Source organism: Molothrus aeneus, chromosome 19, assembly GCF_037042795.1.
Source record: "Molothrus aeneus isolate 106 chromosome 19, BPBGC_Maene_1.0, whole genome shotgun sequence".
In the NCBI taxonomy this organism is placed as follows: Eukaryota; Metazoa; Chordata; class Aves; order Passeriformes; family Icteridae; genus Molothrus; species Molothrus aeneus.
This window is the reverse complement of record NC_089664.1, coordinates 4,377,324-4,449,412: the sequence shown is the minus strand read 5'-3', so window position 1 is coordinate 4,449,412 and position 72,089 is coordinate 4,377,324.

The window sequence follows — 72,089 nt, the reverse complement described above, 5'->3', positions numbered from 1 at the left end:
GTTTACTTGTCTTAAAAATTCCAGTCTTTGCCTCTCCATCCTCTTGATTATCCCATCAGTCCTTCTCTGTACCCACCCTTATCTGGATTTGTCTCCATTAGGCACAGATGTCTGGAACAGTACCTGGCACTACAGACAAATGTGTACCAGGCTCTGATACAAAAATATTTCCATTTCTCTTGCTTTATTAGACACACGTTGCCCGAGGCATCTTAGAATTTGCCTTTTTCACAGTTCCATCACATCCTGATCCCTCAGCACACCCTTCTAAGCTTGCCTAACATCCCCAGGTATTCCTCAGGCTCACAGACTTTGTTTCTCCTACACAGATTTCTCAGGTCACTTGTCCAGTGCTCATTAGGACTTTAGCAGGAACAAATTCCACCCAGTTTACACCAGCTTTTTCCAACACCAGTCATCACTGGTAATTCCCATTATTAATGACAATGAAAGGTTGGATCAGGCAAGACTGTTGCTTGAAGAATTTCACTATTAACCCCCCTCACAGAGATACTTCCCTTCTTGGAGAAATTCTCTTTTTGTAACACTTCTGATCAGATTTAACTTCCCTTTACCTACCTCTGCCTTAGGGAGAATTTCTCATGCTGCACATCTCAAATGTGTCTGGCTCATTTGGACACAGATCTAAATTACACCAAATAGGTAGAAATTAGTTAACTTCTCAAAGCAAGGTACCACATTTTTCTCTCCTGATCTTTTCTCAGAAAAGGTGTTGTGATCCATCTGACACTGTTTAAATGACTCTGCCATTCCAAGTTGCTTTTGCAAACTACAGAGGTCACACTAATGGACTTGTAAATGCCTTGATAATTTTTTTTTCTAAAATACATTTCCTTACAAATCTTCAACCTGCCACTGCACCAACACTCTGTAAAGGGCTCTTTCAGAAATCAGAAACAACAGCAGTTTGTTCCTCTCATTATCATCACATCAAGAAGTTTGAATTTTACTTTTACCTCAGCTAGAATAATTTAAATGTCCATAAACTCCTTCCCATTCACACCCTGCCTTTATGCCACAGTAATTATCAACATCCTCACTGAATTTGAAAGAAAATTATTCATTTTGTTTTGAGGACAAACGCAGATCACTTTCCAACTTGGTCCCATTCTTCCTGCATGGTGTCAGTGCTTCTTGTCTCATTATAAACTCCTTATTACTATGGGCAAGGAATTTCTACTGTTTGTTTTAATTTCCTCTACAAAGGATCTCCTTCACGAGGAAATTAAAACCTTGACATTTTACAAGTCTCACTTTATCTCCCCAGCTCATCTGAGATGTTGCTTTCATTGCTGATCAGTCCCTTTCTTTATAAATTTACTCATCACCCAAGTGGGTATCTGGAAAACTTTGATTTTTCTGTTGTCACAGGACATTTCTCCTTTTGACTTTCTAAATGCACCTTGTTGTCTGATGGCTTTTAATCTAGAGAATTGCACAAGAGATTCTGTTTTATCCCAGAATCTCCAACCATTTCCCTTGTGCCAATGTAATCAGTTACATTCAGAAATATTAATAGAATCATTTCTAGAGTTAGGAGAATAATCTTATTCCTCAGAAATTCTAGGGGAGGGAAAATAATAATAATTTTTAAAAGAGATACTCTGATCAGAAATTCAGGTGCTGCCCAGGGTATTGAGTGCAGCTGGAGGGGTTTCTCCTGTGTACCCAAAGGGTGGGCACTGTAATACAGGTCAGGTTAATCCAAAAAACATTATTTTGAATATCAAGGTCAGATTTACTCCTGTAAAGTGAGAAAGAGCAGAAATGTACCCATTCATTCATTCATGAATTACATAAGTTTACCCAAAATAAATTTGTAACATGTGGAGCAAAGATTTTTTTTTTTGCTAGTGTTCTGTGCATAGATGAATCTCACTTTAGTAGATAAAGCCATTTTTGGCCTCTTGGTCTTAAACTGAAATACACTTCTAAGAACTAGATTTAAGTGTGGTTCTTAGCTGAGGAAAAACCTGCGATCCAATACAGATTTTAATTCAGACCTTCTGGATCTGAATTTCTGTTTGTTTTTTACACTTTAAACATGGCTTGCAGCCAGACCACTGCCCCATACCCCATCTTACTTCACCCTCCAGGTTATTCTAATGTACTAAAAGTACTTTAGAATAGTACTTTACCTCCTCTATTTTTGGACACAGCTTGGGCAGAGCAGCAACTTCACCATTCAGCCCACCTCATTTTCTTGTTGTCTGAGTTTCCCTGTTGAATTCTTGCAGTGGGTACTTAGAATGTGCCTTGCCACTCATTCTTCACACCCCCCCCTCCTCTATTTTATGAGCTGATATTAATATTATCAGCACCTACTCCTACACACAAAGGGCACCTGCTGTAAGGACTGGCAGCTGAATTACCTGGGGGTTCCTGCTCCTTGAGTTAGCCTGCTATGAAATTCTCATCTGCAGTCTGCAAAGGGGAAGAGACAGACAGAAAAGAAACAGCTTTTCCCTGTCCACACTTTCTGAGGAGTCTGTCGTGCTAAGTACTGGCCTGTCTCCTCTCGTTTGTGTTAACAGTGTCTGAATCACTCTTTCAACTCACTGCCTTCCACAGGAGGAGCTGAGGCAGCAGCACAAATGGATCTTTAAGTACAAGGAGCTGGAGTAAGCTATTTTCATGTGTACTTGGAGGTAAATACTACCTAAAAAAAAAGCTAAAACCCAAAAAAAACCTAAAAACCAAAAAAAAAACCAAAAAAACCCAAAACCACACACACAAAAAAACCCACAAACCAACAACAACCCCAAACAAACAAAAACCCCACAAAAAACACTACAAAAAAACAAAAACAAAAAAACAACCCCCAAAGAAATAAACCACATTTCCATATATCATTTCCATTAGTGCAAGCCTAGAAACCCTCACAGCCACTTTGGCTTGTGAATCTCAAAAGAGCTTTGGAAATGGTGTCAATTCAGATATCAAGAAAGAATAAGCTGGAAAGAAACTTTTTTCCACCCACCAGTGACCTGTTGATGTGGTGATGTCTTTGCTGCACTTCTTATGGGAGCCTTGCTCTGATCTCAGAATGAACTACATGAAACACTACCAAAAAAAACCAAACCAAAAACAAAAAAAAAAAAAACCCAACCAAAAAAACCCACCAAAACAAAAACACACACACACAAAAAACCCACTAAAAAAACCCCAAACACAAAATACTTTTAGCTTCACATTTCCATATATCGTTTCCATTAGTGCAAGCCTAGAAACCCTCACAGCCACTTCTTGTGTTTTGTGTATCTCAAAAGAGCTTTGAAAATGGTGTCAGTCCAAATATCAAGAAGGAATAACCTGGTAAGAAACTTTTTTCCACCCACCAGTGACCTGTTGATGTGGTGATGTCTTTGCTGCACCTCTTATGGGAGCCTTGCTCTGATCTCAGAATGAACTGCATTAGACCTGAGGCAAAATGGAAGAGACCAAATTCTGACTTTCCCTAGCAGTTTCCTGACCCTTCTGGTGTTTACCTCAGGAACCAGAGCTCAGCTGCAGCTGACAGGAGCTGTGGTTGCCCCCACATTTATTCCAAGAAGTAGAGGAGTGTGAAGAGGAAAAGCTGTGTTCCCCAGGGCTGTTAACACCAATGTCCTTCACCTACTTCCCATTAAAAGCGGAAAAGAAAGCCATGAATGGGTCAGCAGCAGAGATTTGGGGCTTTAATTTGGCCACTAACTCGACCCAGCTCAATAGCAAGGCAAAGAAAGGCATCCCTTGGCTCTTGCAGCCTTGGGTGCTGAGTGGGACCTCTCCCTGTGTGCCTGTTGCTGCTGGAAGCTCCCACTTTGCAGGGATAGTTACCAAAAAGGAGACCAAGGCTGCCTGCAGGTGCTCTTGCTAAAATTGCTTTCATTTAGAACTATTTATCAGCATTTTCACACCATTTTTCAGCCACTCTCCTCAGCAGCGCTGTGCAATGTAAATCCCTCCAAGCCATCACCTGATAAAATATAATGCAAGAGGCAGGGAAATTCAATTACATCAGGCTGGCTGTACCAGTCCCAGCTTTTTGCTGGGCTTCAAAGGGGGAGGGATAACAGGGAGACAGATTTTGTAGGCACGTGTGTGCAGTAATTTCTGCTGCTGATCTCTCAGAGGCAAAGTGATTGCTAAGTTTGCCCAAGACAGGGAGAATTTAACTCCTGGGATATGACCCATTGCAAAAGCTGAAACTTCATTTCAGTCCCACCTGAGCTCACTTTTGAGGACTCCCATTAGGCAAATTTCACCCTTAAACTCAGTTGAAAGTGTTCAGAGATTAAATTTAAAACAGTTCTTTGATTTGAGGTTGGAAGGGTTTAAAATATCTTCAGTCATAGCACCATGATGGGCACATCTGCCTTATCTGTCATTACACCCAGGTAAGTAAAAGTTGGGAAAGTCACAAGTTCTCTCTGCATATATGAAATTAATCCCAGAAAGTTGAAGACCAGACAGAAGAAATATTCAATATTATATCAGCAATATGCATTAGCTGGATGGGATCAGCCCTCCAGCCACACACTCAACCATAACCTTTACAAATTGGCAGGACTCTCATTTCCTTACCACTGCTTGCCAGGTACACAGGAGACTGTAATGAAATTCCAGGGCAGAGCTGTGGTCCTGGTGTAGTTTCCAAAACCTGCAATGTTTCTCTGGTGGTATTTTCCTCCTTCACAACCTTCAGTGTACAGCAAAATAAAAACTGCCTCCTTTATGACATCCCTTTAAACCCCAGCGCAGTCCTGTGGCACACTTCAAACTGATTTTTCAGAATATATATGTATGCACACACGCAGTTTTTTTATCCCTGTCTTTTCAGTAATTATTTTTGTTCCAGCAAAATCAGAACAAGCAGAGCAGCTACAAATATCTCAGAAGCTTTTAGAGAGCAGGCAGCAGCCCACACAGCAAGCTGCTTGAAGAGGAAAAGCTGACATGATGAGACTGAGATGCATCTTCCCCACAGAGAGCTGGCTGAGATGAGGCTCCCTGCCCCCTGCCCTGGATTTCAGCTCCCCTGGACCTGTGGACACAGCTCTGCACAGGGCAGAGTCCACCCCTGAGACTGTGTTCACAGGGTCTGAGGATGAGGGAAGAGACGAGGATCTGACTCCATGTTTCAGAAGGCTGATTTATTATTTTATGATATATATTACATTAAAACTATACTAAAAGAATAGAAGAAAGGATTTCATCAGAAGGCTGGCTAAGAATAGAATAGCAAAGGATGATAACAAAGGCTTGTGTCTCAGACAGAGTCCGAGCCAGCTGGGCTGTGATTGCCCATTAATTAGAAACAACCCCATGAGACCAATCCCAGATGCACCTGTTGCATTCCACAGCAGCAGATAACCATTGGTTACATTTTGTTCCTGAGGCCTCTCAGCTTCTCAGGAGGAAAAATCCTAAGGAAAGGATTTTCCATAAAAGATGTCTGTGACACAGCCCCACCTTGCTGGAGTGGCTCCATGGGGGCAGACAGGGAAAGGGACTGGTGGGAAAATAGCATTTGGCTTCCAGTGCATGAAAAGGAGCTGGCAGCATTTGCTGCACGAGGTTCAGGGTAGCACTGAGAGCATCCCTTGCCTCTGCTGCCATGGACCAGACAGGCAGGAGCCCAGGACTTGGAGATCCATGTCCAAAAGGGTGTTTCAGCACCATGCCTGAGAATTTGTTGCATATTAGAGCAATGGACCCTTTGGCACTAATACAGATGGGAGGAAAGACCTGTTGGAGCAGGTCCAGAGGGAACTACAGAGATTATTGGAAGGCTGGAGTACCTCTCTTATGAAGAAAGGCTGGTGGTTGTTTATCCTGGGGAAGAGAAGGCTCTGGAGAGACTTTATAGCACCTTTCAGTAGTGACAAACAGGACAGGGAGAGATGGCTTCACACTGAGAGAGAGGGTGGGTAAAGTTTGGATATTAGATAATAATTGTTCTCTGTGAGGGTGGGCAGGCCCTGGCACAGGGTGCCCAGAGAAGCTGTAGCTGCCCCTGGATCCCTGGCAGTGTCCAAGGGGAGGGCTTGGAGCACCCTGGGACAATGGAAGATGTCCCTGCCCATGGCAGGGGTGGAATGAGCTCTAAGCTCCCTTCCAACCCAAACCAATTTAGGACTCTATGATTCCACAACAGCCCAGCTGCATTCTTGGCTGAGCACGTGCTCTGTGCCTCTGCTTTATAGCCAAACAGCAGCCCAGAATCCCAGACTTTGAAACATCTGGAATAACCTCTGACATCTTCAGCCAGGAGCTCCCCCAGCCAAGCTGCACCTGCTGCTGCTCAATTCTAACTGCACCTCCCTGCAGTGCAAATCTTGGTGCTGCTTTCCATCACCTTGGATACATTTTGGAAGAGCAGCACACACACCACCGTGCTCTGGGATGTAAATGTGGCCAGCCTCGTGCCCTGAGGATCTTTCTGGATTTTTAGGCAGGAAAACTCTCTTTGAGTCCATGGTGGTACAAGAATTAACTCAGCCTCACCTACAGAAATTCAAGGACACTGAGGTGTTGCTGCATTACCTATTTGTGACAAGACTTAAGGACCTGCTTAATTTTAGGCTGGTTCTCAGAATTTGCACAAAAGTCCCTTTGTAGGGGGTGTTTTCCTGCCCTGAATGCAAATGCATGTGCAGCTACATAAAATCAGTGTCAGGAACAGAAGAGAATCCTCTGTGGGGGAAAAGTTTTGGAAAAGCAGATGTGAAGGATCCACTGCCTGACGCTAATATTCCACTTTGGAAAGCCAATTTATTAAATCCAGAAATTGAATATTCTGTTACAGGAAAGCAGTTGTTTGAATAAATGTGTCTGAGGGAAAATACACACACACACACAAACTCTCACACATGAGATATTGATTGAAACTGTATTTATGATTCCTCAGATCTTTAAGAAATTGATTTTAGACTATTCTCCCTTTTTCTGTCTCACTCCAGCTGAAAATCAAAGCTCAGTGTAGGATCCCTTAAAGAATTTTTTTCTGATACAGGAAATTTTTTTTTTTAAAAAGAATTTTTAGACTTTTTTCCCCCAAAGTTTGTGTGGATAAGAAAAAAAAGGCCCAAAATCCTGTGGATTTGGTGTTCAATATTCTGTCAACTGACTTTTCAAAGAAATATAAAACTTAGAAATGACATTTAAAAATAAACAAGCAAATAAACACAGCTCCACTTCTTTCTTTCCTTTTCAAGTAAAGTAGCATTTATTTGCAGTAAGTTCAGACAACTACTTGATTTTGCAATTCTCTTTCTCTCTCACCAAAGTCTTCCCTGGAATTCAGTGTTCTCATTAAGACTTTTTTTTTTTTTTTGTTTCCAAGAGACTTACACAAACTAAAAGTTACAAAACAGCCCCTGTGCCAGCCATCTGCACTGGCATATATCTGCCAAGCTGAACGCAGCCTGAAATTCAGGCTTTGGACCTAAACAAACAATCCATCTTTATTGGGCAAAGCACTCGAGAGTTTGCTCAACTTTGAGCAGAGTTTTCAATAGAAAGAACAGCACTTTTGCTGAGCTCTAAGTGTTCTGGCAGTACCTGTTTGTGCTGGGAAGGAGTTTGTTCTGCCAGCTGGTGCCCAGGAATCCTGCACGAATCCCAAGGCAGCACAAACTCAGCCCCCAGTGTCTGACCACAAGAAATTATTCCCTGGGCATGGAAGGATGTGTCCCGTGAGATTAAATTTCAGGGGTGAACCTCTGACTTCCTCCAGCTCCTCCCATTTTCCTTTTCATGCCCACCTGTGCTTTCTGCTCAAGTCAGTGTCTTCCCCATCGAGGGGATCCAGTTCATTTCATTCCAAGCACCAAGCATCAGCTAATTATAAACCAAACACAAATTAAACCCATCTTCCCATCCTCCCCTCCAAAACCCCTAATTGCCCATTACCCTGCATTGTGCTCTGACACAAAAGTAATTCTACTAAGTGGCGAGTTTTGTTGTTGTTTTTTTCTTTCATAAAAACTGTTAATTTGCTATTAAATCTCTTGTTGAAAGACTAATAGCTTAATGAATGCATTAAACGTGCAAATTAGGGGTTTTTTACTGCATTACTTCGTGGAAGATTGAAAGGACCCCATACATCATCGTTGGCTCAGTAGGATTTAATGAGGCATTAGACCATCCTCTGTCTTGGAGGCCAGACTTATGAATGATCCCAGAATTGTGCAGGCAACACTTGTCCCAGGTCCCTCTCCTGCTAGGGACATATATTTTCCCCTTGCCTGTTTCTTCTCCCGTCACTGCTGATGTACGTGAAATAAAAATGTAGTTTCCAGATCAGTTTTATAATGAAAAGTAGCCCATTGCTGATGACAAATGTTGTTTACAGTCACTAGAAAAGAGGGTGGAATGGCGAGTGAATATATTAGAGGAGGAGAGGATAGCTTTTATATTCATTATACTGCCATTTTGGGCCTGTGAAGACACATAACCTTTCCCTCTCTCCCTCCATCATACAGTCACTTTCAGATGTCTACATTAAAAGAAAAAGCTGCAGGCAGTGTGCTTTGCATTACCTGCTATCAATGAAGAAGACATTTTCCACCAGTCAAATCGAGCTCCTTCTGGGAATACTTTCCCCCCAAACACACTCACTGAGGTTTTCTGGATGATTTCCCTCCTGTGCCCCTCTCCAAGCATCTTTCCACAAAAGAAAACCTGCGTAGGACAATGAGGAAAAGCCAGTGCGAAATCTGGATCCTTCCCAATTAGAAAGGAGGGCTTGGAACAGACTCCCCAGGAAGTAGTGGAATCACCAATGCTGGAATTGCTCAGAAAATGAGTAGATGAGGCACTTGATGACATGGTTAATTGACAAGATAGTGTTCAGCTAAAGGTTGGACTTGGGGATCTTGGAGGTCTTTTCCAACCTTGATGATTCCGTGATTACACCCTCAGAATGACACAGGACAGCAGCAACCATCAGTGCCTACATGAGGAGAGGGCAGCCTCTTCAGAAAGGGTTATTTGGAAAGATTTTTAGACCTCTGGAGGTTGAAGTGGAAGTGACAAACCTCATCTGCTCAGGAGAGACATTTGGTATCCTGTGCTCTACAAAAAAAAAAAAAAATTCCATTGGAGCTGTGGAAAGCCCTGTGGGGGCTTTGGTTGGACAAAGTTTGTAGAAACTTGAAGGTTTCCAGCACTGGACCAGGAAAACACTGCTCTGGAGAGCAAGATTGTGGGTGTGGAGAGTGCAGATAGGAACAGATTTGGAAGAGAACCTCTCCTCTGAGGCCTGGTAGACTTTTGCTGCTCAGGGAGAAGTGAAGACAAAAGGAGGAGGAAGTTTGTGGAAGAAGATGCTTTATCTTGGCAACAGCAAAAAATAAAATTTATTTTGAGAAAAGTTAGAGAAATTAAATTCCAGGAGAGGAAGGCACAGTTTTAACACTTTTGGGATTCTGTCTGTTAATTAAGAGAGGAAGAGGCCTGTGGAGAGGAGGCTGCAGGACAGCCATGAGCTGAGACACGCTGGAACAAACCCAGAGTCAGACAGGCTGGCACCCATCCCACCCTCTTGTCTTTGCTTGTAAATGCTCTCTGCCATGATCAAAAGGCTGTCAGATACTAATAAAGTCTTAATGCATCATCTCTCATTCACACTGACTCATGTGAGACATCCTGGGCATCCAAGTTTAGCGGGTCAGATTCCTCAGCTCCTTCTGTAGCCAGCAAAGGATTAGCTCGTCCAGATTTGGAACAGATAAGTCAAGATCTTGGCATGGATTCCTTTTTTTTCCCCCCAAGCCTTTCTTTGCTGGTTTTACAAGGAGCTTTAGGGGTTCCAGGCAGTTCTATCAGACACACAAGTCAGATGTCTGAACTTAAAACAGAAGACAGCTTCACAGGACCCTGGGTTCATTCATATCTGCAAATCCAAGTGTTTGAAAAGCAGCAGGGCTCCCCTGCTGCAATTAATGGCTTCAGGTTAGGCATTATCCAAGGGCCAGGAGGAGCCACAGGACATGGAATTACCATTACCAATGGCATTACCATCACACCTGTAGGTTCTCACCTGAGCTGGGACCCTCCTGGCCTGAAAGGAACCTCCCAGAGGAGGCACACAAGGGAATGTCAGAATGGAAAGGGAGCTCTGACTGTATGAAAGCCTGCAGGAATGTGGCCACAGCATCATCCCTGGTGCCTTCCAACTGTGCTTATCTTGGGTGGAACCTCCTCTGGTTTGCATTCAAGCCAAAGCAGAGGGAGGGAACCTGTCAGGCAGTTTCTTTCTCAGGGGTTTGGCTTCCAGGGGATGGTGCAAGGACTGGAAGAACTGATGTCTGCCCAGGAGACACTCATGTCCTGCTGAGTACTAAGGATAGGCCACATGTACCCCCAGGCCACTGAAAGATTCATTCATTAATTGGAGGAAAGTTTCTGAGCTACATGTAGCCAACTAAAATTTAGGGGTTTAGTCTCAGCAACACTAGAAGGTGAATCCAGAGGCATCTGTTGCAGATTATTGGTCCCATCTCTCTGGATACCAGAGCTGGTGTGAGAATAACCACTGTGAGGGGTACAGTGTTGTGCACAGCCTTTGGATAGACCCTGAACAACCAGCCCAGGCAAGATCTGTAACTCTCAGGTGGTTAATGAATTGGGATGGATCCCATCCCAGAACACTGGAGAACACTTCCATTTATGCTCTCTATTAATTCACAGACACAAGTTCAGCTAATCTTTCTGCACCTCAGAAGGTATGAAAATGTTTGCCAGGTTCAACAGAACTTACTGCACCCATGATTAGGAAATACTGGGTTTAAAAGCCTGCATGGATGCTGATTGTTACCCTTTAGAACCACAGCTATTTCTCAGAGGAGAGAAGGCACTCTAGGTCCCTCACAATAGAGCTGTTGAAAGCACACATACCCACACACAAAGACCAGGGGAAGCTCACAGTTTTTAAATTTTGAAGACCTCTGAAATGGGTATTTACAAACAACTCTTTTATTCAGGACATTTAGAAATCAGAGGCATTCACTTAAACCTTAAAACACTGTGAATATTTGTACCCTGTACACAGGTGAACACCAACACATGCTCTGTGGAAGAGGATGGGTCCCTGCTACTGCAAATAAACATTTCTGTGTCTGCATTGCCCATCACCAGGGCTCCCATTGTTGCCTGCACACAGCACAGCAGCAGAGTACAAGGTCAGTGGTAGACTGTGCTCCCATTGTTAGTGTTTGAAGAGGGAACATTTTATCCTTCACAACAAATCTACATACAGCCTATTGAGTGAAATACAATAGCCTCACTAAATTACTTCATCCATTAGCTGGATGCCTGTAAGAAAAATAAAACAGAGTCTTTTTGTACGATCCATTATGGATTGTGTGGTAAACAACATGCGTTTAGGGAAGAGGAAAAAAAGGTATCCGATCCCAAAAGCAGACAATATTTGGTATGCAGAGGAGGTGGGAAATTTCTTTAAGTATTACTTAGTATTATTTTAGGAAGCCAAGATGATCTGAAATATGAGTGCTGTATATACACAAGGAAGAGTCTCTGTTCCAAGGGGTCTGTGCTTGGACTTGGCTGATCCAACATGCACTTCTCACCTTCAGAGACAATATCAGGGGACAAACTGGGTGCAACAGGGAGCTGGGGGCTCCCTGGGGGCTGGGACCACCCCAGCCAAGGAGCAAGACAGTGATGGGGACAAGCAGGGCAGCCCAGGACCCCACAGAACCCTTGGGGCAGGGATGGGTGGCCCTGGGCTGGGCTGGAATGGGGCTCTGGGCCCCTGTGGCATGTGTGGGTGAGGTCCCTGCATTGAGGGATACAAATCCCATACCTTAAAGAGTTCCCAGGTCTGGAGGGGAGGTGGTGAGGGGAGCAGCAGCAGTGAGCAGCACCTCTGCAGTCAGTGCAAGCAACAGTCAGGGCATTGCTGGTAACACACTGCCAGGTCCTGAGGGTTATGGCACAGCTCCTCCACTCTCTTCACCCCAGAACAGGTAGTGACAGCTGTCCTTGATTTTCATTCTGACCCAGTGCACTTCTTGCAGTTGTGCCCCATCAGGTAATAAGGCAAGAGCCTTGCTGTTGAAGGGACTGGTATTTTTCTTCCTCTTCCTCTTTTTTCCCTCCCTCTCAGACTCTGCTGATGAAGCTTCTCTCTTCCTCCTCAGTATTCCCAGTCTCCCTCCAAACCCAGGACTCAGCTGCCATTCTCCAAAATGTGATGTGCAGGTGACACTTCAAGGGTGCAATCAGAAAATGTCGTGGGGGATGGAGGAGCAGGAGATGCTGACACAGAGAAACCATTCTATTTTAAGCAACCCAAGTGCATGCCTGTTCCTGGTTCTCAAATCAGCAGGGCTGCCTGCTCTGGAGCCATGAATCCTCCAAATCTGACTGGGGAAGTTGGATTTCTTTCCCCAGCCTTTGAAAAATGCATGCTTTATGCTGGAAAGGGTGCAAGGATTTCTCCAGTGGGAGCTGGGGCAGCTGGATGGGCTGGAAGGGTCCAGCTGGAGAGCAGGAAGGGGATCCCAGCATCACTGAGGGATGTGACACCACAGAATGGATTTATCTGGCAAGCTGAGGGCACCTCATGAATCTCTTGAAGAGGACATTGGGGTGACAGTAACTGGCTGAGAGCTCTCACATCCTCCCAACGTTTCCTGTTGATAATTTGGACACTCTGCATCACTGAGGCTCTGGCCTGTGAGAGAGGCTGCCCAGGGAAGTGCTGGAATTCCCCTGGAAGTGTTCAAAAGACATGTAGGGGTGATGATTAGTGAACCTGGCAGTATAAGGTCCATGCCTAGAGGTCTTGTCCAGCCTTAATGATCCTGTGATCCTAAAGCACCACTGCATGGGCCAAGGAGAGCCAGGAGTGGGCTGGCACTGAGGTTACCCCTCAGTAATCTTACAGAAATCCCTGTTTCTGCCATAGCTCAACTGGAGGAGTGTGTGCTCCATATTTTTGAGCAGTCAGCAAGTGCTTAAAACTCCTTTTACAGGAAGGAAGCCAGACCTTTGCATTATAAACATCCCTCTAGGTGGGCAAATGTTCGCCTATTTCATATGCCCAGAGATTAAATCAAAACATGGGGCCAAGACTGAAAGAGAAGCTCCCTGTGACCTGCCAGTCTTTACCTTGATCTTCAGAGCACCTCATCCTACAGAGCCACCTTTTCTTTTGCCTCTTTTGTTTGGGATTCAGAACGAATAGCAAGGAGAAGGTGCTTGACTTTCCAAACAATGCACTGAAGAGTGAAGTCAGAGCTGACCCCAGTCGTGCTGGAACTGGTGCTTGCTGGAGGGCAAATTGTTTGCTTTGCAACACTCAGGCATTGTGTCACCAGCTATTGCCTGTCCCTCCGGGTCCTTGGAAACCACTTCAAATTCCTAGAAAGAACAATAGGGGATGTCCGCTCAGGAAGAATGGGATAGGAAGCAACCTGGGGCACCTCTCTGCATTGCCATTATTTGCATGCTCTGGGCAAGGAGACTGAGGTGAGTAAACAAAACCTGAGGGAAGGAAAAACAGAGTTATCACAACAGAGCTTGTTTCAAGGCCCCTAGAATGCTTTTCTTATGGGTAGGAGATCAAATTGAACCAAGCATCACTCAGCATGAGGCAGAACACTTTGGAATGCTGTGTCCCAAACTGAGACACAAATTCCTGGGAATCAGGCATATGTGATGGTGTCCACAGGGGTCTGAGGATGAGGGAAGAGACGAGGATCTGACTCCCTGTTTCAGAAGGCTGATTTATTATTTTATGATATAAATTATATTAAAACTATACTAAAAGAATAGAAGAAAGGATTTCATCAGAAGGCTGGCTAAGAATAGAATAGGAAAGAATGATAACAAAGGTTTGTGTCTCGGACAGAGAGTCCGAGCCAGCTGGGCTGTGATTGGCCATTAATTAGAAGCAACCACATGAGCCCAATCCCAGATGCACCTGTTGCATTCCACAGCAGCAGATAACCATTGGTTACATTTTGTTCCTGAGGCCTCTCAGCTTCTCAGGAGGAAAACTCCTAAGGAAAGGATTTTCCATAAAAGATGTCTGTGACAGGCATATCCCACAGTACTGAGACAGTTTTCTGAGTCTCACTTAAAACACAAAACACGCAAAATCAGGCAAAGTCCCTGTTTGTTTATCAGACATCCAGACCATGCACAGTGCATGGATTAGAGCTTGGCACCGCCAGGCTGCTGCTGCCCAGGCCCTGCTGGAAGTGCAGCCTGCTCCAAGAACACCCTGCTGGAAAACAACGCCTCAGGGTGGGTGGGCAAAGGCAAATCCAGGTCCCAGGGCAGGAGGCAGGGACCCCACAGGCTGCTCTTGGCCTTGGAGCTGATGAATGCAGTGAATGGAGAATCCCCAGAGCATGAAATCACCCCCTCCAATTGCAGCTGCATTCCCTTCCCTTCTCCTGCCCACCAGCCAAGCAAAGGCTGTTGGATGGAGGCTGGCTTGATAAACTTTGGCTGGTCATGGCCACCTTCATCCCTTCCCTGAGGATCAGGAGCCTGAGCAAAGAGGAGCCTCACTATCAGCAAAATTCTTGCCATTGCAGTCATGCTGGCTGAACTTTTAACCAAACTTTGTACATGAGACACCACTGGCCAGCCAGCCATGCTGGTCATCCCTTCACACACCCAGTTTAGGTCTTGTTAAGAGTTGCCCCTCACTTACCATCTTCTCTGAAAGGCTTCCATGTGTCTGTTAGGAAATTCACTGGGAATATCCCCCCATCTAAATCTCGTATCTTGGATTCAAGTCTTTGTTCAATTTCCTCTCGGTATTAATATTTTTTTACATGACTTTACAGTCATGTTTGTGCCTACAGCTTGTTTCACCACTCTCAGCTCCTCTCCAGTTTCCATGGATCAAAGGAACTTCCACAGCATCACCTTCCCAAGAGGCAGCTTTCTCCTGAAGCTTTTTCCACTGCCCCAGCATCATCTCCCTCTCTGTCTCTTTGGATCTATATCTTCTGCTGCAAATTCAATCAAAGCCTCTCTGGGAGACTCATACAAGTCAATAGAGTGACCAATGGTAGGATGGGTTAAAGTGAGGTTTAGGGTGAGCAGATCTGTGAGGAATTGATAGGAAGGCAGGCTTTGATGCTGGGAAGGTGGAGAGGCACAATCCATCACTCCTCACTTAGGATCCCACTTTTAAAGTGTCTGTGCTCCCACTGCAGTCCTTAGAGATCCAACCAACACCCTCCAGCTGCTGACTGCACTGGAGATCTCCACCAGGGATAGCAGGAATTGATCAGAGAGATCCAAGATCCCTATATCACACCCCATCCACCTGGACCTGTCATCCTGCCTGTGTGAAATATGCTCATCTGTATGGTCTGTACAGGCTTCTCTCTCAATTCCTCTGCAGCTGTATCTGTTCCAAAAATAACAGCTAGCTCCTCTGCATTTTGTGATTGTGCCATCCTAATTAAAACAAATTCCAGCCTTCAAACAGCAGTCGTAGGAGCCCATCAGTTTTATGGGAAAGAATAGACAAATACCTTTTCCAAATTATCTTTCCTCCAGGTTTCAAATGGGTCCTTGACTCAATTTTGTTGCTGTGGGAGCAGTCATGACGTCAGACCTGGGAGCTGTGATGTCACTGAGGAATAATCACACATTGGAGAAGACAGCAGGAAAAAGGAAGCAAACAAATGTGTTTATCCACAAACCCTCCTACCACGAGGAACTGGAATCTCCGATGGTAATTTACCACACGTTGCTAATGTGTTTGCTATAATGCATTTCTTAATTCTTTTTTCCTTTGATTCTGGCTGCACAGGAAGGTTCATCAGGGCTGGAACAAGCAGGGGAAGCAGATTGAGATGAGCATTACGGATCTGCCGTGCTCTGGTTTATGGTTTGTTCCCAGCGATACACAGTAAGTAAAACAAGCACTGATTGAGTCAGCTGCCTCCTGGGTGTTCATTTGCCGGAGTGTGAGGAATATTAATGCTAAGAACATCCTCGTGCACCAGGAGAGGCAGGAGGAGGCAAGCAGATTACCCTGGTTTAGGGGTATTATACACGCGCCTGCAACTTCCAAAGACACACAGAGGAAATATTTCTGTGGGGTTTTGTCTCTTATCTTCTTACAGTCTTACAGATTTTGGAGATGCATTGCCCTGGAGTTTTTAATACTCAGAGTTTTCAGGCGGGATTGTGATTATTTCTTTTTTTTTTTTTTTTAAATCCTCCTTTATACAGGGGGGAGGGAAAAAAAAATACAAGCGCTGAGTTTCATCAGGATAAAGAAAGAGCAGGTTCCAAGAGAAGAAAGAAGAGATGAAAAAGAGAAGTTTGATTAAAATCCTCTCTTGTTCTGTGTGTTTGATGTAAATATCTTCACACCTTTCTCTTTTCCTTTGCAACCTCAGCAGAGGGTTCAGCCCATCACCAGGGGATTGAGTTCCAAGCTCAGGGCTTTGTAGTTGCTGCTGCTCTTGCTGCTGTTGTCTAAAGGGATTATAAGCCTTTGTAAAGCTTGTGTTAACACCCTGGAGGGGAAAAATGAGTTTCCAAATAACCTTTGTTGTGCATTTCCTGTCTGAGGTACCCCAGGAAAGGAAAAATCAGCAAGTGTTTGGGCTTCACGAGTAGGTCACTGAAAGTTCACAAACAAGGTCTGCAGCCTCTCTGACCCTCTCCAAGTGCAGAGATGCTCCTTGTCCTTGTGTTGCTGACACCAGGACCTGCTAAGAATAGCAATGCCCTTCTCTGTGCACCAGGAAACGTGTTCAATTTTAAACTGGATTAAAAAAAAAATATATATCTGGAGAAGCTGCACTAGGTGCTGAGCTCCCAGCACATCCTCCAGTAACATTTGGGCACTTTATATTCCATAGCATCTTTGGAAAATCCCAGCTCAGGATCCAACTCCACAGCTTCAGCCTGACTCTCTGTATCTTTTCAAACCTTTTTATTTTTTCTTTCCCCTTGCTGCAGGAGGATTGGTTTTGAGCCACGTCTCCCCCTCCAGACACTGTAAAGGTGCAGAGCTGTTTGGTATTCAGGGAGAGCTGGAGGCTGAGGGTCATTCAATATTCCAGTGTGAGGAGTGGGCTGCTCAGTATTCCAGGTGTGTGCCAGCACCAGCAGGCAGGACTGGGCAGCTGTGGATGGCTCAGCATTCCTAAGGTGTGCTCCAGGGGCTTCAAGGCTGTCAGGGACAGGGCCAGGGTGAGAGTCCCTCAGAATTCACAGCTGTGTCCCTGGGAAGGGCTGAGGACAGGCAGCCATCCCATTCTCTGCTTGGAGAATCACAGGGTCAAAGGGAAAATTATAATGGAGAGAAGAGGGAGAGAGAAGTGGGCAAGATGAGAAGGGAGAGTGATGAAAGGGCAGCACTTCAGAAAATGAGACTTCTGAGCCCCTCACTGGGTACTTTGCAGGAGCCACACTTTAGGTTTAAATTAAAAGGGTGAAGGCAATTCATTCCATCTTTCTAAGGCTGACTTAAGGACCCAGAGCAAAGCTGTCCAGATACACTCATTATCACATCTTTTTTTGCTGTTGGTCAGTGTTAGGTTCTGTGATAAAAAGATTCATCCCCACAAACACACAGGATCACAACAGGAGCAGGGGGGAAGCCAAGGACCTGCACAGAGAACTGCAGCCCCCTAAGCCAGCTCCTCATGGGGTGCCACAGCCACCAGCCCCATCCCTCAGGGGCAAAACCATCAGGAGGAAATTCTGACATATTGGGCACCAGGAATTTTTTTTTAACTCCCCCATTAGTGTTTATTTTTGTCTGAAATTATGACATTTTCAAAACGAAAGTGAACCCCAAATTTATGATAATTAACAGATAATTTTTTTTTATTCACTCAAATATTTTTTTTCTTACAAATCAGGCAGTAACAATTTTTGCCTTCTCAGAATAAAAATCAGATTGAGCATAGAGGAAGAAAGAATCTGAGGTGTTGGATAGGAGAAAATGTTTCCAACACAGCCCTTTTCATGAGGCCATCTGCTCCTTCCTTACCAGGTATGGGTTTGTAGGTGCTGTGTGCCAGCTTCCACAGAAGACAAGCCAGCTCTGTGTGCAGGTACTTCTGAGGATGCCTAGCACAAGGCTGAACAAATGGGCTGCCCATGGAAATTGGAGGAAAAGTTGTGTTTTGGAAAACCAAAAATGATACTGGACTCTAATGCCTGCTGCGAGGGATGAAACTTCCCAGAGAGTGGATGTGGAGCTAAAATGGGCACCAGTTAAACCTCACCCTGCCATCAAAAGGTGGTGATTTTTGTGTTTATATGGACATGTAGTGATAGGACAGGGAGGACTGGCTTTAAACTGAAAGAGGATAAATTTACATTGGATATTAGGAAGAAATTCTTCCCTGTGAGGGTGGGCAGGCCCTGGCACAGGGTGCAGAGAAGCTGTGGCTGCCCCTGGATCCCTGGAAGTGTCCAAGGCCAGGCTGGATGGGGCTTGGAGCAATCTGGGACAGTGGGAAGTGTCTCTGCCATGGCAGGGGGACAGAACTGGATGATCTTTAAGGTCCTTTCCACCCCGAACCACTCCATGATTGTATGAAATCTGCTTCACAGATTCCTCTCCTCTCCTCTCCTCTCCTCTCCTCTCCTCTCCTCTCCTCTCCTCTCCTCTCCTCTCCTCTCCTCTCCTCTCCTCTCCTCTCCTCTCCTCTCCTCTCCTCTCCTCTCCTCTCCTCTCCTCTCCTCTCCTCTCCTCTCCTCTCCTCTCCTCTCCTCTCCTCTCCTCTCCTCTCCTCTCCTCTCCTCTCCTCTCCTCTTTGTATTTACCTTTTCTTTCTCCATCAACCCTTGGCCTTAAAGCATGAAATCAGAGGTCTCTGGATCTCCTACACCATGAAATTATTTAGTGAATATAATGTTTATTCAAGATTCTTGATTCACTCAACCCACTCTCTAAAGGAATCTCTCCCAACATGCCCCCCAGTACTTAGCTATGAAAATTACATTCCCTTCCCCATGACTTTGTCAGTGCAGGGAACATCACAGCCTGCTTCAAAATGCTGCACTGTACTTAATGGTATTTTATGACACATTTTTCAAATCAAATTTAAAAGCATAACTGAGTGGAATTAAATTAATGCTGTCTGGTAATGTCAGCAGCAGTGGAGCTGTGCATGGCTGGCTTAGCTTCTAAACCTCTGGCAGCTTCCTGGGACTTATTTCTGACTGCAGGGTAAGAAGGAATGCAGTGATGGGAAATTTTTTTGTCTATGGAAGGGAGTGTGTGGGAGTAAATAGATGGCAGCTGAGGTTTGGGCAGAGTTTCCTAAGTTTAGATGGAGGTTTGTTCCTGGGTGAAGGAGGGAATGGAAATTTAGGATGTGTATCCATGTGAGTTTTGGGGTGATGAATGCATGTACAGGAGCTCTGAGAATATCCCTGTATTAACCCAGGCAGATCTTATTAGGTCTGGTTTTGGGGTGGTTCCATTTTCCCCTCCCACCGGCTCATGTAGGATGATGAAATACATCCCAGCACCCATAGTAATTATTGTGATAATGATTTCAATGGCAAATTGTCATGTAACCGAGCAGAATGCACAGTCTGTGCTGTGTATATCTTGTCTGTGTGTGGTCAGGGCATTCAGGAATGCCCCCTGAGCAGCTTTGGAGCTGGAAAATGCAACAGAGCTCATGCAGGATGCAGGAGGAGTGTGTGCATGTGCTGCTGTGTGCAGGGCCATGGAGGTGTGCAGCCTGATGCATTTTGTGTCCACAGGTGTTGTAGAGCTTATTCTCATAACACAGAGCCAACAAAGATGTGTTTGAGATGGTATCTGCCTCACTTGTGTACATCATCTTCCTTTTCTCACTTTCTGGTTTAAAAGCAGCAATTCCAGCTTTTTCCTTTTCTGCATTGTGAAAACATCTCATGGCCATTTTAGCCAAAATAGATCACGCTTGCTCCAAGACTGCACAGCACAGGATGTACTTCAGCAGTACCCAGAAACATTTTTTTTATTCCTCAATGACTTTCCATCTCTCCACCCTGTTCAAAGCCATGCACTTCAACACATTGATTGTCTGGGCCTCTTTACCTTCCACACAGGCAACACTCAAAATGTTGTTTTCAGAGAAGAGGGAGAGCATTCCTACTGACAGTGCTGCATTAGAATTGCACAGACCCAGGTGGCATCCAAATGAGCTCTGCTGGAGTATTCCAGTCTCCTCTTGTCCCCACAGAACATTCAAGTTGCCATTGATCTTGGGTTCATATTCTGGGGGGAGGATGGTGGACTCTGTTTCTCCTGATTAAATAACGCAGGTGACAGCTGCCCCTCAGCCCCCAGACAAGACTGAGCTTGTCTGAAGCAACCCTTCATGAAGCATAAATAAAATGTTGCCCACAGGCTGCTCTTGGATCCCTGGAAGAGTCCAAGGCCAGGTTGGACGGGGCTTGGAGCAGCCTGGGACAGTGGAAGGTGGGGGGTTATGAGATGAGCTTCAAGGTCTCTTCAAACCCAAACCATTCTAGGATTTTATGATTCTATGATAAAATGACCACTGGTCCTCAGCTTCTCTTTTGTTTGCTTTTCACGTTGAAGGCTATCAAATGTACAGCCCTCCCTTTAGAGAAGATCACAGAATCCCAGAATGGTTTGGGCTGGAAGGGACCTTAAGGCCAACCTCACCCCAAACCCCTGCCATGGGCAGGGACCCCACAAGGCACCACCCTCTCCCACAGAAGTGTTGATGGTGGTGCCCTCTCCATCCCAATGCCCTGGTGATGATCCCATTCCTCCACCTGTTCCACAGGCTTTGGTTTTTCTGGAAGCTGAGACCCCTTTGAGGGCAGATAATACATTTGTACTGGTGTGTAAAGCACCAGAGATATTTATGCTGCTTTATAAATAATAAAGCTCTCTTGGATTTATTTGGAGATGCAGAAGTACAGAAAAAGGGGGGAGTAATAAGTCAAAGAAACAAAGAAAACACCAAACCCCCCCCCCCAAAACAATAACAACAACAAAACCCCAAAGATCAATGAAAACTCATGCTAAGCCTTCCTAAGTATGACAGATAATGATGAAGCCAGAGGAATTCTGAGATTCAAAAAGGGAAGAAAAAAAAAGACTTTTTGAAGCTTCATTGCTCATTTTCTATTCCCTATGCAGTTTTATTTCCAAAGATTGTTCTTTTTTCTGGGTACCTTTCCTAAGCCTGGCTTGTGCATGGAATTTCCCTGGGATTTCCAAAGCAACTTTTGGGGCTGGGAGCACCCCAGAATTTCTGAATTTTTTAAAATGTTGAAGTAAAATGGCTTCACAAGGATACTTTCCCCCAGTTTTTTGGTTTTTTGGTTTGTTTTTTTTTTATTTCTCAGAACTTGACACGAGGTTGAAGCAGAATTTCATAAACTGCTCTTAGTGCACAGGGATTTACACTGCTGGAATTCTGTATGCCAGGCAGAGAGAGACTCATTTCCTCAATTTACCCATCTAGGTGTTCAACCCCTGAGGCTGATGTGGTCACACCAGGCTGCCTCTGCAGCCAGCAGCACCAGGCTCCCCTGGAAGAGGCCTCATTTCCCTCTCCAGAACTGGCTCTAATCTGGGTCAGAGGGATCCTCTGGGGAGGCACCCACAGCCCCAGCCTGAAGAGAGATTGGGGTGATTATCCCAGCCCTCTCCCTGCTCCTCTTCTGAAGGGAAGGGAGATGAATCCCAGCCTCAGCAGCTATTACATCCCTCTGGGTTAAAGTGCTTAAAAATGTCTCTTCTTTGCCAGCTTGAAAGCCTCCATCTTTCTCACCAAGAGACAATTTCATGCTCTTAAACAAAGTACTAAGGCATGAAAGCACGATTCCAGTCTGTTCTTTCTGTAGGGCTGCTTAAAGAAAAGGGGCCATGTGATGTGCACTGGATTGAGCTGAGGAGCTGACATTGGTGTCTGGGAAATGTTCCAGTAGACTGAGCAAGAGGGCTCTGCTCCGTGCCAGCATGAAAAGATACAATTTTCCTGGAGATGCATCCATTTCCACCTGGTCTGCATTTGGCATGGGGAGAAGAGAAATTGCCCCTTGATCAGGGCATCTTTGACACATTGAGTTATCCCTCTCATGAGTAATGGAGTAAAGATGAGCACACCTTTGATATGTTAGAGTGGCTTCCCATAAATATTAAAGTGAAAGGGAACTTCATAGACTTATGGGATGGGAGCACCTGCAATTCATCTCCACGTGCTGAGGCTGAGGTGGCTGCCAGCTGCTGCCTTCCCACAGGGGTCATTCATGGCTCTCTCTGGGCTTCTCCTGCTTGCTTTTCTGCTTTTCCAAGGTCTTCATGGATGGAAGGAAAACTCTGCCTTGCTCAGCCTCAATTTTCAAGGTAGCTGAGCTCTCAGAGCTCTTCCTGCTGTGCCTAGGGAGAATGTGAAATCACCATCACTGGAGGCTTTTAAAAACAGCCCAGGCAAGTTCATGTCTTCAAAAGCATTGATCTTCCTGACCCTACTGGAAAGCAAAAGGGTTGACTGCAGGTCATTCATGAACCTTCCCACTTCTGCTGACCACATTTGCTCTCTCATGGCACAGTCTCTGAAGAACTGTTTCTCAGCCTGTGGTCTGCACAGCACCTGGACATGGTGCATGAACTGATGGCAGAAAGCAATTGAACTGAGAAATGAAAATGCACATCCACGTGCTATCAACAGGCAAAATGGGGAGGAAACAGATTAATGAGGCTCAGAGGTTTGGCATTATTTCTGTGCAGCTGTACATTAAAATTGTGATGGAACTTTGATATTTTTTTAAAAAGTAATTATCCATTTGAAAAGAGAAACAATATCCTAAAGGCTATCAAATGGATTAAGAGCACAAAGCCTGAGAGGTGGCAAATCTCACAAGAAGCTCAGTGAGTTTCCTGTTATTAATCACCAAATCACTGGTAGAACACCAGAAGAGCCTGGTAGCCTCCAGCCTCTCCTCTCCATGTTTTTTTCTTCTGTCTTTTCTGTTTCAGTTTGCAGAGTGATGCATCAAATAATCTCAAAGGAGGAAAACTGATCTTGGCAGGGTTTGCTGGTATCATCTGAAGTAATTTTCCTCCTCTTCCCAACCCATTCTCTTGCTGATTTCTTGCCAGGCTGTTTACACACCAAAGGTTTCTGCTGCACCCCTTAAGAGATAAGCAATGGATGCTGATCCAGCTGTTAAATGGAAGTAAAATCTGGAAATCAGTAAATCACCACCAGATGCTTATCAGGAACCCAGTGGTGCTGCCCAGCTCCTCCCTGGATCAGAATGAGGGAGCCTCTCACACCCAGGTGCTCCATTCTCTGCTGCACCTCAATAAAATGGAAAGTGTTCTTTTATTTCTGCCTTTTGTGGTGTCAGACACAAACCCCTGCCTGCTGCAGACACAGCCTGACCATGGCTCTGCAGCCTTGGCAACAACCTGAGGAAACTGCACCTCTGCTCAGGCCAGGCATGAAGCTTGAGAAAACTCAATTGTTTCAGAACCACACAATGGTTTGAGGTGGAAAAGACTTTAAAGATCTCATTCCACCCCCTGCCATGGGCAGGGACACCTTCCACTATCCCAGGGTGCCTCAAACCTCATCCAGCCTGGCCTCGAGCACTCCCAGGGATGGGGCAGCCACAGCTGCTCTGGGCACCCTGTGCCAGTGCAGCTCCAGTTTCCTCACTTTTCTTCCAGATTTTCACCTGTAAGAGAGGAACCAGCTCAGTCTCTTCCCCAGGAATGTGATTTCAGGTTTTAGTGCAAGACCTGGATGCCCTGGGCAGATTCCTGGCTGTTCTAAGCCGCTGAGCCTGTTTACATCCAGTTCAGGTGCCTGTGTTTTGTTAAATCAAAGTAATTCCTTAGGAAATTAACACTAGGTTTCAACATCTGTAGCAGAGTGTGTGCTTACATGTCACATCTGCACCTGTGCAAACGCCAATTAACCCTTGTAATTAGCCACAATTTTTCTCATTACCATTAAGATGAGAATCAAAAGCAGGATTTGCTTCCTCATTTTTCCTTCTTCTTTCTTTCAGCTGATGATGTTTCTATCAGTGTGGTAGACTGTGGGATGTGTGTAATTGGCTATGTGAGGCCAATCTTAAGGAAAATAATGCACTCAAACTAAACCCTCAGAATCAAATATCCAAGACCTCAGCACCTGAAATGCTGATTTGATTTTCAGAAGAGTTTCTTGCTTATTTAAGCACCCAAAAGATGGGGTAAATTTGTGCCATTTCTCTGCCTCTAGCAGTTTTACCATGATGTAGATTGTTAAGGGGAATCAATGCATAGAAAATGGAGCATTTTGAAGAAAATTTGACTCTAAGAGCCTTCAACCCTTCTGAAAATGGTGAAAGACTGTGGTTATTTCATCATTGCATGAGGCTTTCCTGCCCTACTTCATGGTTTGTAATAAATAGATATTATCTGACAAGCAACAATACTTCCCCCCCATTATTTATCATTATTCATTAATCACACCTCAGTAATCATCTACATTATTTATTATTATTCATTACCTTTTGAATAAATAATAACCATGGCAGGGATTACCATTGTGAGGAGCATGGGGAAAGACAGGATATTCATGTGTGAAGTACCAGACTCCCACAGACTTTATTTATGAGGAAGTCTGCTGTGGGTAGGAAGAGTAGGAAGAATACTGTAGCTACCATGGTTTAAGTGAGGAAAGGCTTGTGAGAAGTATTACTTCTTATTATCCCAAATTATATAATTGAGAGGGGGGGAAAAAAAAAGCCAGAAGAGATTTCAGACACTGAACTCTTTCAAAATTGAAATAGAAGCAGCACAACTTTATTTTTGGATGTTATTATTTTACCATTGGGTTGATAGGAATGGATTAGCATACATTGGTTGTTAATGTATGTACTTACAACTCTTCTGAACACAATTTATTTTTCCTTAAATCTATTTCAGGATTGTATGGAGCTGCATTGATTTTGATGGAGCTTCTGGCAGAGAGATTTATCTCCAGGATGGCTTTCTGATCACTTCCAAAGACAGAGATTGGGATCCCAATTGAAATGGAAGTCACTTCTCAGCTTAAAGAAATGTAACAGCCCTGATCTAGATGTCCATCAACAGAAAGCTTATTAAAGTATTCTTTAAAGCACCCAGTAAAGGATAATTCATGGCTGTCCTTTCTAGTTGATTAAAGAGCTAAAATTTCTTACTTTAACACAGTTCTCCTTCCTGTTGGGAATTAAGCCTCAGACTAATTGTCTTACACCCTCAGAACCCACTGAGGTGTCCTGCAGCCCATCACTGAACTGCACTGCGGCCTCTTTCAGTCTTTTCTTATTAAGGTTTAACTATTTCAGCTTTTCTGACAGGTCCTGTTTCCTGCAGCTTCTCCCCTCCTTGCTGGCCCCTGTTTGAATCTCTGCACTCTGGGCACATCAGGACATGGGTGCCCCGACCCTCCCTGTCCTGCTGAAGCCCCCCAGTCCCAGCCCAGCAGGATGGGTGACCTGCCTGGTGCTGCCTTCCAGAGGAGGCTTTCCTCTCCTCACTGGAAATTCACATTCATCCTGGCAAGCACCAGAACCCCAGAGCCTTCTCCTTTCCCATCAGGGCAGTTTTTCTCCCTTTCACGGACACAGCTGTGGTTTCTCCTTCCTGAGGAGTCATTTGCACCATTGTCCTATTGAATTTCATCTTGTTGATTTCCTGCTGCTCCTCTGATGAATCAGAATCCTTTTAAATTCCAATCCTGTCTCCCAAACTGCTCTCAGTCCCTTCCAGCAAAGTGTCACTTGCAAATTTTATAGATGTGCACCTCAGTACATCATCCACATGGATAATGAAAATATTGAAGTAATGTGGGACTCCAATCCTAATGTCCTTCCAGTTTAGAGGAGAACTATTCATGTGTGACTCCTCAGCCAATTGAGGGCCCATCCTGATTCAGGACTTCCACTAGATCATATTTTCCTTGTTTGCTTCTAATAAAATGCAGTGGGATGATATTAAAATCAAGATACATCACAGCTGCTGCATCCTCCTAAACCACTATGGCAGGTGGCTTTTATAAGGAAGAAAATTAGATTAATATGACAGAAATTGTTCTTTGCAAGTCCATGTTGACTGCACCTCTTATTTTTATTATCCTCCAGGTGCTTATAAATTAATTAATAATTTAATCTATTATTTTTCTGGGTTAAAATGACTGGTCTGTAGTTCCCTGGGGCTACCTCTTCCCTTTCCAAATGTAGGAACTATGTTTGTCCTTCTCTGGTCCTCATACAATTCCCACCAAATGTTATTTCCTACCAGACATCCAGGAACCAATTTTAATTTGATATGCCATAAAAATTAGGGCTTGCATAATTAGTTTCTTCAAGTCTGGCAGGTGCATAACTCAACTCTTCCATGTTTTCATCCATCTGGATCTGTTGCTGTATGTGCTGTAGGTTGCCATTCCTTTATGTTAAATTTCTTAAGAATCACATAAATCACATCAGGTTAAAAAAAAACCAAACCAAAACCTTTGCTAAAAACACCTCACAATCATCTGGCTGCCCATTCTGGGGTCTCTTAAACTTCTTGCTATTATACCACAATTAATATGCACAGAAAAATAATAATAAAAATAAAAGAGGTGAATTATAGGTAACCTGCTAGAGTCAGGGGGGTTTGTTCCCTCACACTGCAGGTTTGGGAGCACAGGGAACACCCTTTGATCCTCTGCACAAAAAATCCAGGGCCACTTTGAAGCACCTCTCCTGGCAGAAAGGCCCTTCCCCATCCCTCAGGCTATGTGGGACCCCAGAACATCCCTCTGGCTGTCCAGGATGGCCAGGACCCCTGCCAGGGGGCTCAGAGACCCTGGCACAGAGCCCAAACCACCTGTGGGTTTGATTGTGACCCATGGAGCAAATTACCAACCTTAGATGAAGATCAGCAAGCCACAACAGTTTAGGTAGAATAATAGTGAAGTTATCATGGGGTGAAAAGTAGATTTTGGGGTTTTTGGTATGGGGGTTCAGGAGGCAAGATGGAAGGATCTGGGTGTGTCCAGCCTTTCTCCTTCTTCTTCTTGGCCTCCATCTTCTGCTGTGATGGTGGCACTTTGGGATTGGTTTAGAATAGAAGCTCAGTGTCTAACACAGGTGATGGGTATTGGGAAGGAATTGTAAACATTGTACAGGTAGTTTTTAGTGTAAAGACATAACCCTGCCCTGGGGCAGGCAGAGTGCCTGGAACTGTCCTGCTGGATGGACCTCAGCTGGGCAGGAGAAAGAATTTTATAAATAAGACACAATAAACAACCTTGAGAGTGAGAAATGAGGAGCCCTGACTCCTTCTTGACCGCCAGGCTGGGAGAAGAGACTTTCCAGCTTTTCTTGGGGTCACTCTGACCAGAGAGAGATCCTGACACTTGGGCACAGGTTGATCTACACCTCTTTTGCCTGGAAGGCAAACGACACTCAAGAAAAACATTTTGAAGCTTCCTTACCCCACATTTGGCACTAATGAGCTGATGAGTGAAGTCTGCAGCCAAAGAAGAGTTTGCCAAGAGAGCCCAGGCTCTCCTTGCTGCCTGTGAGTTGGTGCCTTCCCCAAACAGCCTGTGAGACAGGAAGGGCATCCCCTCCTTAGAGCATCAATCATCCCTTTAATTTGTGATCAGATGCTGTGTGAGAGGCTGGCAGGTGTCACTTCATGGCTGTGGAACTGAAGGCAGCTTGCTCTGCTGCATCCCTGCCCCTCAGTGGCTCCTCAATGTGCTGGAGAATCAATGTAAGCCTGAAGTGTGACTGAGAGCAGCAGAGGGGAGACAAACAGGAGCATGCAGGAGTTTATCTCCCTGCAGAGCAGTGTGTGGGTGACAGCTGAGGCAGCCAGAGCTGAAAGGCACCTCAGACTACACTGAGGTGTTATCAGACATCAGAGACTCCCAGCCCTGCTGTCCCAGCTCCTGTGTCAGGGTGTACAGAGGATTTCCACTGCATGGACTAAAAATGAGTGAAAGGCACTTCCAGGACAAGAACTCCTATCTCCTTCTCTTGGGCTAAGGTCGGCTTTAGTTCATATATCTGATATTTTCTGTGTTCTCTTTCTCCTGCTCTCACTCACAAGGGGTGTAGGTGCACTGTCATGCATATCCTAAAGCACAATTTGGTGTCATCACTTCTGAACATGCTTTCCTTCAGGATCAATATTCAGGCCCAAGATATTTTGGGTTCCTCATGATATCAGCCATCTAACCCCTATTTAGGTGACTAACTCCTATTTTAATCAGCAAAAGTTAAATATCTTTAAAGAGCTGGTCCCCAGTGCCTTCCAGCTTCAGATCCAATCACTGCTTCATCAGTCCCTGGGTCCAATCAGCAGTGATTGATTTAATGATGTCAATATTCCTTTCCACTCCTCCATAATTTCCTGTCCCTGCCCTTTATGACTTACTATAGGAAGCAACCCATTTTGATAATTCAGTATTCCTGCTGCAGACAAATCTGCTGAAAATGAAAAGCCAAATTCTCCACAGCCCCGAAAAGCATCAGGAGCTGCAGCAGCAGTGTTCAGGCTGCTATTTATTGAATTGTTTGTCTATAATGCAATGCCACAGTTTAAAAAATTAAATTAGTCTAATTATCCTATTTAAGGCGATAACTCTCCTGTTGCTACCACTCCCATAATTTTCTGCATTTCCATCTCCTAAATTATCCACTTCTAGGCTCTTTTTTTCTAGCCTGTATATATCTGAAAAAAAAAATCCTTCGAGGTATAATTAACTTTTTCATTCAGAATCCTAATTTCCTCTCTCAGACATTTTCTGCAGTGTTTAAACTATTTATTATGCAAACTTAGAGAAGTCAAAATATGAATTATGTACAAATCTACGTACTGGAGTTCTCAGCTAATCACTGCATCTTTGTGTCTTGTGGTTGAAGGGAACCAAAGTGCAGAGTAGACAGCATCACAGTCCAGAGCTCAGCATATAAATTTTATTTCCTCCTGTAAAAGACATACTTTTCCCCCTAAAATTAAATAACTTAATGTCATCCTTTTAATGATTTTATTTTATTTTTCCTGTGCACAGGTTGTTTCTTATCACCCAACCACTGTTTGCCTTCCTTCACATCACACTTCCCCCATCTCCTCTCAGCACTCCCCCTGCAATGGGACATGCAATGACTTCCTCAGCCTGGGGAAGATCACACACAGCTGGTGTCTGATTCTTCTCCTTTTCCTGATTTTTCCTCACCTGCTTTTTTCTTTGCCCTTGCATTTCTTGGCTTTCCTGGTGGGATTCCTCACTGTAATTGCGAGGGTGTGGACTGCCTCGTCCTTATCAAAGGCATTTATCTCCACACATCCTTTAGGCTTTGCCAACATCCCGAAGCACGCTGATGTTCTTGGGGTGGTGAGGGCCCTAAGCCCAGACTGAGGCCTGAAAGACATCACAGAAAAAGAGATTGTGGTCCCAAGGATTTTCAATCCATGACTCCTTTGCTAATTAATAGCACCTCAGTGGCCGTCTATCTGTCCTGTCAGCAGGAAGATGCTCAAAACCCTCTGTGGCTTTTCAGTGCCATATTTCCATGTGTGTCTGTTGGAATGAACATGGAATTACATTGTCTGGAGAAACCTTTTTGCTCCCCATGCATGTGACAAGGAAAAGAAGGGAAATTTTAAGGAAAGGAAATTTAAAGGAAAGGAAAGGAAAGGAAAGGAAAGGAAAGGAAAGGAAAGGAAAGGAAAGGAAAGGAAAGGAAAGGAAAGGAAAGGAAAGGAAAGGAAAGGAAAGGCTTCAATTTATTTTTGCCTATGGGATTTTTATGATGCATTAGCACAGAAAATGGACAAGCTCTATGGGGTTACATCCAAGGAGAGGACTCTGAAATGAGTTAATTGGTAGATCTGGATCTTCTGATTGTGTAAGGCTGGGATGCTCCACTGTTCTGGTTGAGAGCTGGAGCTGGATTTTCTGTAATACAAAGAGTTCTCAAAGGGATTTGTCTAAGAAAATAAGACTTACTTCCCCTAAATTTAGCAGCCAAAAGGTCAGGCATTCTGTCTGACCTACCAACACAAATTCAGTCATCCCTGACTAAATAGTTATTAAAATGGGTGGATAAACGGTCCTTTTGGAATTTTTCTGTGCATTGAATACATATAAAAGGAGACCAGACTTTATATGAACAGAGACTGGACACCTCTGACAGCCTCAATCATCCAAATCTTGGAAAGGGGAGGGAAATACAGTCCTGAATCATGGAGAAAAATCCTTTTTTAAAGAAAATTCTAGGCAATGCTTTAATTTATCAGGCCCTCAGTATCTCTGAAGCAGAGTGAATGAATGCATTGCTGAAGCTGTGTCCACATTCAAACCCAAATCAAAGATGTTTGTGCTTCTGGAATGATATTTGACCAACAGATTAATACTGCTGAACCTGTGCAGCTGAAAGAGGAAAGCTCCAGGTTGTTTTCTGGAAGACTCAAGCTCAAAGCATGAGCTCAAACCCTGCTGAATGTACATTTTATTCCATGCCTTTGGCCACCAGCCCAGTGGACATATGGAAAAAGCTGGTAGGTGCAATTCATTAGGAAACAGAGGATGGGACTTGTGAATGTGGAAACCAAAATACTGAGGCTCTGTCTGTGAAATCAGAGTGGGTTTTTAGAGACTTTGGGATTTTATTCCGGGTGGGGTCATACATCTTTCCCCAGACAGATTCCTGTAGAACTGGGAAAGAGGAAAAAAACTGTCCAATGGGGTTTTGTGAGGAAGATGGTTCTTGCAGACTCCCAAAAGGGAAGGAAAAAGCATTGTTAAATACCTTTATATCAGCTTCTGTGTTTCTTCCTAATTGGCTTTGTCTCATTACCAAGGGCCCCTGACAGCTCTTTTCACTCAGGCACGTGGGTGTGTGCAGGAGGTAGAAGAACTTGTTTGGATTTTTCCTTTTCCATCCTTTTGGAAGTCAACAGCTCCAGAGGAGAAGGATTTTTGCAGCAGTTTAGCTGTAACCTCTGTGTAACCCGAATTTAACTTCTAAGTCAGGTCATGGGACTCAAACCTGCAGTTTCAGAAAACCTGGTGGAAATTACAGATTTTGTGATTTGGTCCCTTACAGCATCCCATTAGTCTTGAAAGTTCAAACAAGCCTGCACCAGGGGGAGAAATAATTGCAGAAGAACTGAGCTGGAACATCAGATGGAGATTGGAAAACAATCAAAATAAGTTAAAAATACCTTCAGCAAAGACAGCTACAGGCTGACACTTCTGAAAAGCTGAGTTCCTATCTCATCAGGGATTCTCACTATTATTTTTATTTATTGCTTTTGACACCTGGTCTATCATATCAAGAAATCTTCTGGCTCTGCAGCCTCCTGACAGATGCAGCGTGCAGCAAATGCCTTCCCAATGCAGCTGCCTCTGTCCTGGCAACAGGCTCAGGATGCAACCAAATCCCACTGTAATCAGGGCTGGACAAGTTGAAGGATGGATAAGATGGATGCAGTGATGGCTGCTGAGAGGATGAGGCTGAAAACTGTGTCTAGGAGACTTAAAGACTGGCTGCAGCAAATAAAACATGCACAGCAAGTGGAACAGATAATGTCAGTTCAAATCTTATTTATCTCATCAGTAGGAGCTCTGTGAGTTTGTTGCTTTCTCTTTTTTGCTATTTTTTGTTCAGGATGTCTCTCATTAACCTGCTTTTCCCTGGATTTGTTTGTGCCTAACTTTGGCAGCCAGCCAGCAGAAAGCAGGGCTTTAATTTCACAAACTGTAGATTGCGTCCCAGTTATTAAACCATATTTGTTTCTCTCTTTCCAGGGTTTTGTTTTAGGCTTGTTTTTTTCTTTTTTTTTTTCTTTTTTTTTCCTCTCCCTCCCTAGCTCTATTTTTTTTTTTTAATTTCTGTGTTGTTTTGCTTCTCTCATTCCCACCAAGAGAAAACAGCATTGAGATTTAACTCTTGGGATGCCCTAAACAAAACTGCCATTCCAGGTGGGTCAGAGGCTGCTCTGGAAAGGCTCCTGACCAAAGGGGTCCCTGGCAGTGCCAGGGGCTGTGACACAGTGACAGAAGCTGTCTGGGGCTGAGGGAGCCACTGCAGGGCTGTGCTGGTGAGCTGTGATCTGGTGGATGTTCTGGTCCATGGGGTGAGGGGTGCTTTGATAATGCAGTGACTTTTGGACACTTTGCAGCCAGTGAATGAGGTTTTAAGCAGCAGGAGGTGTGGGAACCCAGGAAATTCCTCTGGCTGCCCTGGGGGGCTGGAGCCCCTGCCCAGGGGGCTCAGAGACCCTGGCACAGAGCCCAAGACCCCTGTGCCTTTGATCTTGACCAGTGGAAAAAACAATTACCAACAATTACCAACCTTATATGAAGAATTACAAGTCAGAAGAGTTAAGTAGAATAATAGTTAGTTTGTCATGGGGTAAAAAATAGACTTTTTGGGGATTTTAGAATGGGGGTTCAGGGGGCAAGATGGAGGAATCTGGGCATGTTCAGCCTTTCTCCTTCTTCTTGGCCTCCATCTTCTGCTGTGATGGTGGCACTTTGGGATTGGTTTAGAGTAGAAGCTCACTGTCTAACACAGGTGATAGGTATTGGGAAGCTATGGTAAACATTGTACAGGTAGTTTTTGGTATAAAAAGATAACACCAGAGTGCCTCTGTCTGTCCTGCTGAACGGACCTGGGCAGGGCAGAGAAAGAATTTTATAGATAAGAAACAATGAACGACCTTGAGACCGAGAACTGAAGAGCTCTGACTCCTTCTTCGACAGCCAGGCTGGGAAAAGAGACTTTTAACACATCTTGGGGTCACTGTGAGCAGCAGAGATTCCAAGAAGGAGTTACATCCATAGCCCTTCCTTTCTCTCTCTAACCTGCATTGGTTTACTTGGTTGCTCAACCTTTACACATGGTCCATGAAAAAATAAAAAAACCTTTCCCAGGAGATCTTTCCAGAGCAGATCTGAAGCTCCCCTTGCACAAACCCCTCTTTTTCTGAACTCTCAAGGAGCACCTCAAAGACAAGTTGTCTAAACTTCAGTGTTGTAAATCTCCCCCTAAGCAGGAACCAGTTTTGCAAACACAGACTCACAGTTCTGCATCTTGGAGTTTGAAAGGGAGATTTAGGCATCTGTGTCCTTATTTTAAATAGCTCTTGTGACTGCTGGAGCATGGACCTGCAGATAGGAGCAGCAGAGCTGAATAATCCACATTCAAATTTGGGCTCAGGCCAAGTTACCACTGTGAAAATTCTGGTTGCACAACTCAGGCAGAACATTTAAACAGTGTTTGGGAGAGGGGCTTTCATTCCATGAGCTCCAGCAGGAGCCAGTGATGCCCTTCCTCACCCACAGCTTGCAATGGGACAGCTCCGAAACTAAAGGGATGCTCTGAAACTAAAGGGATGCACACTGAAGGCAAAGAGTTCTGTCCTGCTCATAACAAGATTCTCCTGGATCTCTAGAGATGTGTTTTGGCAGAGGACATAGTAATTTTATTTTTTTTTAATTGTCCATTTCTTCACTGAGTATCATCCACATTCTGTAACTATGCAATATCTGAAAGTTCTGGAAAACATCTCAATTCTGCTGCTGGCAAAAAAAAGAAAGCATCAGTCCATTGTGCTTCACCCAGTGATGTGTCTTTTCCCCATGGAGGTGCAGAGATGGCTCATTCAGTCAAGAGATATTGCTCAGAGGTTCCCAATCCATCAACCTGGCATAGAGAAGATGGATGGCAGATTCTTTTTAAAGACATGTTAGTGTACACAAGAACTCTGAGAACTGTACTTCAGATCAACTCATAAAAAAAAAAAAAGAAAAAAAAGGACAGGGATTGTAAGAGACAAAAGTCCCCCTATAATTTTCCCTATCACAAAGTCTAGCTAACATTTCTAGCACAGCTGCTATCCTAATTAAAGCCTAGGGTGTTTTAAAGCACAGGCAGAAAAATACCATTATATGCTATTTCTAGTCTCAACTGCACAGTCTCCACTGAACCCTTGCCAATCCTATGGGAAAGAAGAGACACAGAGAGATTTGGGCCCAGACATTTGTTGTGCTCAGGCTCTTAAGCCCCCACTGAAATGGTGTCAGTGAGGACCCAGGCTGGAGGAAATCAGAAGCTACAGAAAGGTCATTTCTGAGAACAAAAAAGGTTTCTGTCTAAAGCCTGCTCCCACTCCTTACGAATTCCTTCTGTGTTTCAGGACCTGTTTGTGTTTGCTGGCCTTTCCCTCCCCATCCATTCCCAAGTTCACTCCTGAGCTATGAATTATTGGTGTCCCCTCAGCAGAGCGGGTGTGGGCACCAGATGGTGCATTGCTCTTGGGCTGGCAGGGGATGCAAAGTTGAATTTCAATGTCACTGAGCAGCTAAATGACTGAGGGCTCATCCAGACACACTTTAGTCACTGGTCTGAAGATATTGCAAGTGGGCTCTCACAAACTCTGCAGAACTGCTGCTCTCTGAGAGGGAGCTGCACTTTCTGCACTCACACCTTGAGCAAACCTCAACACAGATGCTTCAATCTGGTACCTGCACGTGTTTTCAAGGTCACTTTTTACATTCTCAATTGTCCTTTAAACATCAGGCCAGCCCTTCTTCAAGTATGTCTTTTGTTTGATTTGGTTTTTCTAAAATTCTCTTTCCCTTGCTGATGCTAACGGTATTGTTGAAGCAAGAAAATACTGTCAGAGAGTTCCCAGCTATTTACTTTTTTTTTTCCTTTTACCCAAATGACTGGGGTCATAATAGCTTTCATCTTAGTGAAATCAGCTCTGGCTATGAGTGTATCTGTGTGGTTTGGATGTTATTGCATTTGCATGTGGCAATAGTTAAAGTCTATGCCACTTGTGTCCAGACAGCTCCCTGACTTTAAATTCTGGGACTGAATTCTCTTTATCTGCCAGGATGATGAGGTCTAGCACTACCCTCCTGTAGGATAAAACACTTTTATTCAACATTTTGGGAAATTCTCATCTTTGTTCTTGAAAAAAATATCCAACATATTTTAGTTCTAGCAGCATGAGATCTCCTTCATAGGCCATGCAGATGAAAGTCTTTTTGTTTCTATGTATGACAGAGAGGTGTGTAAAAAGCCAGACAAGAAATCAAGTTTCTCTCTGGTCTGCAGTAGGTAGCAGAAAGGACCTGATTTGGTTTTTATTTGTGAGAATATTAATTCAGATCACTGACTTCTGAGATCTCAGAGACTCAGAAACATGAAATGCCATTTTTGACATAAGAATATTGTCCTCCAACTTTTATTTGCCTGGTTTTGCTTGCTGAAGGCATCCTAACCAGTGCTTTTAACATTCCACTCATGCAAATCTTCCCATCAGGCTTCAGTAGCACCAAAGTAGGTCGAATTTGTGCTCTTATGTGAGGAATTCCTATTCCTCCTTTCCTACCCAGAATCTTCACATTGGTGTACAGGCAATTAAAGATTTTCTATTCCTCCAACTCTCCTGGTACCTCAATTAATCGGGTTCTCAACATCTTGATTTTGTGCTAAATTAGTGCTCCCTGTCCCTTCTTTTTCTCCTCCCTTTTGCTGTGAGTGCTCAGCCCCTCCTCTCACTGCCTTCTCCTCCACTGGAATGGATTTTCTCCAAGCAGCACAGCCTTGAGCTCACACAGAATGACCAATACCCCACAAAAGTCACAGAAATTTAACACAGTCCCTCAGCAGTTTCACGTCCAGAATGTTTGACCCAAGTGTGTGTCCAGACTTGTGTGTAGCAAGTGAGTGATTTATCCTAAGGCTCACCAAACAATTGTCCAGTGGGTTCAGCAATCAGGTCTTGCTATTTTTTGGTTTTTTGGGAATGATCAAATGAGTCCTTGGATGGTCTTTCATGGTGGGATGTTGGGGTGGCCTGTGCAGGGCCAGGAGCTGGACTCAGTGATCCTTTTGGCTCCCCTCCAACTCAGGAGATTCTGTGATTTCTTGGGGGAGAACCTGAGAAAGGATCTCTCTTTTCTTTGCATTTTTTTCACCTCCCCCCGCCTCTTTTATTTTTTTTTTTTAATAGATATACACAATTTTCTTTTAATCTATGCTCTGAGTACATTCTCAGTCCCATGCAGATCCCTATTCCATTCTACTAATTGGATCATCAGAGATAATTTCCTACATAACAGCCTAAGAGACTTGAAACAACTGAACATTTCCAGTTAAGTGAAAATTATTCTGTTTTCCTTCTGTTTGGAGCTTTCCTTCTCAGGACAGTAGTTGTGCATTGGGTCACCAAACCCTCCTGGTGCTGAGTGTCCAGTTGGGTAGTTCTGGTGTGAGCTCTTGGGTGAAGCTCAGGGGACTTTGTGCAATGCTAATGTCATAGAAAGCTAGAAGAGTTTGAGTTGGAAAGAACCTTAAAAATCATCCAGATCCAACGCTCCTGTCGTGGGCAGGGACACCTTTCACTGTCCCAGGTTGCTCCAAGTCCTGTCCAGCCTGGCCTTGGGCACTTCCAGGGATGGGGCAGCCACAGCTGCTCTGGGCACCCTGTGCCAGGGCCTGCCCACCCTCACAGGGAAGGTTCATTCCCAATCTCTAATCTAAACCTTCTCTCTGTCAGTTTGAAGCCCTTCCCCCTTGTCCTGTCACTCCAGGCCTTTGTTAAGAGCCTCTCTCCATCTTTCTTGTAGTCTCTCCAAGAACTGGAAGGTCACAATTAGGTCACCCTGAAGCCTTCACTTCTCCAGGCTGAACATTCCCAACTCTCCCAGCCTTTGCTCACAACAGAGCTCTTCCAATCCCTCTGATCAACTTGGTGTCCTCCTCTGGACCTGCTCCAACAGCTCCATGTCCTTCCTGTGCTGGGGACCCCAGAGCTGGATGCAGCACCAAAATTCGAATTCCATTAGTGGAGCCTCCACCTTCCACTGTGTAAATGCTGCAGAGACGGGAGCAGTTCTGTGGGGCTCTGGGTCATTGTGTTCTCAGGACATTCACCCAACCACCTCCAAACTCAGCTCACAAAACTCAGAGTGGTCCCTGGTGTCTCTGTTCCCTTCCAGGATGAGATTTTTGACTCCACCTACTCAAGGATAAGACACCATTGCTGAGTCCCAGCAAAAGGTCCAGTCCCCAGCAAGGTGCTGACTCACCCAAGGGCTGCCAGCAGCAGAGACTTCCCTTAAAAACTCAGTATTTTAAAAGCAGATGAATAATGAACTCGAAGCCACATTTCTGCAGCTCAATGGTGACATCCAGTGACTGGCTCACTTATTCCCAGGTGTGCATTCCATAGGGGCAGGCCAGCCCTGCTCCTTGGCTATGGGGATGGCTCACATGTCTCCTGCAATCACATCATGTTCGTGCTGGAAAATGCTTTAAAACGAAATCCCTGTTCAGATTTGCATAATCACTTAATTGCAGGGCCTCACATCTCTTTTGTTCCCATTGAGCAGCTCGCTGCAGCCAGTGTTGTGTCCCTGCCCTAATGTACCTGGAAAAGGGTTTAGCTCTGCTGATGAAGAAATCCCAGCCTTTTAGCAGGAATTTCACCAGCAGCAGCTGACAGGTAACTGCCCTGTGACCTGGAGTGATCTGGAATATTTTATAAGCCAAGGCTGGAAGTTCTTATTTTGCAGTCACATCATGGCCAGCCTGAGGATGTGGGGTTTGGTGGAGGCTGTTTGGGCAGAGAAAAAAAGGGAGGAAAGGCAGAGGAAAAGGGTGAAGTGCTGAAAAGGAGGGGAAAGAACAGGCATGAAAAGAAAATGGATAGAATGACAGAGAATGGCAAAAAAAAATAGGAGGGAAAAAAAAGGAAAGAAAATGTATGGAGGGAAAGGTATCAAAAGGAAGCTGAGGGAGAAGCAGAGATGAGGAGGAGGAAGAGCTGTCCCAGACTCAGGGAGGAATTGTGTCATTAAGGGAACTGGTGCAGCAGAGATGGCGTGTGCTGAATAACTCTGTCAGTGCAGCAGCATCCAGCTTTCCACGGTGATAAATGTCACATGTCTTTGCTGACACTTGATAAAGGTTCTGTCTATCAGCAGTGCCAGCCAGCAGGGCCAGTTGGCTCCAGCTTAACCTTCATCACTGCTCTTTCAAAGAGAAGTCCCAGAATTTTCCTCTGTTTCACCACTCCCTCTTCCCAGCCCATTCACCCTGCTCACCTCAGTGCTTTCTGGCACTCAGTTTAAAAAAAGACCATGAGCAGCAGAAATAAAACTGTCTGACTTAGCCAGCCAAGGAGAGACAGTCTGGGGCTGGGCTCATCCAAGCAAGGCTCTCAAGTAGGATGGAAAACATGGAAAAATCATGGAAATGGTAAAATAATAGGGAAAAAAAAAAAGAAAATAAATAATCTCACCCTTTAAACAAGGGTTGCAGCTAGTGAGCCATTGAGCCAGGCAGTTCCTCAGGCAGTGTTGAAAGATGGGTGCTGGTTTACACCACAAGGATTTGGCCCTTGTCCTGATTTAATCCCAGCTGGCAACAAAGAACCACAGAGCTGCTCACTCCATCCCCTGCTACCAGAGTGGGATTGGGAGATTTGGAAAGAAAATAATAACTCATGGGTTAAGATAAGAACAGTTTAATACCTGAAACAGAGTAAAATGTTATAAAAGCACTACTACTACTACTACCAATAATAATGATAATAATGAACAAGAGAAGGAGAGGATTAAAACCCAAGAAAAACAAGTGCTGCTCACCACCCCCTGCCCAATGCCCACCCTACCCCTGAGCAGCATCAGCCCCTTCCAGCCAAATCCCCTCAGTTTCTCTGCTGGACAAGAAGCTCTGGGTGTGGAACGTCCCTTTGGATAGTTTGGGTCAGCTGTCCTGGCCATTCTCTTTCCCAACTTCTTGTGCACCTCCTCATTGGCAGAGCATGAAATGCTGAAAATCCTGGACTTAGGGAATCAACAGCAACCAAGCCATCAGTTTGTTATCAATATTCTTCTCATATTGTACCCAAAATGCAGCACTGGCCCAGCTACTGAGAAGAAAATTGACTCTGTCCCAACCAATGTCTCATGTGCCCACAAGGGGAGAAGAACATGGTGACAGAGGCACTGAAAGACCAGATCAATTAAACTGTCATTATATACTTAAATAAACTTTGGATTGGCTCTGAGAGGACTGGAAAGTAACTAGAGTCATAATACTTCCCATGGGGAGGCCCAAACTTCTTTTAAAAATGCAAACATGCTAAGCCATAATTGGAAAGTGCAGCCTAGCCACATTATTAGCTTCATTTTGGAGGTGAAGCCAAAAAGGGAAGGTTATTTGTCTAAGGTGAAAAATCAGCGAAAAGCCCAAGTGCAAAAATAGTAAAGCAGCTGGTCAGCCTGGAATCAGGAGAGCAGCAACATCTGAGCTGCACAACAACATGAACCAATACAAACCACCTGAACTGCAGCTATTCAGGAAGTGAATTATTCAGAGAGGATAAGAATAAATCACACATTAGTGCATCAGGTTAATATGGCAGCAAATAACAGGAGAACAGGGTTATTTAGGATATATATAAATTCTTGTCAAGTGAGGTCATTTTTTTTCCTCCCTCTGGGCTCAATGAGACAAACATTCAGTCAGTTCTGAGTATCTCAGCATCAACAATGTATTGACAACTTGGAGGGAGCTCAAAGAACATCTTCAGAGATGATTTAGGGACTGGAGGGATTGATTTACAAGGAAAGATTTTATGCTCTAAGTGGAATAGATTCATCTCTACTATAATTCCATTGATGTCAAAGGGCCAAGTTGTGCCCTCAATTACAACAGTGTAGATGTGGTAAAACTTCACTGGAGTAAAAATGTAAGGTCATGATTAGGGGGAAAAAATGGAAAAGGAATATTGTTAGATTCTGGACATATTACTGTGGAGAAACAGCAGAAACTCCAGTGCTTGTGATATTAAAAATTAACCAAGATAATAGTATTGAACAATATTGTACAGAGACCTGCAGTGACAAGGGAAATAAAAATACATAAGTGCTATTTCCCCATATTTTTATTATGATGATGATTACTGTTATATGAAAGCAGGAATCCGCATCTGAAATTAACTGCCTATTGGCCCTTTTAAACATAACATGTTTTAATATAGACAAAATATACCAGGGGAAAATTCATCTTTGGCAGAGCCAAAGAAAATAAAGATGGTTTTTAAAGTATGTAATGGATAAAGCAAACCCTAACAAAAGTATCAACCTGTTCCAATATACATCAGCCAGGGATGGTAAAGCAGAGATGACAAACTGTTAATAACAATGGAAAAAAGGGAATTCTATTCAGTATCAGTTTGTAAACTGTAGCATAAAGAGATGACTCTGAGGAAAGGTTTTAGAGGATGCCTTAAGTGAGCTTTAGGTTGATTTGGAATTCGAAATATGAATCACAGAATCACCAAGTTTTGATTGCCCCCAAAACCATCAAGTCCAACCTCTGACCAATCCCCACCTTGTCCCCAGCCCAGAGCTCTGAGTGCCACATCCAGGCCTTCCTTGGGCACCTCCAGGAATGGGAGCTCCAAACCTCTCTGGTTTGGGAGGTTTGGAATTGGTTCCCAATGCCTGAACACCCTTTTAGTGAGGAAATTCCTCCTGATGTCCAACCTGCACCTCCCCTGGCATAACTTGAGACAATGTCCTCAATGTCCTGTCCTCAGGAAGAAGAGAACAATCCTTGCCTGACTCCAGCATCCTGTCAGGGAGCTGTAGAGAGTGAGAAGGTCTCCCCTGAGCCTCCTTTTCTCCAGGCTGAAGAACTCCAGCTTTCCCAGCTACTCCTCGCAGGACTTACAAGCTGGTGTAGTCCTCTGGAATCCCAGAACTTCCCAACAGGTTGTTTGCTGTAGGAGGGCAGAACTATTACCTCTACTCTTTTATCTCTGAGATAAAAATAACATCTCTAGCAGAAAAAACAAAACTCTGGTGATTTTTAGAAAAGCAAGAGGACCTGAGCAGGTTTCAGAGTGTTTTTGTGTCTAGGTTTAGAAATAAATCAAGGCAGCTGATGTGCACAGAGTGTGAGGAGGAAGTGAGGCACAGGAATAGTTGTGTCTATCACAGGCGAGATCTGGAAGAGAAGAGGCATTAAAATTCTATCAAAAAGACAGAATTTGCTCTCAAGAGAGAGAAGAATCCACAAGTGCTAAATTCAGTCCTGCAAGTCCATGTGCTGTTGCTCCTCCCTACCCCACCCAGCCCTCCAGGAGTGTAAAACAGGGATGGTCCCAGCCCCACTCCCCTGGCCAGGGGCTGATGACCAAGGCTGGTAAAGAGATGTTCTTAAAAAAGAAAATGGTGCACTAACTGGAAAAGAAGGTCTTTTAAGGAAGTGCAGAATGGAAAAAGGAAGAGAAGACCAGGCTTACATGGCATGGAGATCTCCACAGAGAGAGGATAAATCAGCTGAAAGGCTTTGGCAAACAGCCAGCTGGGAAGTTGATCCTGCTGGGACACAACCTTTGAACTGAAAAGTGCTGATGGCAAGGAAGGTGAAGAGATCATTTAAGTTCACCAGTAGATGAACAACAACTATTATAGACCAGTCTGGGTACTTAAAATCAAAATCAAGAGACAGTTTGGAAGATATCTAACCCATAAATACAAATAAAAGTCATAAATAATATGAAAGTTACAGTAAGAGGATGGTCTGATAACAATGTGACATTAAAAATAAAACTCACTGTATGGGATTACAAGTTAGTTTGGATTGCTAATTTATCCTGACATAAATGCAGTGAAAATAATGGAAGAGCTAATAGAGGAACCAATTAATAAAGAATTAAGAGATAGGAATAGGATTAATGACTGTCAACATGATTTTATGGAAAATAGGTTTTATCAAATAAGCCTGATTTAATTATTTGGGGAGATTCCAAGCTGAACTGATAATCACATTGATGGGCTTGGCTTCAGCAAAGCCTCTCTGACTCAGTATCATAAAATGTTTTGATTCTAAAAGTTGGAGCTACACTAATAGAAAAGTGACTAAACAGATTAAAAACAGACTAAAGTCAGTGAGATCAGCAAGAACCAATTAGTGGGGCTTTAGCACAAGCATTTTCTCCTTGGGAAATTTCTATGTATACACATGTTTGCAGTGGGTACTATGAAATACCTCTAGCAAGGACCCCCAAATTAATATCAGTATACACTCACTCTTGCCAAAATGTGTCAGTGCAGCAAAGTTTGAGGAAGTGGCACAAGAGGGTATTTCTAGGTTGGATTTGTCTGACAGTTTTTATTACATGTAATAAAATACCCAGCCATGGTGGGGGCTGTCCTGGTGTCCACGTTCAGAGCTGGCCTGGGATGGCAAGAGAGGAGATACAAAATGGGCTTGGACACAAAATCCCGACACTCCAGATCCCCTTTCCTTCCTTGTCCTGGATCCCACTGCAATGTCCCAAATGCTGCTGGAGGCAGCTGCCTGAATTCTGGCTTGGCTGATGCCTGCTTTTATTTTTCCAGAGCCGCCTCCTGCTGCTGGCCCCTAGATCCCTGTGCCCTGGTTAAACCCCTGGCACCTGCTGGCAGCCACGTCTTTGCCCATCCTCCCAATGACTCTGTTTAACTCAGAACCTTAGAACTGTGCTATAACTCAAAGCCTTCTCCCTTGTGTTCTTCCAAATCACATCCCAAATAATGCTCCACACTCAAACAGCAGAAGCAGGCCACCCTCTTCTAGAATCCATACAATCAGGGACCTTTCTGAGGTGTTTTTCTGCCCTTCCCTTTTGTCCTCCTGGTAGATCTCTGTCAGGTTCTGTATAAAAAGCACTCCCAAAGAAAAAACAAGTACATATATTTCCCCCCTCCTTTCCAGATCCCCACCCACAAATAAGTGGAATGCTTTTAGTGCACTTAGTGTTCTCAGATTATGTTAAAATATACCAAACATACACTGTTCTAGTCTTTCATGAAAACTTTAAATTGCTATTTCTGGGCTCAATTCAACCCTTGCCTCATTCTGTGATAAAAGAACTTAAAAGCACTGTTCTAGAATAGAATAGGCTTTGGGTTTTTTATAGAGTCTTTCACATTCCCAGTATCCCAAAGGGCTTTACAAAGCACTGATGTAGAGACTGGAAGTACAGTCAGTGTAGGCAAATGCAGCATCCATTATGTGCTCAGGGATGGCTCATGCACCCAGCACCCAGCCTTATGTAACAGCAGTGGGGCTGGAAGGGGAGTGCAGCATCACCTGGACACCAAAATCCCTTCAGTGGGCCACAGGGATGGCTGGGAGGCTGGAGGAGAAGGTGGAGTGAAGCAGGAGAGGCAGGGAAGGGGGGCTGGGGGGCTGCAGGTGCTGTGTTTGAAGCAGTCAGTGGCACTGATGTGAACCTGGGAGAAATTGGGATAGGGGAGCTTTCCTGGGCTGGTGGAGGCAATCAGCACCTGTGTGTGTGAACATCCTTGCTGGATAAAGGGTTAGCAGCAAAGTGTGTCCAGGATGGAGTGGTGAGGGTGGGAACAGCTTCTCTGTGGCTGTGGCTGGGAGAGCCACAAGGAGATGGATGTCCTGCATTTGCTGCATGCCTGAGGAAGGAAGGGCAGCAGGGAGGGGATGCCCAGTGCCTGTGCCTGAATTGTGTGCAGGTTATTTGTGCATCTGAGCAAGAGTGGAGAGGGAAATAGTTCCCCCTGCATGGCAGGGAAAGGATTGCTCTGCAGACACTCATTGCCACTGAGGTACGTGGAAGCAACTTCAAATAAACAAACTCAAACTAACTCACAACTAAACCAATGGCCTGAGCTAATGAACAGCAGGGTGGCCACTATGACAGCCAGTGAGGGAATTCACAGAATTCACAGAATCACTGGGTTGGAAGAGACCTTCAAGATCATTGAGTCCAACCCAGCCCCAACCCCTCCACTCAACCCTGGCACCCAGTGCCACATCCAGGCTTTGTTAAACACACCCAGGGATGGGGACTGCACCACTCTGGGACAAGTTACAGGTCTGGTGAACACCTTGGGGAAGGGGTTACTACAGGAACAATGACCATGTCCCAAAGCTGCACCCACCCACACTGGGGAGGCCTCTCTACCCAGGGCACCCAGAAGGTCACAGCTCTTCACCCAGAGGGTGACTCAGGGATACCCAGGAGGAAAATCATCCCTCCCAGGGCTGGGAGGGCTCCCAGCTCTGGGGAACCTGCATAGGATCCATCCCAGTCCCCAAGGGTGCTTCCCTCTCACAGAACCACTGGTCTGAGGAAAATCCCAGAGGATAAAAAAGGGACTTTCAGCAGGGCCTGTGGACCTGCAGGTCAGGCTGATGGCCACCCACATTCACAGCCCAGGAAAGAGAAGAAAATATAAACTGAGCTCAACTTCCTGGAGAGCACGTGGCATGGAACAGCACAGGTCTGTTTGGAACTGGCTGTGGGACTGCTTGATGTCTGCATCAGAGTGATTCAGAAAGAACACATATCATTTTACTTCCACACAGTCCTTTGTTCCTTTCAAAGTCTGGCTTTTTAGGGACTCAGCATTAAAAATAAATGAGAATTTCCCGTTAAAGATTTTTTTTTCAGTGCATCACAAAGCATTCATTTAAATGTAGAATATTTTTAAAGATGTAAACACCTAATGGAAGTTACTTACTCTGATGGAAATAGATCTGTTTTAATGTCAGAGTTTTCACTAGAAAAGGAGTTTAAATCAAACTGGGGGAAAAACAGACCACAAAGCACTTTGTAACTTCTCCTTAAACGGAAATAAAACAGAAGAATAAATTTTAAACCTTCCCTTTTCCGTCTCTTTTCTGAAGAGCTGGAGACCAAGTCATGCTATGAGGTGGTGAGGACTGAGGAGTCTTGAGTCAGAAATGATAAATGATAACACCCTGCAATTCCATGGAGGTTTGTGCATAAATCAGGAGAAACTGGTGCAGGAGGCAGAGACACCATCATGGCTTTTCATGGGGGATAAAACCTCATTTCAGATGGAAGGGTAGGGGGGCTTTGTGTTTTAGCTCACTATGACCAAGGAAGGTGGTGAAACTCTCCCATGTGGATCCAGAGATCAGCAATGCCTGCTACATAAATGCTGTGGGAAATATCACAGCACACCATGGCATCCTTGTGTTGCCCCCTCCCCAACCCCCTGACAGGACCTGTTTTCAGGCAGAACTCTGTGAGAGAAATTTGGGGTAGGGAGGTTTGTAAAACCTGTGCTTGTTCTTGCTTGTAAAACCATCCAGATGTTCAGCTGCAGCTCCTCCATGGGGCTCCACATGGCATTTTCTTCACTCCCAGGTATCCCATGAATTATAGAGAAGTGTTGGCTGCAGGCCAGAGAGAACAAGTGTCTGTGCTGCTGCTGGAGCCCTGGCTCCCAGGGAGGCCTGGGAGAGGAACAGCTCAGTCCCTGTGAGAGAGAGAGGGGACAGACAGCGAGGATGGCACAGGTCCCAGAGGCATCCTGTGAGAGGCAGAACCTTGCAGCACTCAGTTAAAGGAGATATCTCAATCCAGAACATGTTAGCAGAAAGAGTTCAGCAGACCATCCTGCTATTCCATGATTTTACAGGCATCATTGAAGAGATTCATTGGAAGAGATCTTAAAGCCCATCCCATTCCACCTCCTGCCATGGGCAGGGACTTCTTCCTCTGGCCCAGGTTGCTCCAGCCTGGCCTTGGACACTTCCAGCAGCCACAGCTGCTCTGGGCACCCTGTGCCAGGAGCTCACGCCCTCACAGTGAAGGATTGATTCCCAATCTCTAATCCAAAGACTCTCAGTTGGAAGCAAGGCTTGCCCATCCTGCCTTTCCCAGCCCAGTTTCCCTTCTTCCCATCCCAGCCTTTGCTCCAAGCATCCACTGCAGAGCAGCTGTGGTTTGCCTGAGCTTGGGGTGGGTGACAGCAAAGGCAACTTCTGAGCAGGAGAAAAAAGATTAAAGGGTAGGAAAACAGCAACATTCCTATCTAAAAAGACTGGTGGACAGCAAGTAGATAAGCCATAAAAGCAGGAAAATGTCTCCAGACTAAAGTAAATAGTAAGCTCTAAAAATCTACCTCTAAGAGATTATGTAGGTGGAACTTTACAAAAGAAATCTCTGGGTTTACCCCAGTGTGAGCCTTTGCTTTGAATCATTTGCCAGGCACTCAAAAGTTTAATATCAGCTTTTGATACAGTATTTTTCTAAAGTGATTTTGAAGATTATATAGAGGGAAAAGGTAAAAATAAACCTGAATGGGAGGGTTTTGTTACAAAACCAGTTTTATAGCCTGACAGAAAAGTCATGAATGCCTTGGTTAAGAATGAAGCCCTGGCAGGATTGGATATCGTTTCTTAACTTGCAAAGTTTTTAGTGAACTGTCTAAAATACCAATGTGCTGCTGCCGAGATAGGCAGATGGAAAGGAGCTGATAAGCCAGAGACAAAGGAAATATCTTCAAATAACCTTTCAGAGAGACATCATTTAATGAACAAAGCAAAGAGATGGGCTTGGAGCAAAGTACTGAACCAAATACCTGTTGGTGAACAACACAAAGGGGCTGTTTCACAAAGAATTTGGAGATGTTGGAATTTGCTCAAAAATTTCCTTAAAAATTACCCATGACAGATTGGACAGGGCAGAAAAAAAGCATGGCAAAATGAAGTTCTAAACAGTGTCAGTGGCTGATGGAGATCTAATAACCTGGCTTTTCTGGATGAGTGGCTAGAAAGGATCTCATCTTTTCTCCACTTCTAGAACCAAAACCAACACTTTATAACTGACAGTTTTCAAAACATTCTTGAAAATTTATGGACATTTGTTACACAGTGGAAATGCTTTTTCTTTTTGAGTGGTTAAAATCAGTTCCCCCTCATATTTGTGCAAACAAAGCCCTGTAGAGTGTGTGTGCAGCAAGAGGAACTAATACAGGTCCAGTCCAATGATTTTAGTGCTACTGATTCATGCTGGCTAAAAATCTGGCTTTATTTCTCCACTGTCCTAAGTTTATAGATTTTTCACTCTGCACATTAGATTTTTCCTATAGTAACAATGAAAAGATGAAACTTAAGCAGAGTTGGACTGAGACATGGGTAAAGCATAAAATTTGTGGGATTTGCAAAGGACATAAAAGCCCATTTACCCCCAGGTTATGCTGTTGAAATGGGCTGCAGACTCTGGAAAGAGACATTTTTCTTGCAAATACTTTACTTTGACTGCTCCAGCTAAGAAATACACTTAAATCTGAAGTAAACTCTGGTGGAATAAGCTATACCAGAACCTGTAATATATGTCCAGAGGAGATCTCCATCCCCCAAACCAGGAGCATTTCCCTCCTGTGCCCTCCCTGCCCCTTCTGCGCTTCACCAGCTGCCCCTCAGAATAAAGTAATAAAAATTCAAATGAGTTTTCAGGAAAATATACCTGCAGAGGGGAGACACCTCCTGTCACTTTAATAACACACCAGGTTAATAATATTAAATCACTGCAGGCCAAGGAAATGTCACTGGAAATATTTAAGGCTTCCCACTCAGGAGTGATGAGACTTTAAAGCAGCTGGGAAAGAAGCAGAACTGGGTTGGAAGGACTGGTGAGGCTGATCCTGGCCTGCAGGGAAAAGCAATTTTGCAGGGCCTGTCTTCTCATTTAAGGGCTATCTAATATATTAAGAAAATAAAAGCTTATATAATGCTGGAATTGAAATACATGCTGGTGAAAAGGGGCAGGACAGCTCTGCAGGCAGCAGTCCCCGATTTATCACCAAAGCAGCACAAGATAGACAAGAAAGGGGCCAGATTTAACCTTTTGCTGTGCAGAGAGAGGTTGTTCCTCAATTAATGTCAGAAGTCAGGATTTTACTGACATGAAAATCACGGTGTCCATTTGAACTGGCCGCACTCAGGCTTGGGTTTGTACCGTGCCTTGATCCACCTGGGCATTTTGTTGAGGGAACCAGTCTTAAAACAAACCCAGCAATCCAAAATACACAAACCTCTCCTAAAGACAGATGGACAGCACGAGTTTAAGGCTGGCTGGGATTGCTAGAATGATACAAAGCTTTTTGACAGAGCTGTGGGATTTGTGTCACTTAAAAAAAAAAAAAAAACTATTTCAATTTTTTTTTTATTGATCCACAGATATAACTGGATAGTGTGAAAGTGGCCAGATCCTTAGCTCAGGAAAAAAAAAAAATCCTTCCCTGGAGCTGTTCTGGTTTATACCAGCTAAAGGTAAAATCCTCTTCCACTGAGGATAATCCACATTTGTTTGGTTCTTGAGTTTGCTGGACAAATGATTCAGAAAGAAGAGGGACTGAAGCAGGATTGTGATTTGAAGGGCCCTTGTCTCTCCTGCTGCTCACAGCTCTGCTTCTCTTCCCATCAGAAGGAAGCCTGGAGCACAAGTACAGCTTGTTCAGACTCCAGGCTGGCAGGCAGAACTTTATCCTTAAAAAGCCTCACATGATCCCAACGTGCTCAGATTCCATAAATGCAACTTTTCCCTGGTGTAGTGACAAAGCCCCATGTAGGGATTGGAAGGGTTGCCACCAAAACCTAAAAATGGTGGTGAAGAGAAAGATTGTGACAAATGGGAGATTCCAAAGCCTGAAATAAAGAGATTCCAGCCCGCGTTGATCCTTCCTTGGCTGGCATCACACAGAGTTGTGCCAGCCACCTCCCAACCTCGGTGGAAAGAAATCTCCACACCAGAAGGAAAACTGGCAAATATAACTCCAACCTTAAAAAAAAACAAAACCAAAACCAAACCAACTCTGGAGCCCAAATCACCAGGTCTGATTGCTGCACCAGGCCAGATTATTAGAAAATAACCCAAACAGAATTAGTGAACACATGGGGAGCACATCATTCTTTGGGAAGAGTCAATACAGCAGTTGTAGAGTGAAGTCATCTCTCACAAATCATTCCAGGCTCTTCCAAGTGATTAAGGAATATATCAATAGGGATGATTTAGTCAATGTAGAGCTCAGAAATTAAAAAACAAAACAAACCTCTCATGCTAACATCTCAAAGCTCTTAAAGCAGCTCTGAGCTCATGGGATGAGAGAAGTTTTCTTGTTGAAGCGCCTAAAAATCCAGGAATAAACATATTTAATATATTCATAATTGGGCAGGAAAAGAGGGTTTGTAGAAAGAAGATGAAGTTTGTGGTAGACACAAAATAACTGAGCATACTAAAATGTGAACCTGACTGTAGAGAATCACAGAATACTCCTGAGATAAGGATTCAGTGATGACAAATGAAATTCAGTGTTTGATAAGTGCTAAGTAATGTACACAGGGAAAATAAGCCAAACTCCACATTTCCAGTCAGGAATGGGATCTTGGAGTCATTGTAATTACTTCTATAAAATGCTAGTTTAGTGCTCAGAAATGCTCAAAAAGGCCAATAGCATGCAGGAACTGCTGGGATATCAGAGGAAAGAATGGGTTACACATCCCATTCTCTGGGGGTACAGCACAGGAGGGAGGGACTACAGTCCCTGAGCTCTCCACCACACTCAGGGAATATTGCATCTTGCCATGACCCCAGCAGCAAAGCAACGTTTGTTTATGCAACCTAAACACTGCAAAGAGGTTTTGTACCCACTGATCCTTTCCCTGTGTTGTTGTGTGTCACACCCTGCTGGCATGAGCCATGAGGTGCCCCCAGCACCAATGTCACTTTTTATCATAATGGGCCAGATTCTCTGCAGGCAAAATCAATGGCATTCCCTCTGGGTCAATAGTGGGGGCCAGTTTGCACCACATCAGGAGGCTGCTAAATAAAAGTGATGCTGGACATTTCTTGAAATGAGCAGTTTTCCATCTGAGGACTGAAGAGCAGGATGAGGTGGGTTTCATGTTCATCAAAACAGGGCAAATAACATTTTATTCTGTGTAATATAGACATTTCTTTCAGTGAAAGAAAAAAAAAAACCTCTGCTTGCTTTTGTTTATTTGATGTTTCCCCTCCCTACTCAGCCCCAGAAGAGAAAATAAGCTGATAAAGTCTATAATAGCACTAGCACATGTATCAACAATACTGACATGTTTTCAGTTGAATTTTCAGTTCATTCTATTTTCCGTCTCACAATGAAATTCAGTTCAATTGAAAGATTCAATAGTAATGGGAAATAAGCTCTGGATATTGCATAATCTACTTCTCAAAGACCCAGGAATTAACAAACAAACATACAGAACACACACAAACCTAAAGGACCCACATTCTGTAAAGATGTAATAAGTCAATTAAATTCATGCTCAATGTGATTCTTGGCTGATGGGAGAACACAAAGAGAGAGGTCAGATCCTGTTTTCAAAAAGAAGCCTCATGAAAAGGAAAGCAAATGGAAATGTCATTATTGAACATTATGATGAGAGATGAAAAGAGTCTCATCCAAGAAAAAAAAAAAAAGCTCCAAGGAGGTGAAATGTAAATTGTTCAGATAGGAAGCAAATGAAAGGAGATGTGATAAGGTCAGTGATGAGTAAACATGGGGGAGAGCTGCAACTCAGGTTCAGGTGATAACAGTAATAAATATGAGGGGGCCTGAGTCCAAAGCAGGTGGAAATCAGCAGAGTTTCATCCCCTTCAGTGGGGCTGCACAGATTCACACCCACAGCAGCACTCAGTGTTTAGGCAGCTCTTTCATCTGTTGGTACTGTGCACAAATTCTTGTCTTCACCCACAGAGGGAGAAAGGGAGGGGTAATAAGGGCCTTGGGGATTTTCATCCTTTCTTCTAAATGTAGATGTGCATTTTGGTCGTTACAGGATTTGCTGAAAGCCAGAGCCAAGCCATCTCCAACAAAACTGAGCTCTAGAGATAAGGCTTGCCCCAAAACTGGTGTTTCCCAGATGCCTCAAGGAGTCAGAGGACTTGTCCATAGAGCACAACTCAGGGCCACAGAGCACTGGTTAAGATCCTTCACTGAAATGGCCTAAATATGGATTTTAAAAGTCCAGCATTAGCCCAGTCATCCCTTGGGAATGCCTAAGAGGTTTCAAGGACAGGCACTGAAAGGACATTCTTTCATAAGAAAACACCCATGTTTAGAAATGTTTATGCCTAGGAAAGGATTAGATTAGATCAAAATGGGGAATTTTGAGTTCTGATTGCCTAACTCTACATTGACACACCCACCTGTGATACCTGCAGGAATTCTAGACATGGACACTGTTGAGAGGGGATCCCTAAACTGCGTTCCCTGCTCTGTTGCAGGGCTCCTGGTGGCAGCTACATGTGAAATAAAATCCCTGCAGAGACATCATTTTCCTAGACAAGTTAATCATTCCATCAGGGCACTCCTTCCCCTTGCCATGAGCTAGAGCACAGCTCCTCTGCCTGCCCTTAAACTTGGCTCCAAACTGCTTGCCACTCACTTGTGAGGAGGAAATCCCTGGCCTTGGCACAGGCAGGTTTGTTTGATATGTGGAGCTCCAAGAGATCCACTGGGATGGAAGGTTCTCAGTGGATGCTCGTCATCATCAAATGTAGGATGATAGTTAATTAGCTGGGAATGTCTCTCAGTGCCCAGGAGAGCAGCCATTCAAGCCTGACAGAGATAACTTGTCTGAGGAGCAAGTAATCCTGATAAATGGAGCTCTAGAAAAGGACAGGAGAAATTAGAGAGGCAGGAGCATTATCTCTCCATGTGAGATTAGGAATTTTGATCCCCCTTTAGCACTGTGTCAGTGAACACTGACACTCCTGCTGGGCTCAAGAGATATTTGGTGCTCTCATCCTCACTGACCCTCAACATCCACAGCTAACCCTGCTGGAACAAGGGACACCAAAAAGGGTTTCTGCCCACTATATTCCCACACACATGCAAAAAAGAAAACATTTTCAAAAAATACGTATTTCATATGTATTTTTAAGCTGTGGAAATTGCATAACCTACTTCTCAAAGACCCAGGAATTAACAAACAAACATACAGAACACACACACAAACCTAAAGGACCCACATTCTGTAAAGATGTAATAAGTTGAATTCATGCTCAATGTTAGCATGTCAGTTAGCTATAAATGGTCAATATCTGTGACAATTTGATCCTTTCTGGGGTCCCTAGCTTAGGAAGGACAAGGACACATTGGAGAGAGTCCAGAGGAGGACACAAATTTATCAGAGGGATAAACTTGCATAAATTGGGATAAAGCAGCTCTGCTGGGAGGAAAGGCTGAGGGAGTTGGGAGAGGGGCAGGCTCTGGGGTGGCCTGATTGGGGTCTTCCAGCACCTGAAGAGGACCTGAAGAAAGATGGAGAGGGGTTGTTTACAGCACCTGGAGTGACAGGGCAAAGGGGAACGGCTTCAAACTGACAAAGAACAGGTTTACATGGGATAACAGGAAAAAATTCTTTGCTGTGGGGGTGGTGAGGCCTTGGCACAGGTTGCCCCATCCATGGAAATGCCCATGGCCAGGCTGGATGGAGCTCTGAGCAATCTGGTCCAGCAGAAGATGTCCCTGGCCATGGCAGTGTTTGGAACTAGAGGAGCTGTGAGCTCCTCAACCCATTCCATGATTCCCTTAGAGGTCTCTGAGTGAGTGCAAATGCCCTGCTACAGGCACCAGCAATTAAAAATTACATCCCCTGGCTGCTCCATAGCAAACCCAGAAACAACAGCCCTTAATTTGTGCCGGGAATGCAGCATCCAGACATCCTACAGGGATTTGTTTACCACTGATGATGAAACTCCACAAAAAACTCCTTAAAACCTGACATGTGTATCTCAGTCCAGCCATGAATAAAGATGCTTTCCAAGTCTGGGCTGCAATTTTTGAAACCTGCTGAGCAGAAAGGTGGTTTGTTAGATATAATTATTAGGAATTTTATAAAACTTTGAAGGTTATTATTGCTCCAGATTAGGTTGAAATGTATAATTATGAAAAGAGAGAAGGTTTCTGGGCTTTTCAAAGGGTAGGAGCCTTTATTGATTTTATTAGTCAAAGAAGGTGATAATTTTTACCTTAATAACCAGAGAGCAATTTCTCCCTTAAACAGTGATTATAAAATACTAACGGAAATACCACCAGAAAAGTCTGAGGAAGGTCACTCTTTTTTCTTATTTTTTTGTAATCAATCTTACTCTATCAAAGGCTGCAGAAATACAGCAATAATCTAAGTGGAACTGTGGACACTTCTGAACTCGTGGGCAGATGTGGTAATGCCTTTGCTTCTAATTGAGGCTGGATCAAATGAAAGCCTTTGGTTGGATGAACTGTAATTGCTTGCTCAGGAGCTGCAAACATGGTCAGCTACCTGAGGTGCTTGTTAAATGGCTCCAGGACTTCTGCAAAGGTGTCTGTGGAAGGCAGGTGGATGTGGCAGCAGGCACAACTTTCCCACAACTTGTCCTGGGCAAGGCTAGGAGAAGATCAGAGAAAAGAATGAGAAACAATTCTTACCTTCACTTGCTGCACCTGTGGTTGTGAACATGTGGACTGTGTTATGGAGATCTGTTTACCAGAGGGTGGTTTCTTAATTGGCCACTGGTGATGGTGTTTGGATTCAAGGATCAATTGGGTCCACCTATATTGGACTGTCTGTAAGGGCGATGGGTTTCTCTAATAAGTATAGAATAATAAAATGATGGATCAGCCTTCTGGAATCACAGAGTCAATGCTAATTATTACCCTTTGGGGTAATAATTATTATTATAATTAATAATTATTACCCCTGGAGTCAATGCTAAATATTACCCCTTTGGGGATGCCTGGCAATGGCAGGTGGAGACTGGACAGGAATGGCTTCAAACCAACTGAGCAGCCAGGTGTGACTCACCTGTGGGTTTTTATGGGGTTGCACAGTGGGAAGATGTCCCAAGGTGCCTGGGACACCATCCCAAGGATGACATCATCCTGCACTGGGAGCTTGTGGTGCCCCCAAACCTCCCTGCACAGCTGGAGAGTCAGGAGCAGCTGGAAGCAAAGCCAAGAATCCCAGTTCCTCTGTGCCATGGGCTGCCAGGCCATGATGGCTCCTCCATTGCTGGCTCTGGGTTTATTTTATTGTTATCTTTGGATAGGAGCTGCCTCACTGGAGGAGAGCAGAGCTTCAGGCAGCCCAACAACCCCTTCAGCAGCCCAGCTTTGCTGTCCTGCCCAAGGAACCCTGTGGAAAACCATCCCAGGATGTCCTGTGCACCCAGCACGTCTCTGCCCTCAATTAACAGCTGCTTTATAACCCCAAAGCATGACGTCCTCCATCCTTCATGCATTTTTTATTTTCTCTAATAGAATTTCCCATTATTCATATGAATCTCTAATCCTTTTGTGAATCCTCCAAGGCTCTCGGCTTCAATAACGTCTGTGGCATTGAGTGCCACGTGTTAATTATGTGCTGTGTAGGAAAAGTATTTCTTACTATCAGTTTTAAATCATTTGCTTTAAAAAAATAATTTAATGGTTATACCAAGTATAATGGAATATAGAATTGCATAGATAGGGGATATCTTGCCTTAAAAATTAATTATGGTTTTCTGAACACTGGGAAACTGAGGCATGAAAGGACACAATGTAAAATTGGTCATTTGCTGCTAAAGATAGAGCCTAGGAGTTCTGCTTCTTATATTTTTTTTTTCTACAAATAAATATTAAATATGTTTTGCCATATAAAGAACGCTGATTTAGACATTTCAAGTTTTCTTGTTCATTTTAAGGAACAATCTCCTTGTTTTGCACTCATAAGGAAAAAAAAAAAAAGGATTCCTGTCTGATAGAGAGACTGTGTTAGAAGAAATGTCAGTGATCAGATTCCACCGAATCAAGTTTACTGTGATCCACAGGGAACCCAAGGTAAACTTCTAGAAAACAAAAGCTTTGAAGATTGAAACTACTGGGAATTCTCAGTGCTGGACAGGATTAAAGTCATTCTGCTTCTTCTATTGCAGTAATCCCTGAGAGGAGATTTGATTCTCACTCACCACAAATAACTTTATATATTTTACTTGCTAATATTACTGGGGTGGCATGATGAACAAACTTGTGCAAAATGTAACCTATTTACAAAAGTGTCAAGAAAAGTCTCAGGGATAAAATAAGCACCTCCCTCCAAAAATATACCTCATCCACACATAGAAAATAGCTGAGGACAGGGAATTACTCTCCTGCTGCTTCTCGCTCATGTGGTGTATATAATGATTTCTGGGAACATTTTTATCATGCAGGGATAAAGGAGATGGAAAATAATCATCCTTACTTATCTAAGTATGGTATTTAGATGACCCTCGTTACCCCTGCATTGACTGCCTCCACACTTTTGGAGTATTTGTTACACTCTGAAAATCCCATGATGCAAGAGAGTGTTGACAGACTCAAGTTTCAGGAAAAAAACAGAAGAGGTGACTTATTCAAGATTAGAGAGATCTGTAGCAGTGCAGAATCCTGAACCCAGGTCACCCAAGATTTAACTCAGTGCTCTGTGTACTTCTGTAGCCTCCCTTATTGACCCAGGCTTATAACCTGTCTCATCTATCTATAAAGCAGGGATTTATTAGGACAGGGAAATGTCTCAGCAAATGCCACACTCTACCCAAGAAACCTTTCCTGTTGGAAGTGATATAAGGGAAGATCATGAAAACAGGCAGTTGTAATTTTTTTTTCAGCCCCAAATGGGTTGATTTTAATCGCAGCAAGAATTTCATGGGGTGGGAGTGCCATCACATCCCAGCTTGGATGGTCAAATGTCCCAGCCAGATGAGGTGTTTGATGGAGAAGACTGTTGACAGAGGTTTCTGAAGATTCAGTGACCACTGAGCATCATCTCCTCTTAGTAAAGAAGAAAGAGTTTGAGAAGAGGTAGAAAAAAGGGCCTGAAATGGTTTTGAGTCTCCAGATTTAAAAATGCACACGTCCCATATGGATATAGGCAAAATATCACTGCAGTCAAATGTTCTGCAGGGCCTTCTCAATCCTTGCTCACACAACCTCTTTCCCTTGTTTACAGTTTAATTTAAATTAATGTTTTAATTTTTCAAACAAGCACTGACATTGTTTATGAATGCATTACCACTGAATAATCACTCTTGAATATCAATTAACTTCAGCAATTTTAAACTACAAAGCCCTTGCAGTCAAAAGCCTGTGCTCACAGGAGCAGATTTGTTTAAAACCACCAAATTCCATCAAGTTTTCAGCTGTCAGCAGCAATCAGGATTCAATACAGCAAGGAGCTGTATTCCAGAGGAGGATTCTGATGGGATACAGAGTCTGCAGAGCAGTAGGTCAGTACAGAAGCAGCCTTACACCCCCAGACACAATCCCAAAGGCAATTAGATGCCATTGAGGATGTGGTGAGGTGGGACAGGCTGTGGGGGCAGTTACAAGGTGGGGAATGAGAAATTGGAATTAGAAATTGGATTTAATTCTAATTTCCAATTAGAAATTGGAAGTAGAATTATGGGAAAATGGCAAGAAACAGGGTCTGACTCTGCACAATGCAGGATCTGCCTTAGAGAATCCAAAATAAGTGTATCATCTTCCCATTCCTTGTGCCTGTGCAAGGAGAAATGTTCAGGAGTGACAGCTCAAAAAAACGAGTCCCAGGCTGGGGGTGCAGCAGTACAGCTGAATTTTAACTTATCCTGAAAACAGGGAGCTGTGAAATTCAACAAAGCTCCTGGCTGAGGGATCTTGGTAGGCCTGACCCAGCCTCGGGGAAGAAGCATGGCCTCTGATTAAACTCTCTGGTGGTTTGGGATTTTCAGGGTTGTTTGCTTTGGGTTTTTTATTTATTTTTTTTTCCCCTACCTAGACGGAAGGAAGACTCAGTTTCCACAGAATTCCTACTGGATGGACTGTGCTCCACATGGAGCTGAGCAGGGACACAGCTGGGGTGGCTCTGGGGACACTTGTGCCACACAGCTCCTGTCCTCAAGGCTCCTTCTTGCTCTCAGCTTCACCTGCAGCTCTGGCAGCAGGAACTGCAGTGATCAGCCCTTGGAGAGGGTTTTTCCTCTGGCCTGAGGGGGCCTTTCCTTCCTTTGTACCTGTCAACATGCAAACACAAGAGAGCAATTCCAGCTGCCAGTGACTCCCCAGAGCACCAAAGCTCAGCCACAGAAGAGCCTAAGCCAAGGAGATCGCAAGTTGTGTTCTGTGGCCACCATTTCCACAACCCCAGATTAGTTCAGCTCCTCACATCCTGCTCCTGAGGAAGACAGGAGCTGTGTGTGGGTGCCTCAGCCTGCCTCACAGGGGCCCAGCTAACAAATGGAGGCTGCAATATTTCAATCAATAGGGAAAAGGAAAAAGAAGAAATGAAGCAGTCAGGGAAGACAGAGACATTATTGATGCTTCTATTACTGCCTGAAATTGGTCACTGTGGAGAAAAACAAGTAGCCACAAAGTGGACTTGGCCTGACCTTTTGCTCCTCAGCAGGCAGCAGATTGGTCATTCTGGTCACTGCCAGTGAAAAATGAGGCTGAAATCTTCTTTTAGTGGATGAGGGAGCAGTGCTCAGTCCCCACAGCAGGAGGGAATGCACAGGTCAAGGAGGAAGCTGTAACCCTCACTGTGGGCTCCACAGAGACTCCCACATGCCACATTAGGACAGGGAATGCAGGATTGATTTGCTGCTTAACATGAGTGCTGTGTGTTCAAATGTGAGCAGACAGACTGCTCTGACAGGGAGAGGAGTTTCAGAGTGATGGCAAAGCAGGGCAGGGAAAGCTGAGAGACCAGCAGTGCAATGAGGCAGGGAAATGGTGAAGAAGGGGATGGAAGAAAGCACAGAGAGGAATTTTGGCTACACAGTACTGAGATGTGACAAAGTAAACTGAGGAACCTGTACAAATTCAAAAGGAAGTATCGCTGGTGGGGGTAAATGTACAAATCACAAACAGGACAGGGCTGCTGGGAACGTGCCTTGAGCTGGTTTATTTTCCAGCATCAGCCTCACTCCATGGTTATGACAATGGGAAGATGCCACCAGCTCACATCTCAGGCAGCCGACACAGAACTTCATGTTACAACTCACTTTAGAAGTGTTTTGACCAATCACACCAAGCAAAAGCACATTGACAGTAGTTCCATCCAATCACCACAAGCACAGGTACCTTTGGTTAAACAATGCTTGCTTATTTCAAATACAATACCTGCTTGTGAGCCTTCAAACACAACACACAGAGCTCCATTATTAAGCTTCAAACTTCCTAATATCTTGCTAGATAAACTTTTCTGTAGCTTAGGGAGTTATTCTAGACAAGTGTTAACAAACAGACCATTGTTCTATTTGCCCTTGCTTTTCTACTTTTTAAATAATTTTTCTGCTGACCAATCTCATGGCTGCTGCTCAGCTCTAATCACAGTTCTGCTGTGTCTGAGGCTGCCTTTTGCAGCTTTCCCAAAACCCTCTGATTTTGTGGATTCCCTCAGGAAGGACAAACTTAGGACTGACCCACAGGGCAGAGTCTGGAGTGCCAATTCTGTACAAACTCTTCTACCAACTTCCACATGGCCTTGGATAAAGACTTTCTCAGTTCCACAGAAGCTATAAAAATGCTTTCCTTGCCCCCCTCAAGGGCACTACAATCCAGAGGGGGGACTTGATACCTTCTGGACACAGGTCAGAAAGTGGAAAGAGAAGATTTTCCAGCAGCAGAGCAAAACTTGTTTGTGTAAGGCCAGATGGAATTGGGCAGGCAGCTGCAGGAGCCCCCATCTTGGTGTGGAGGAGAGCAGAGGAGAGATGGGGGAAATAAAAATAAACTAACAGAGAGTAGGAGAAGCTTTGCCAAGTGGGGAGCTGTTGGCCTGGAGAAAGGGACACCCTCTTCTGCCACACCAGAGTGGCTCAAGGACGATGTGTGTATCCCCAAGGAATGTGCTGACATATGACAAACTGGCAGAAAATAAATAAATAAATAAATAACAATACTTTGCCCTAAAAGAGAGTAAAATCTCATGAAGTAGCATGTGCAATTTCTTGGTAGAGCAATAGAAATTCCACATGGAGAAATTAATTTTATTTTTTTTCTCCCAGTGTGTTTTGTTTTTATCATACCTGCACATTCTACAGCCTCAAAGAACACAAAGACCCATCGTTTATGCCAACCTGGATGGCTTAACTCCCACAATAAACTTCAAGAAACAGCTCTTACCTTGCCATTACCACTGTGAACTGACTTGGGTGGTGAACTCTGATGTAGAACAGACGTCAGAGAAGTGCTCTAAAAGAACAAGTCACAAAGACTCATAACAAACCTGTTTGGATGCACTTTGGGGAATGTAAATCACTTCAATTATTCAAGTGTCACGCTGCTGGGACTCAGGCAGGTTGAGAGTGGTGCACTGAAAGCCAAGGCAGCCCAAAGTGAGCAGGGCAAGGAAGGAGACAAACACATTTTCAGTTCAAGCTGCTCCACATGTGCTGAAGCTTGTAAGCATCAACTGCAGCTGTTTATTTACTTAATGAAGGACAGGGCTGAAAGGGTTTGGGCTGCAAGGTGAAGGAAGAGGAGGAAATAAGGATTGGGCAGTAACAGGAGTGAGAGAAGGCAGCAAAGAGTGGGGTAGAAAGAAGGTTTGTATGACAAGGGGTGATGTAGCTACCTCCTCTATTTAAAATCTGCTGTGATATGTGTAGGAAGGTACTCTGAAGAAAGGAGAATATCGTCTACATTTTCCTGGAAATGCAGCAGACTGAAGGAAAACTGTGAAATATTTAAATCAATTTATTGGCTTGTGCACCAGACAGGGATGGGGTTGGACTCAGGTCCACTCCCCTGCCCAGCCTATGGCAGGGTGGGCTCCTCACCTGCCCATGCCTGCTGGCTATAATCCAGCTCTTCTGATATTTAAATGCATTCTTCTAATTAATACCTGAATTGATTAAAGGCCTGTTTATTATACCCATTTGTTCTTCCAGCATTGTGCTTTTGATTTAATGGCTCTTTTCCTTCCCTGCTGCTGCACCCTGATCTACTTATATACAACAATCCCTCCTCTCTTTCACCCTTCATTTTTGCTAAGCTCCTTAGTCAGCTCTTAGAAGAAAAGATCTTCCTTCCCAGACCATAATTTAGTATTCTATTGTTTGAAAAACACCCGTCAAATGTTCATTATTTCCTCCTCCTCTTTCCTTGGCAAAAATTCAGAATTCTGAGCAAAGCCTACTGTAGCACTTTTATTTTTTTTCTGTCTCCTGCTACCAGCAGCAGCACAAAGAGGACTCAAGTTACTGTAGGAGCAGCACAGGTAAACTGTGCAAGCAATTCAGTCATGGAGGAGTTTAATTCCTCCCACCCACCTGAAACCTTTTAAATTTGCTTTTCAAACCCATTTTTAAGCAGCAAATCCTGCCTGTGACCAAAAAAACACAGGGAGTATTTGCAAGAAATAGTGTTTGTTCATCAAAGTCAATGGGAATTTTTCGGGTTTGTACAGCTCAGGTTCTGTTCCTTTACAGCTGGTGCAGTTCAGGGAATATCCAGGCACAGATAAATGCTGGACTTTGTTGATATGATATCTTGTGTCTCTCTGTACTTAAGGGCTTTAGAAATTGATTAACTGAAACCCTTATCAGGAAGGTAACTATTATAATACTCATTTTACTGACGAGGAAAATAGAGCACAAAAAAGCTTAGCAGCAGCACAAGGTTACACAGTGAATTAGTGGCAGGAATACTGATTCCATCTCCCTGGCCTGACCATTAGACACACTCCCTTAATCTGAATCTTCCCCCAAGCCCTCTGCCTAATTTTATGTGCTTTTTTAAAAAAAATAATAATAATTTTGCCCTGCCTTTCTACATTTTCTAGCCTGGCTGGGAGCTACGGGAGAAACCTTGCCTATAACAAAAAGTTGGGCTCAGCAATATTTTAAGTATGACAAGGAAAAAAAACCAAAAACCTCCCAGAACGAGCACATTCTCCTAAGATCTTCAGCCTGAATTTGCAGCTTCAGAGAATTGAGCTAAGCCAGGGAATAGCTGGGTGCTTTATATGAAGCAAACTTCTTAAGGCTTTGCATTCATGCATTATTAGTAGCTTCATTCTATATCTAAGTTACTTATATGGCTCCTAATTACCACAGGATCTTAATGCCTTGCCCTAATGTGTTTATCCTTGATGCAGCCCAGTGTTGCAAGAGTGTTGAGCCTCCTGCTCCACAGGCAAATTTTGTGGTGCAGAAGGCTCCAATGAATTCAGTCTTTGGGGGGATTTTTAGGCTGAGTCTTCCTCTACCTCCCCTGCCAAAACCAGACTTCATGTTACACTTGGGATTGCCTCAGCCTTGTGGGACAGGCTCTGGGCACCAGCCTGGTGTGGAGAGGTCCTTGCAACCTGTATTTAAATACAAAATTAGACATTTCAAGGTGTTTCTTTTTTTTTATTTTTGTTTGTTTGGTTTTCTTGTTGTTGTTTTTTTATTTTTTTTTTTTTTACTCAAGGAGTGTGTGGCAGAGGGAATTCTATTGGGAACCATTAAGGCTGGGAAAGACCTCCAAGATCATGCAGTCCAGCCTGTGACTGATGCTCACCTTGTCACCTAGCCCAGAGCACTGAGTGCCACCCCCAGGGAGGGGATCCTGCCTGGACATCCCCTTCCAGTATTTCACAGCCCCTTCTGTGAGGAAATTTCACCACGGTGAAATTGCTGCGAGCACTTTCCTGGTTTATCAACAGCGACAAATCCTGACTGAAATTAGAGTGAGATATGAAAGAAAACACCAGCAATGGTGTTCAGTCCTTTTCAGGGCTGAAATGCAGGAAAACTTAGAACAAAAGTTGTAAGACAACAGCCAGTGATTTTTCATGAGCCTGAGAGAAGTTTCTTCTTGCTCCCATCTCCTAGCTCCAGTTTAATCATTAAAATGGATTTATGAGCAGTAGGTGCTCTGGATTGATCATCTGTACAAGGAGCCCATTTCATTGTAAGTTTAGAGATTGCAGCCCTGTGCCAAGAAGTGTTCTGCAGGGCTTTTGGGCACCTGAAATGTTGTTAAAATCTTAATCTAGTCCTTTTGCCCAGGAGCAAATTCTACCTGTAATTATTAGGACCAGGAATGCTCACCTAGTCCAGGAATCTGACTACTTGAACATTTGTCTCCATAAGCTTTACACTTTAATAAATAATTTACCCCCAAAATGCACTTAAATTAGATCTATAATTCCAACATGAGGCTCTGGTGGTGTGAGGAGACCTCCTGACTTTGCTCCGATCATTTATAATGCCACCATAAGTCATAAGTGGAATTGCAGCATTCTTATTTATAGCAGCGCTTATATTGTTCCTTATATCGTTTATTATCCTCATTTGGAATGGCCCCAGCTCGTCAGGAGGAAGAGATGCTGCACAGCCACCAGCTTAGGCTATTTCTTAGCACAGAAATGGGCCCTTCCTGAGGAAGCAGAGATGATATCAGGGAAAGGATGGATATAAATTGCCTGGACATCCTGTCCTCATTTCTGCCGGTCCTTCCATTCAGTCTGGGGAGGATTAAGGGGATGGCACAGAGCCTGAAGCTTCTGGTGATCATTTTGCTTCTACTTTCCATCTTGAGGAGGGCATGCTGAACTCCTGACACTGCTCTGACCTGTGAGGGACTTGCACAGGGAAGGGGACAAGAAATGATCACACAAAGACACACCCTCCTACCCTATTCAGGTAAGAGCCTGAATCCAAATCAAATCAAATCACGTCCTCTGCAAGTACAAATCACGTCCTCTTTCCTGCTAGAAGCAGGTTAAAATTAATAAATCAGGGATTTCAAAAAATATATATATAATAAAAAAGTCAAATTTAAGATCACCCAGGTATCCCCAATGGTTTTTCTTTCCAGATGCATTATGATAATTTTCAATGACATCATCTCACACTATTTTTACCAGAGATTTTTTTCCTTTTAATGGGTAGGAGACGAGCATGATCTCCAAGGTGGAGGTGGGGGGGAACAGAACCGTGCTTCACTTTATCTCAAACTGTTCATGCAGAATCCAACTTGCAGCAGCTGTTCAGCACGACACACCAGAGTCCAGATAATTAAAAGCACTTAAAAGCTGAGTTTTTCAATGGGAAAAGTTGCAAGCACAGCCCCTAAGAAGCCATTGCACCGCCACTGTCCTGCCTTGCCAAGGGCAGTCCTAAACACAGGGGTAGAATTGGATGATCTTTAACTGTCCCTTCCAACCCAAACCTTTCTATGATTCTATATGTAGCATAAATTCTCTTAAAAGCTTAGGAAAATTCTGCCTTTCTGATTATTTCCCTGTTGTAAGCTTGCCTGGATTTGTTCCTGTGGCCCACTGGTTTCCCTGCATCTCTGTCTTGGTGCTGGCAGGTTTCTCATTCCCAAATTAGGGTTTGGCCTGGACAATTTATTCCCACAAAATACGGGTTTGGCAGTGATGAGGGCACAAAGCTGCCTCTGCAGACATCCTGGCCACACTCCTGGCTCCCAGGATGTGGATTTTGGAGGCTGCTGTGCTGCAGCCCCCAGGGACAACAACCCCACTGCCCTGGGGTTCCAAAGGGATCTGTCCCTACCCCTGGTGCTCTCTGACTCTGTGTGACAGGCACCCACCCACTGCTCTCCCATCTTTTGCAACCAAATACAAACCAGAAAGGAGCAGAGAGCAAAGCTGGAAAAGAATCAGAGCAGCTGAAAGTGGGAATAAAGAAAATGAGGAGGAAGATTTCAAATGCCTGTATTTACATTCCTGCCCAGCCTAGCAAGGCAATGGTAATGCAGCACAGAGCTAGTGAATATGTCATGAACATTAGTCTGGATTTTGGGACACAGCAGAATCCCACCAGGAGAGAGGGTTTAAATCTTGCAGCAGGAACACAGAAAATAAGTCCTTTTATAACACTCTCTCCTCAGAAACTGTATCTACATGTTGGAATCAGAAGGCCTTTTCAGGTTAATTTAATTATACTTTTTCTCTGGAGTTTGAGAACATCAGAGTTGAACTCAGCAGAGCAACAACCCACCCTCTGAAAGCAGCAGCACTCAGGCAGAGTTTGGGGATCTCATTCTCCTTGCAGAAAAGAAAGAGACCCAGAGAGCAGGGGGAAATGGCTGTGCTGCCGTGTGGAATCACTCATTTTACACTGATCCCCATCAGCCAGATGAAGCTTTGCTTAAATAAACACAGAGATTGGAGCTTTCAGAGGCAGCTCCCATTTGTCTTCCCATGTGGGCAGACCCCACTGCAGGACACAGGGAATGTAGGAGGGGCTTGGGGCAGGAGAATCATCCCCTTTGTTTCTCACGTTCTCTTGTCATTGGCTCTTCTGGCTTTTTTTCTGTGTATTTTTGGAGAAGTCAGACAAGGAAGTGAGGTAATGAACAAACCCTCACAGAGGGGCTCTGCATTTGGCTGTGGGGACAAAGTGTCTGAAGGGCTGAAAAAAATCAGTCCAGAGAGAGCCACAAATGATAAAGTTTTAGGGAGAAGGCTTTTTTTTCATATCTTGCTGAATATTGCAAATTTGGTGAACTGAGCAAGTGACCATCTGGGATTTTCATGTGAAGACATACGTCAGTGAAAAGCTATTCAAATCAGCCCCAGAGCTGTCTGTGTCACACTTCTGATGTCTTTTCTTCTATCACTAAAAAGCAGTTATACTAAGAACAAAATACCTTGAAAATGTTTAAAAAAAGAAAAGATAATTTAAATGGTAAAAATAACAATCCCTTTCAGCCTCCTGTATATCAAAGGGTTTGTTTTGGCCACTTAGCTTGGCTTTCTGTCACTGTCATTAGCTGTGTCTGGGTTGGAGCAGGGCAGACAGAGAGGGATGTGTGAGTTCCACTCAGAGCCATTAAAGCCTGTGAAATTGGACAAGTGGCTATGCAGACAGCCCTCAGAAGCATTTTGAGCACTTTTGGTTCTTGGTTGAGGCCTGAAAATGGGGATGGAAGCAAGAAAATATCTTTCTATATATATTGGATCTTTGGGAAAAAAGGGAAAATAAAAAGCATTGAATGGGGGACCTGGAAACATGAAACTTCTAGACTCTGCTAAGTCTTTATCCCTTCAGAGGCATTTTTGCAGGTATGGCTCACACCACACCCCACAACACTTAACCAAACTCCTGATGAAATTTCACATTATGCTGGCATCAGGTATATGAACTTTCTTTAGGCAGAATTGCAAAACCAAGGTTTCCACCCATCCACCCATGGATCCATCTGTTGTTCTTCTATTATTTCTCTAGAGTCCCATACTGATATTCCCAGACTTCTAAAGTCCATACCTCTTTGGTTCATTCTCATGGCTACAGATCTTCACAGACTCCTTCTTCTGCATGCTGCTCTCTCTCAGCTCAGGGCTCCTCCAAGGCTCTCCCTGACTGGCTAACCCACCCCCTTTTATCCCAGTTATCTTCATTGTTCACAGCTGCAGCCCATCAAGGGCAACCAGGACCTCTGGGGCAAAGCCTCTGTACAGATATTCAAATACATTTCCTCTACTATATCCATGGATCCATGGAGCCATGGAGCCATCCATCCCTCATCCATCCATCCATCCATCATCCATCCCTCATCCATCCATCCATCCATCCATCCATCCATCCATCCATCCATCCATCCATCCATCCATCCATCCATCCATCCTTCCATCCATCCATCCATCCTTCCATCCATCCATCCATCCATCCATCCATCCATCCATCCATCCATCCATCCATCCATCCATCCATCCATCCATCCCTCATCCATCCATCCATCATCCATCCATCCATCCATCCATCATCCATCCATCCATCCATCCATCCATCCATCCATCCATCCATCAATCCATCCTTCCATCCATCCATCCATCCATCCATCCATCCATCCATCCATCCATCCATCCATCCATCCATCCATCCATCCATCCATCCATCCATCCATCATCCATCCATCCATCCATCCATCCATCCATCCATCCATCCATCCATCCATCCATCCATCCATCCATCCCTGTCCATCCATCCATCCCTGTCCATCCATCCCTCCATCCATCCATCCTCCAAGCTGAGAAAGCTGATTCCACTTTATCAATGATCCCTGTTTGGAAAGACAAGCAAGGAAAAGCAGTTACTGCTTTGCTCCATTGCTGTCCCTGACCCTTCCATGGATTTCAGCCTTTCCCTCCTCTCATCCAGTGCTCCTCTCCTGGTTTCAGCCCAGCCTGGGAAGGGGCTGCTTGTGCCATCTGTATCCTCACTGTATTAAAGGACTGGACTAAATTCATCAGCACTTTATGCTTTTTTACCCCATAGCCCTGCTCCCTTCAGTGTTTTTTGGATTATGCTGTAGGTGTTTAGACTGTGCCCTTGCTTTGCAGGTGAACTTTGCTGTCAGGTACATAGAAATGATTGAAAAGTTCTGTTTTTTCTCCAGAATTGCAGGCTCCTTTTTTTTTGTCTATTCATCTGCCAGTAGGTGCATTTTCTCTCTTGCTAACATGGAATATCCAGACAGGATGACATTTTTTTCTCTGAAACATTACCCAGCCAAATCCTGCAATAAATAGCTGTATCTTCAGAAGATTTTGAGATACTGATTGTAGAACTCTTGAAAAATCTCTCTGTAAGGAGCAAAGGGTTTGAAATCACGACTGTGATTAAGCAACTGACATCCTGTTCTCTGGTTTGGGGCACAAAAGTGCATGGGAAAAGTGCCATACCTTGTTATAAGAGCTGTTAAGTGATCAGATCTCACAGTCATTTTTAAATGACCTAAATTTATATTTAAAATCATTAAATTTCCCTTATGAGATCTGACAGTACAGGGCTGTGTGAAGCACAGGGAGGGCTACGATGGGCATGGACTCAAATGCAGCTGCAGGATGTGCCCACCAAGCCAGCCGGAGGAATTTGGGGCAGAAGGTTACAGCCCAGAGCATTTGATTTTTGGTGGGATCATGATCAAGGAGCTTGGAGGGTTTCCCTATGAGTGTGGAGCCATCTCAGAAGTTCTGACCAGCAACAGAAGCCTGACAGCAAACTTCTCTGCCTCACTTTCTTGTTCTCTAAACCTTGAAAATAGCATTCACCACGTCCTATCTCCCCAAGTTTTTGTGGTTTTCTATTACAAATCTCCCTAGATTAAAGTGGGATCTGATTTCACTCAAACTCTTGCTTGTTCTGGAGTGAGATTTCAGGTGACAAGAGGGTACATTTTCCTTAGAACGTCTGTTACCCTCCAGTCAGCAGGAATGAAATTGTCTGATGATGCCCTCCCCTTGGGAACCTCTCTGAAAATGAGATGTATCTCTCATGAGGACCTCTCAGCAACCAATTGAAATATCTTTGTGACTGCAGTAGCTCCGTAATGAATGAATTAATTGATTTCACCCTCAGCTGCTTCTTCATCGACCCCGCTGGCCCCACAGTGGGGAAGGAGCTTTGTTCCAGTTCCAGTTTCCCTCAAAGCCCTGTTCTATTTAAAGGCAGATGAAAAGGCTTCAGGGGCTCAGAATGGGAATCCCAAAACCTCCATTCTGGATGGCAGCCAGATGGGTCATCAAGCTGCACACTAAGTTTGGAGAGAGGGATGGGAACTCCACCCTTCAGCCACTCAGGGGCTCTGTTACAGGTGGAGAGTGGGTCTGAGGAGCTGGATGTCCTAACAGTGCCTCTACCTCAGTCTGAGATTGTTTAAGGAGCTTGTAGGGACATCTCTGGGTCTCCAGGCAGCCCCAGTTCTTCCCTCCTTTCTTAATCCAAATTATCTCCAGGGAAACCTGTCAAGGACTCATGGATCTGTCAGACTCCTTCCCATCTATAAAATCTTGGTGTATCCAGCTCTTCCAATGTCCACAAACAGCAGAATGTTCATAGGCACCCCACAGATGGGGCAGAACCGAGCATCTAACCTGGGAAAAGGCAGACTGGGAACAGCAATTAGAGAAATTCAGGTGAAATGAGCCACCAGAGACTGAAAAGGGTCCCAAGGTTCCCATTCCCATGCCCAGACAAACAGCTCCCCCCTAACCCAAGTCAGTGCCTGGGGGCTCTCATCCCCTCATTGGCACAGGCTGCTGGGGCAACAGGGTTAGACAGGACAGACAGACAGAGCTGTGGGACTGGGGTCACTGTGGAGCTGCTAAAATCCAGAGGTTATTCCCACACCCTGGAACATAAGTTATTGTAAAAGCAAGTGACCCCCACTGGGAAGAATGATGCATCTGGCTCCATGATATCAGAAGGCTGATTAATTACTTTATTATACTAGATTATTTTATATTGCACTACATCTAAACTGAAAACTGCACAAGCACTCAACAAAATCTTGTGACTCTTTGCTTCCTGACAGTCTGGACATGTGCTTGACCATCACTCTGGGTAAACAATCTCCATATTTCATTCTGCTTTGGGACAACACAGGAGCAGCCAACGAGATGAGAATTGTTTTGATCATTCTTTTCTCTGCTTCTCTCAGGTTCAGAGGATGTGAATCCCACAATAAATCACACCCTGCTGAAGGTGTGTCCAGGGCATCAGATGCAGCAGCTTCTCCTTGGCATGCTCCAGTCAGCAGAGAGCAGCTGCACAAGTTCTGTCCTCAGGAATTTGAACTGTGGCTCCCAAGTGGCTCTTCTGTGTCTTTGACAAGTTGTGTGGCCTCTGCTGTGCCTCAGTTTTCCTGCTGTGTTCTCCACTTCTGCTCTCTTGGTCCACTGCAAAGTAGATGATCTCAAACGTTGCCCTTCTGGAAAGCATTGCTCCTATTATGTCTGTTTTAAATTTTAAAGTGGAATAATTTAACTAGTTTTTCAAAGGAACGTCTGAATGTTCAAAATGCTGTTGTTCCACTTTTAAAAAAATGAAAGATTTTAAAGTTTTAAAATGAAATATTATAAAAAAAACCTGAGTTTCTTGATTTTGTCAAGTGGACATGGACATTTTGCAGTTTTATCTTTGGTAGAAGTGAAAATATTTTTTCTCAGTTCTGGACACAGAAGAGGAAACAAGTCCAAGCTCCTTTGCTGAGGGAGGAATGGATGAATCTTAGGGAGAACATTGTCAAGAAGCTTCAGATATCTTTAGACAGCTGCTTCCTGTGTCTCAGGCCTCTCTTCACTCCTGGTTTTCCCTTGTCCCATTCCTTTCCTGAGCCTCCTGGCCATTGCAAGGTTGGTCACTGGAGCTGCTGTAGGGCACAGGCTTTGTCCCAGTGTCACACAGGAGCTGTGCAAGCAGTGAATAGGATGTCCTGCTGAGGAGGGAGGGGAATGCCAGAACTGCCAGCATTCTGAACTCTGGCTCCTGATCCATTTCCAGCTGTGCCATGCCCAGAGGGGCTCAGATTCAGCATCCAGAGCTGAGCAGCCAGGCCCAGCTCAGCCCCCAGAGCTGCCTGGAGCAGACATCAGCTCAAAATAGCAAAGATCTGCTCCCCAGCCTCACTGGAGAACTTCCCAGTCTCTTCTCACTCCTTCTCCTCACTTCTTTTTCTGCTGTGTTTCACTTTGGAGGAAGAGAATTGTTTTGACTGTATCTTCCTTATAGACATTGAATACCTTTCAAAGCAAGGTCACAGTCCCTGGAGCTCTGACAGCACATGAAGAGAACAGCTCAGGCTGGGTTTGCTGCCCTGGGTGCAGGCAGGGAGCTGCTTCTCCCTGTCACAGGGAGTCTCTCACAGCTCAGCATCCTCAGTGTCCTCAGCAGGAACAAAACTTTCCCTTCCATGTGCACACTTCCTGTGGGGCTGGAGGGGTCAGGTCTCCAGGTGATCCATGAGCTGGATGCGTGGTTCTCTGGGTTTCAGATGCACCCACAGGTTCTTGTTTCCAAGGAGAAATAAGGCATCCACAGCATGGAGAGACACAGCATGTTAACAGGAACAGCCAAGGGTCTGTGCAGGCCCAACCTGGGCAAACCCCTCTGTTGCCACATTTCTCTTCACAGAGAAAAGCAAGGCACAATTCTTCCCAAGGATTTCTGAGATTCACATCCTCTGAACCTCAGAGAAAGGGAAAACACAATTCTTATCACTTGCTGTGCCTGTGTTGTGCCAAAGTAGAATGCAATATGGAGACAGTCGTGAGTTTTTCATTAGTATGTTTTAACCTTCTGTCTGTATCTTCTCTCTATTCTTTAGTATAGTTTAATATAGTTTAGTATATCATTCTTTTATATAATATAGTAACATAAAACAATAAATTAGCCTTCTAAAAACATGAAGTCAAGTCCATCATTTCCTCCCTTTGATGGGAGTCTCAGAAAATATCACAGCAGCTTTCTGCTGGGTGAGCTGGAAGGGCTGGGAGCAATGCCTGCCTGGCTTACACCCCACTGCAGCTCCGTGATTTGTACACAATGACAAAGTTGGACTGGCTGTGGATTTGCAGATCTAGGTAGCTCAGCCTCTTCTGCATCACTCACTTCTGGGAATGGTCAAACAAGATGAGTTTTGGTTGAGCAGCTCATGTTTTCCAAAAGTTTTTCACGATGGAAAATGTGATTCATGGGTTGTGGATTTTCTGGCGAGATAAAAAGTTTGCAAACAGATCTGTTCGGCTCAAAATCTTTTCCTGGATTGCAATTGTTCTAAAATAAAATCAGTTCTAAATCAATTTCTAAAATAAAATGTTCAACTCAAACTTCAAGGCACTTTTTTCAGCAGAACTCCCTCTGCCCCCTCCCCTCAAAGGCTCTCAATGACATATCTGGGAATTTTTTTTTTTTCTTTTAACTAAAAAAAGCCACAACCAATTTCTATGTTGGTTTTCCATGGAAGATGGGAAACCAACGAGTTTGTCTCACTGGCTCTAAATAAGATTCCCCCCAATTTCCACAACTGACCAAGGTGTGTAGGTATCATCCCCTTCCCACATCCCCATGCTGGATCCCACCTTGAGGACCCACAGATCCTTTGCTCAGCACTGAAAAGATGCAGCTGACTCCTTCCTCCTTTCCCTTTCATTGTCTCTGCCTTTTGGGGTGTAGCCAGCACCAGAAGGAGAATGAAATAGAGGGAAAAAAGCTGTTTTGTTCCTTGCCAGCTCTGTTGGAACCAGGAAGCACTGGAAGTCTCCCAACTAAGTCCAGCTTTGGAAGACCTCCAGCCCACTTTGTCAGGGCCTGAGGCTCCAGAGGTTCTGCAGAGTGGCTGAACTTCTGGGAAATGCCACATACAACCCACAGACTTCAGCTGTGTGAGCAAAGCAGGGTTGATGGGAACTGGAACAGTGTACACCTGACTGGAAAAAAAATTAGTCTGGAAGGTCTGAATTTATGTATTCTTTTAGGGTCATGCTCAAGTTCATTTATGAGAATGCTGATAAACAGGATTATAAATGATTTTAGGGAAGTTGTGGTTGTCTCTGTTCTGAATTTGCTGGTGAAGAGGAGGAGGGGCAGACAGCAGGAGCACTGACAGGCTGAGCTCCACACCAGCCCAGCGTGGGACATTTATGCACCCTCAGTCTGGATACCCACAAACCTTCAGACACACATCTCCAATTAGCTCACGACGTGAAGCCAGGGAGGCTGTTCTGGACCCCAGGCTCCAGGTGTACTTCTGCCATTCCAAAATGGAAATCCATTAGCAAAATAGCAAAATCCTTTGTGTCCCAAAGCTCTCAGGAGTCATGGATGCTGTGCTGGTGCCAGGTTCAGGCACAGAGCACACACAGACCCCTGGGAGGGACTGCAGGGAGTTTTTACTCCTCCAGCAGCCAGTTTTTATTCCCTGGCACTATTGCTGCATTGGGGAATTAACAGAAGTTTGGGGTTTTGGCATTTTTAACTGCTGACAGCTCCCACTGATTTTCTAATCATGGTTTGAATCCTTGCCCAGCCCAGCCAGGAAGGCTCTGGAGCTGCCTCCAGTGAGCAGTGAAACAGGACTTGAGCACATGGGTGTCGCAGACATCTTTTATGGAAAATCCTTTCCTTAGGATTTTTCATAAAAGGCCTCAGGAATAAAATGTAACCAATGGTTATCTGCTGCTGTGGAATGCAACAGGTGCATCTGGGATTGGTCTCATGTGGTTGTTTCTAATTAATGGCCAATCACAGCCCAGCTGGCTCGGACAGAGAGCCAAGCCACAAACCTTTGTTATCATTCTTTCCTATTCTATTCTTAGCCAGCCTTCTGATGAAATCCTTTCTTCTATTCTTTTAGTATAGTTTTAATGTAATATATATCATAAAATAATAAATCAGCCTTCTGAAACATGGAGTCAGATCCTCGTCTCTTCCCTCATCCTCAGACCCCTGTGAACAC